This window comes from Dendrobates tinctorius, unplaced genomic scaffold, assembly GCF_039654945.1.
Source record: "Dendrobates tinctorius isolate UK_male_01 unplaced genomic scaffold, ASM3965494v1 ptg000093l, whole genome shotgun sequence".
Taxonomy (NCBI): Eukaryota; Metazoa; Chordata; class Amphibia; order Anura; family Dendrobatidae; genus Dendrobates; species Dendrobates tinctorius.
In genome coordinates this window covers 28,990,876-29,062,964 of record NW_027361761.1, presented here as the reverse complement: position 1 = coordinate 29,062,964, position 72,089 = coordinate 28,990,876, and the positions used below count along the sequence as shown (strand labels likewise).

Here is a 72,089-nt window from a genome sequence, read left to right as displayed (position 1 = left end):
CATATTTTTTTTTCCTTTTGTCATTTTGGCTGTTTGGACACTGCAGAATAGGTTTTGCACCTGCTGTATTATTTTGGTAGTGCTGCCCTTTTTTCTTGATTTACCCCTAAATAAAGCTACCCCGGGATGACATTGCAATGGCCAGAACAATGCGATGTCAATTCAAGGTCATCATGAAGACATCCAGGTTTGCCAACGATGATGGCCTGCTTTGACCACACCGGTAGCAGGGTGTATGAGGCTACTGTCAGTGCAGCACTAACAGGAATTGTATAATGTATTGCAATGCTGGTGCAGCATATCTGCGAACAAAGTGATAAAAGTAAAAATCCCATAGAGGGACCAAATAAAAAAGGAGAAAAAAAAATAAAAAAATATATATTACCAATAAATATTGTCGGGATCCCTCAGATCACTCTTTCACCTGAAGGACCGATGTTCTTGGGTGTGAGGCACCATATGTCTCTAATCGATTGCTCCGTCGAGAAGAATGACACAGACATGGGTTGTATGATACAACTCGGGATGCCTGCTGAGCGCTTCTCCCTTATCAGCTAGGCTTCCATCTTTTATAGCAAAGAATTTAAACATTTACAGACATGCGCAGTATAAAAAATGATTTCACAACTTGTTTTCTACAAAGAAAGTCATGTAGGCTAAAAAGCAGAAGTATTTGACCTTGGTTCACAAGGGAACAGAAAAGATAAGTTTTAAACAAGAAAATGCAACATAGACAGAACTCAATTTAACTCCTTCAGTTCCTATCATTCCCCCCTTTGACATCTTTATTCTTCACAATCTGGAACACTGGATCCTGCAACGACAGCTGATAGTGCCCTATTCACCAGGTACTATCCCAGGCCGACAGGTTGCCCGAGGGAGACAGGTATCTTCTTTTACCCTCTCCATCCCCCAGTTACTAAGGCCACGTCTGTCATCACAAGAGTACGCTCCTTCATGCCAGAAATGAGATGTCAACCTAAAACCTAAAGAAAACAATTATCAATTTTGGCATATGTTCTGTCATTAACTTATCTATTTCATCTGTTTCTGTACTTTTTCTTACATACAGAAAAACACCAAAAAACAAGTCTCAAAAATACATATATTACGAAGATACAAACAACAATACGTAATAGACTTAGTATTATCCCAGCTATCCAGCCTCCAATACCCTTAAACCAATTAGCTGGATTAAGAAAAGAGAATGTGTCTGACCACCAACTATCCTTAGTACGATCATTGTCTTTATCGTACTGATCTCTAAGTTTTTCAACATCCTCTATTTTCAATTTTAACTTTATAATGCTGTTGGGATCTATATAATGACAGCAAGCTGGTCCGATGACTTGACACATACCTCCTTGCGCTGCAGTTAAATAATCTAGTACTATGGTATGCTGATTAGTGACTATGATGAGCTGATTTTGGACAGCAACGGTGGTGTTCAATATATCCAATATATCCCATATTTGGTCATCTAAGTAATCTGTAGCCCTGACTAATTTATCCCACATTTGAGTAATCATAGGATAAATAAAAATAGAGCTGACAATTGTATTGGCTACACTCATCTGCACTATATGTGGTCTCCCAGAGAGGCGAGGTGTATTATCAGCAGCTCTTTTGTATAATGTATGTTTGGGTATTGCCTGCATATCTAATTGTTGGTTTGGAATGATAAAGGTAGCCGGAGTCAAACGTCCCAGAGTACAAGTACCTCTTACCCCTACTGGTAACCATTTATATGCATTGTCTCCACATATCCAGTACATGTCACTAGGTAGGTCCCATAGGGCTGAATGTTGTAATACCAGTCTATGAACCAAATCTATGAACGCAGATACATTCTGAAGCATACACCAATTTGGAAGTTGTCCTAAAGGGCTACAATACCCTACATCGGGATTTCCACAGGTGGGAGTTCCTTTCTCATATCCAGATGACTCGTTGCAAGGTATATTACCTGAAATATTAAAACAAGTTTCATTATTGCCCTGGGGAAATAAATTGGAATACTCCCAGGACGTGTTATGCAACCTTCTTTCTAGCAGTATTGGTTTGAAGGCATCAGTAGAGTGGGAAGTTACATTAAAACTAACTTGTAGGCCATACATTGGAATTTGCCCCAGGTAGGTTAATCGAGTTCTATTCCTGGGTACCCAAGCCCCCCCTTTATATGCCAGATATTGAAGGTGTGCATTACTTCCTGAAAGGTTACCCTGCCACCAAGGGTATCCTACCCATCCCACAATAGGTATTCCAACAGTTGTGTTCCATAACTTCACATTATTTGTGGCATTATTAGCAAGTGTATCAGAACAACTGGTCCAGGCAAATAATTCCTCGGGTGGCACAGGAATAACAAGGAACGGAATACTAGTGGCTGATACTGGTGAATGTGTGCAGATCCAGCAATCTGCTGGAGGCTGAGTGTCATTAACCAATCATTCAGTAATTTTTCATGATGTTGTATAAACTTATTATTCAAGGACATTGGAGAATTTAGACTGTCCCACGCAGCTACCATTATTACAGATAATGCAACAAAACTAAACCAAAACATTATGCACTCTTATGCTTTGTTAACTCCTGTGGCTAGTTTGCAATGTGATGCGTGGATCCAGGTTGGTCGTCCTTCCAGCTTAACAGAAGTAGGCGTTGTCAGGAGTACTTGGTAAGGTCCCTGATATCGGGGTTCAAGGGTCTTTCTGGAGTGTTTCTTGACATATACGTAATCACCAGGTTGCAGACAGTGAGTTCCTTCCACACTATCTGGATCTGGAATGGAAGAGAAAACAAGAGAATACATTTGAGTTAAATGCTTTTGCAACTGGATTACATAACTTGTCAAATTATCCACATTGAGTGTTAAGACCTGTGGGTAGTACAACCCTGTGTTCGGTGGTCTTCCAAACAGTATCTCGAAGGGTGACAGTTTAGCTTTCCCCGTGGGTGTGTACCTTACTGAGAATAATGCTAATGGGAGACACTCTGGCCATGGTCTATGGGTCTGTTCCATGGTTTTCTGTATTTTCAATTTTAGTGTCCCATTCATTCTTTCTACCTTCCCTGAACTCTGTGGGTGGTAGGGTGTATGAAATGCTTGTTCTACACCTATCATTTGCATTACATTTTGCATTACCTCAGCAGTAAAGTGTGTACCTCTGTCTGATTCAATTGTTTCAGGGACACCGAATCGTGGTACTAGTTCCATCACCAGTTTCTTTGCAGTGGCTCGAGCTGTAGCCGTTTTCACCGGGTAGGCCTCTGGCCATCCAGAGAACATGTCAACACACACCAGAACATATTCATATGGTCCACTCCTGGGGAGTTGAATGTAGTCGATCTGTAGTCTCTGGAAGGGATATAACGGCCTAGGACTGTGTTTCCGTGGAGTTTTCACTACCTGTCCAGGATTGTGTGCTAGGCATATGGGACAGGAGGTACAGTGTAGCTGCGCCACCTTCCCAAACCCAGGAGCAATCCAAACCTTTGTGACTAGGCGCGTCATTCCATTGGCGGACATGTGAGTTGGAAGGTGAACTGCTTCTGCCATCCTTGAGTACAAAACCCTAGGCAAGCAGTACTTCTGATCTTTCTTCCATATTCCGTCCGTCTTCTCAGCTCCCATCTTTTCCCAAGTTTCCTTGTCCGTCTGAGCGGAGTCTTCTTGGAACTTTTGTAAGTCTGTAAACAATTCTGATGCATCCTTGTGCACTATGTTTACTTTTTCTGGAGTCCCCAAGGCAGCTTGCTTCGCCGCCTGGTCTGCTTTTTCGTTGCCTTTTGCTTCCATGTTGTCTTTTCTGGTGTGTGCTGGCACCCTCATAACGGCCACCCCCTGTGTCTGGGCCACATTCTCGAGGATTTCTCTGATCAGTGTGGCATGTTTTATGGGTGTTCCTGCTGCTGTCATGAAACCCCTTGTGCGCCACAAAACCCCAAAATCATGTACTATCCCAAAGGCATATCTCGAGTCAGTGTAGATATTTGCTGTTTTTCCTTTGGAAAATTTTAATGCCTCATTCAGAGCTGTCAGCTCAGCCTCTTGTGCGGACATGTGGGGTGGGAGTGCCTTTGCTACAATAGTCTCATGTGGTGACACTACCGCATATCCTGTGTGGAATTTTCCACTTTCATCGGCATATCTGCTGCCATCCACAAAAAATACATAGTCTGGATTTGACAATGGTGTGTCTGTGACATTGGGCAAGCCAACAACTTCTTGCTGCATCAGTTCTATGCAATCATGTTCAACCTCGTGTGGGGACTCAAAAGAAAGCGATAATGTGTTCTCATCTACATCCCCCCTTCAGAATCTGCAATTGGCAACAATGTAGCCAGATTCAGATTCTGAGTTTTGGTAAACGTAACATTAGGAGGCATGAGCAAGGCACATTGCAATCTGAGTTGTCTTGCCATAGAAATATGTTTAGAAGAAACCTGATTCAGAATACCGTATATATCATGTGTGGTACAGACGGTTAGTGGGTTGTCCAGTACAATATCAGAAACCTTGTCAAGTAGCAATGCGATTGCAGAGACTGCTCTAACACAGGATGGTGTTCCCTGTGCTACAGAGTCTAATTTGGCAGAATAGTATGCAAGGGGTCTATTCTTTTGGTCATGTTTCTGTGTCAAAATGCCAGTAGCATGCCCTCTAATTTCAGCGGCCATTAGTTGAAAAGGTATATCATAGTTGGGTATACCTAATGCTGGTGCTGACACTATGGCTTTCTTCAGATACTGAAATGAGTCTCGTGCAATGTCAGTCAGTTGGAAAGGTATTGTGTTGATGCAATCATACAGTGGCTGCATGTGTTCACTAGCATGTATGATCCATTGGCGGCAAGAAGAAACTAAACCCAAAAATGCTCTCAACTGCTTATGGGTTGTCGGTTCCTTCATTTGTTGTACAATTGTGATTCTGTCATTGGTTAAGTGTTGGGTACCATGTGATAGACAATGTCCTAAGAATATGACTTTTGGTTGGCAAAACTGTAATTTTTCTCTGTTGACCTTACATCCATTGTTTGATAAAAACATCAGCAGTGAAAGTGTATGGATTCTACAGTTAGCCTCATCAGGTGCACAAAGCAACAGGTCATCCACATATTGTAAGAGCACAATATCAGGTGGGTGTGGCCAGCCAGCCAACACAGACTGCAAAGCTTGCGTGTACAATGTGGGTGAATGCTGCATGCCCTGTGGCAGTCTGGTCCAGGCATATTGTTTGCCCTTAAATGTAAAGGCGAACAGATGCCAACAGCCTTTGTGGAGGGGCACTGAGAAAAATGCGTTTGATAAATCAATCACTGAAAAACATTTCGATTGACTAGGGATTTTTGCCAATAGCGTGTGTGGGTTAGGTACTACTGGTGTCAAAGGAACAAGGACCTTATTTATCTCTCTCAGATCATGTACCATGCGATATTTCGGGGCATCACCTGGTCCTCCTTTCTTTTTGACAGGAAACAATGGCGTATTAGCTTGTGATTTAATTGACACCAATGCTCCATTGTTTACAAGATCAGTGACTTGTGCCTCAATAGCAGCCTCTTGTTGGGCACTGATGGGGTACTGCCGCAGCTGTGGCAACCTTGTGTCTGCGGGCACCTCCACCACAACTGGGGATACGGGAAGTAAGCCAATATCCGCATTCCCTTTTGCCCATAAGGTATCAGGTAATTTATCTAGGGCTGGGTCCCATGGTTGTGATGTGGTGTCATCAGGATTTTGTGACTCGAGAGCTTGAATTATCATGCAAGCCTCAAGAGTGTCCTCGTCCCCATCTGGGATAGTAAGATGTACTGTACCATCTTCAGCAAATTTGATATCTGCCTGCAGTTTCTTTAGTACATCTACTCCAAATAGGCAAATTGGTGCTCTTTTGACAAACAAAAATTTATTCAGGAACATTTTAGGTCCTATCTTAACTGGTAAAGGTTTGCTAAAAGGAATTAGGCTAGATTGTCCACTGAATCCTGAGACAAAAGTCGAATACTCTGAAAGGAGGTCTGGAGTTATTACTTTGTCATTGACCACCGAAGAGGTTGCTCCGGTATCTAATAGAAAGGGTACCTTTTTTCCGTTTATTTGAATTTTAACTACTGGTTCCCTAGAGTCGAGTTTCATTCTAATTGCATTTAGTCAGTCAGTGGATTCCTCCCTTCTAGGCTGAGCTTCTCTATCCGCTTTCCTCTTACGGCAATCTCTCTGGAAATGACCTGGCTTCTTACAATAGTGACATGTAAAAGTTCTCCTCCTAGCCCCACTTATTGGATTTCCCTGATTATCAAATTGAGTCACCGCTACTCTTGTTTTTGCTGGTGGTGCATTCTTCCTTTCCTGTACATCTAACTCAATTCCCATAGCCTTTTGTCTTAATCCATGGGCATCAGGTACTGACCTCCAATCAGGGGTGCTTATTTTCAGGGGATCTCGTATTTCTTTGAGTAATCCCTCCATGAAGGCTTTTGACAATAGTCTTGATACTCCCTCATTATTTGTATCAAGACCCTCATCTTGGAAAGCCGTTTCCAATATCCGGAAGAAATCGGTTACTGATTGTCCTGGTTTCTGTGGTATGGCTGTCATGTTACCTCTCTGTCTGTTTTGTCTGCATAAAATTGTCAAGGGCAGTTAAAAAGGGCTCTCTCGAAGCCTGAGTTCGAGGATTACCCTCTTGTTCATTATCAACAGGTCTATTTGGTCCAATCGTCTGTGAAAACTCCCCTTGGGTAGTTATAGGTAATTTTAGTCTACATAGGTCTTCCCCATCCAACCAAGTCCCTCTGTGTACAGTCAGTACTTGTCTTATATATCGGGCAAATGCCATAGGAAAGGTAGTTTGATCTGGAGCATTGGACAATAATGCCATACATTCTGGGGCAGACCATGGAGTATAATGATTGGTTTGAATCTGTCTGGTGCGGGTAACACCTTGTTCATCTGTTTCCCTAAAAGGGCGTGTTTGAGTCCTAACAGGGGCTAACCTGCTAGGGTGGTGGTAACGGGGTGCTCCACAGGCTAGGCAAGTATTTCTCCAGTCTGGATTTTGTTGACCACAATTACTACAAATCCATCCTGGATTGCCATTATCAGGTGATGGTGATTGTACATCAGGGTATAGTCCAGTGGACGGTGGTGGGGGTGAACTGGGAGTTGTGGCAGGAGCCATAGGTACTGGTGATGGCACTGACAAAGGGGTTGGATAGGGTGGAGGCTCACGCATTTCCTCCACTGGGTCATCTGTCATTCTGACCTTCTTTGGACGTATCCATTTCCCTGTCTTCTCGTTATATGCCCACTTTTCCCTTTGAGCAACCTGTGAACACTTTAAACATGCTTCAACCTGTTCTCCCCATCCTGCATCTGTAATTTTTCCTGACCTCGTGTCTTTTATTTCTTCCCATTTATCCTCATTCAAAGCCTCTTTTCCTTCTACCTTGAATTTTTTTAATACCTTCTCTAGGTCTCTTGCTGCACGTCTTCCATATCTATCCTCAATTATATCACATAACCAATTACCTTCTTCAGGTGTCTTTCCCTGACTGTTCCCCATCTTTCTATCCTGTTTCTCTTGTTTCTTCCTGTTAGTCCCCTGCCTTAGGTGGTGTATTGGGTAAGCTCAAGACTAAGCTCTACTATACCTCGTTACCTTCTTCCTAAGGTGCTAACAGGCTAAATGGAGTGTCTGTTCCTCGGTGTACTACGTGTTTCGTGTACTTATATGCTAAGTAACATCCGAACAGAAACACTCCCACAACACACAGGATTGTAAACAAAGTATCCATCTATCGGGGTTTTTCAGTCATATCTTGTCACAGGCTCATTTCACGGTCCTGTGCTCATTCAGTCACACTCTTATCTGTCACAAGGTTAATTCGTAAAGGGTGTTGATTTAAGCTTAGGCGGTGACCTCCCCGGAAGGACGCTGTCACATGACCCAGTTAGGCAATATCACCACTCTTTGAACGAATACCTACTGTGCAGCTTATTTGTCTACTTTCCACAGTCCTTCAAATCAAGGCAGTCACTCAACAACCTCCTCTATTCCTAGTGCGGAACCGTCTATTGTGAAAAACTTGTCCGTCCGGGCTGCGCAGTATGAACTGTTCACCCAGCCTTATATTCCGTAATGTCAGACCTCTCAACGTGTCACTCAATGGGACATGTGTATTCAATGCTAACAATACCCACCACTGTTCTCCCTTCTTGAAGTGATGAAACTTTTTTATGTTTGTGTCTGGGGTTGTCCCTGCAAATGTCCAATCACCATACCCGTTATGATTTGCATCAGTTCTTCTCCTAAAAATAGCAGTACACAGGCAGAATCTGCAATAGCCTCTCATTCGGACAGGAATTACATATGTGTGTCACACCCGATTTCCTCAGAGTTCTTATACGGACCTGATTTTACGGCCCCCTCCTCTACTAGATTCCCCTTTATATGGACCTCAGTTATAATGATAGATTATGAAGAGCAGAGAAGAGAAGAATTGATCTCTTACCTGGCCAGGTGTTTTAGGTCTGCTGTTCACAATTTCATCAGTAACTGGAGTGGTCCGCAGATCGGGTAGTCTTGGAGAGGTGCCTATTTCAGATCCCTGTTCCGGGCGCCAGGAAAACTGTCGGGATCCCTCAGATCACTCTTTCACCTGAAGGACCGATGTTCTTGGGTGTGAGGCACCATATGTCTCTAATCGATTGCTCCGTCGAGAAGAATGACACAGACATGGGCTGTATGATACAACTCGGGATGCCTGCTGAGCGCCTCTCCCTTATCAGCTAGGCTTCCATCTTTTATAGCAAAGAATTTAAACATTTACAGACATGCGCAGTATAAAAAATGATTTCACAACTTGTTTTCTACAAAGAAAGTCATGTAGGCTAAAAAGCAGAAGTATTTGACCTTGGTTCACAAGGGAACAGAAAAGATAAGTTTTAAACAAGAAAATGCAACATAGACAGAACTCAATTTAACTCCTTCAGTTCCTATCAATGTATATTTATATAAAAAGGTAAACATTTGGAATAACCCCTTCAGTAAACACAAAGGAATAAGAAAGATATAAAAAACGTGCCAGAAAAACTATGCTTTTTCATCATAATGCCATAAAAGTGGATTGTAAGTAAACAAGGTAATGCAGAAACAATCTTGTCCCGCAAACAGAAGAAGCCACCATACAGCTCCCTCAGTGCAGAAATGAAAAAGCCATAGCTCTCAGAATAAAGCGATGCAAAAATAATTATTTTTTTCTTTAAAATAGCTCTTATTCTGTAAAAGCAGCAAAACGATGCAAAATCATATGTGGTATTGCCATAATCCTACTGAAGAGAAAAATAACTCTGCCTTATCACTTTCACGACACAGTGATCAGCATAAAAAAGACCTTAATTGCTGGTTCTTATTGATTCTGTCTCCCAAAACTTGGAATAAAAAGTGAACAAAAATTGTTGTGCCCAAACATGACAGATAAAAACGTCAACTAATCTTGCAAAAGCAAGCCCTAACAAGACAGTCAGCAGAAATGCAATAAAGAAATAATAGCACTCAAAATATGGTGATGCAAAAACGTAATTTTGAAAAAAAAAATTTGTGTGTGATCGTAGCTGTATTGTAAGGGTTCCAATGGATTGTAATGAATAAGAAAATGCTCACACAGGAATTGAATTTGCTAAATTGATTTACTTAATAAATGATAAGATCAAATAATAAACAGTATAAACAATAAATATACACGTGAATTAAACATGCATTACATTATTCAGTTAGAATTCAGGTCCATCTCTTTCTCATCTCCGTGTCCTCGTCTGGTCCGATCATCTCCCCTCTGCCCTCTTTCTCTCTCTGTATCCCTCTGCTAATCAGTCCCCTTTTTATATCCCCCAAAAGCATCCAAATGTGTCTTAGTTAAAAAGCTTTGATCTATCCTTGAATGCTAATGAGAAAGTCCCCTGAAGGCAAATAGATGAGAATTCACCAGATAACATCCTTGGGAACGTTCACACACCAGGAGGGAGGACGTCAGGATGTCCTCGTCTGACAGGTAAGTAGTGACCCCCGACCCCTGCGATGTCGCTGGTGAGATCTGCCTGTGTGGCAGCTCACTAGCGACCACTTGGCGATCCTGACCGTGTCAAATCTCTGGTCGGGATTGCTGGTGCATCACTAAGTGTGACAGTACCTTTAGTTAAAAAGCTTTGATCTATCCTTGAATGCTAATGAGAAAGTCCCCTGAAACCAAATAGATGAGAATTCACCAGATAAAATCCTTGGGAATGTGTACACACCCAATTGAATTATGGCAGCAAAGGTCCTTTGCTGGTAGATAAATGTAAACCAGTTATTTGCTCTGCTTGGACAATTTGACCATCTGGTTGAACAAGTCAATTACCTTCTAGGAAGGATCAAAGAGATGAGACTATATATATACACAGTAGATTGTAACCGTATCAATAGTTGGTATTAATTAATTGGAGTGTTGAAACCATTAAAAATAACTCATAGTATACATTCCACCCCTTGGTTTCAATCACTTTAATTAATTAACCTTCCACTAAACTATACCATTTATCATTATTTGCATTGCTCCTATATATATTTATTTACTACCAATACAAAACCATTTTGGTAAAAAACAACATCCTGGGCTTAAAACGGAAAAAATCAAAACAAAAACATTGGACCAGCAGGTGCTGAAATATGAAATGTCTGTAGAAATCTTCTTTCTTCGGATCTTCTTGACTGCAATTTTTAAATGTGTCTCTGTTGCAGGGAAGCACGGGGAGTATTATGCCCTTATCACTTAGGGGTGACTTCATTCCTTTCCCTGGTTAGCAAAAGAACAGAATCTGTCCCTGCCCTTCATGATATTAACCCTCGATTCTCCAAAGCAATGGGTGAGGGGAGAGCAATCTGTCCCTGCCCTTCATGATATTAACCCCTCGATTCTCCAAAGCAATGGGTGAGGGGAGTGCAAGTGTCCATGGCTGAGCATAAGAGTACCTTTATCTTCTATTGCTGCTGCTGTTCAGGGCCTTATTCACCCTGGTGACACTTTAGCAGCATCTGGGCTCAGTCTCATCTCTCAATTGTGAAGAGGAGGATGAATGAACTCATGGAGATCAACATCCGACACTGCGGAGACACCATCACGTGTTTCTCAACGCAGTGATTCTAGAGCACTGCCCCCATCCCTTATGGGAAATATGTAAAACATGCAAAACAGAAGCCGCAGAGACACCATCACGTGTTTCTCAACGCAAGCAATGACCAGCCAGGTCTTTGCCCGGGAAGGAACAACCACGGGAAGGGCAGTCACCAATGAAGGAAACCACCTATGCCAAAACATGGTATCCATCCACATACAGCTGTTTCGGGGTATTGCCCCTCATCAGTGTGGTGTAGGAAACTGGCTGGTAGGAGCAATGCCTAGTAAAAAGACTATGAAGAGGAGGATGAATGAACTCATGGAGATGAACATCCGACACTGCGGAGACACCATCACGTGTTTCTCAACGCAGTGATTCTAGAGCACTGCCCCATCCCTTATGGGAAATATGTAAAACATGCAGGCTTCTGCTTACAAAATAATGTTGTTACTAGTCAGAATCAGTACAATTACATGTTAAGGAAAACAGAACCCAAACCAATTTGCTATTAACTTAATACTAGCAAATTATTATTTTTACATCATAAAATACACATTACATCAACACACACTCTGGCTTCACCTAATGCATTCATTCAGTAAGCAGGAGAGATTCTCATTTACATATAGACAAACACACACTTTGGGTAACCACACATTTGCATTGCATGACTCAGGTGTAGGTGAACAAAGCTATATCGAGAACAATAGACTGACATTAACAAACTAGCATTCATTGAAATCATTTAACATATATGTTCAAAACCCAATTTGCACGGGAGCTCCCAAAAAATAAAAAATGTTAAAACTCAAAAATAAGTCCTAAAATATCATCTTATATTAGGTAGAGGGACTCCTTTTTCACTACTGCAGAAATAAACTATTTTACTGTGCACTGTATTTACATATTAATTAAATGGCCAAGGTTTCTTCTTTTACTCCTGCAAACAAAAGGTTAATTACACACCCCACCCCCAATCCAATATGTAGTGGACTGAAAAGAGAAAAAAAAAACATTTCCTTTAAAAACCAAGAATGATAAAGACAGTACAATTAAAATTCAGAAAATGAGCTCATAAAAAAATAAAAATATACCAAATAAAAAGTAAAAATAAAAATACCACGTTTTTCTTTGGCTGTGAACCAATTTTAACAAGGGATATCCATGACAAATACACAAAGCACATACAGTGACAAAGACAACACTTAGTACAAATAAGTCATCTATTATCTTGTCAACCCCCAGTATTTATCAGTCATCTAACTTTACTTCAGTCTTAAATTCATTGTCTGTACTGTCACTCCCTCTTTTCCTTGAATGTTTCTCTCACATGGCTCCCACATACAGAATCATCTTATATCTGCTGTGGTCTTTTGCCTTTTAAAACATCAAGGTCTATTGCAAACCCTCAACTGTGAAATGCACATTTATGCATCACCAAGACCAAACCCAATTCATCATATATCAGCCAGTGCATATGTCACAGTATGCTCACAGGAGTATTTCTCTTCATATATCAGCCAGCGCATACTTCATGGTATGCTCACAGGAATATTTCTCTTAGAAACTCTAGAATGAAAACAAACATTAGACCTCAAGAAATGTCAAAACTGTTCAATCAACAATTTTCAAGGATGTTCCACAACTTTCATCTAAAATCTGCATTTAAAATTAGTCCATGAGGGAATCTTGGCAGGGGGTGTAGTATGCCATGGTAGAATCATAGAATCATAGAATCATAGAATCGTAGAGTTGGAAGGGACCTCCTGGGCCATCTGGTCCAACCCCCTGCTCAAAGCAGGATTCACTAAATCATCCCAGTTAGATGTCTGTCCAGCCTCTGTTTGAAGACTTCCATTGAAGGAGAACTCACCACTTCTCGTGGCAGCCTGTTCCACTCATTGATCACTCTAACTGTCAAAAAGTTTTTTCTAATATCTAATCTGTGTCTCCTCCCATTCAGCTTCATCCCATTGCTTCTAGTCTTTCCTTGTGTAAATGAGAATAAAGATGATCCTTCTACAATGTGACAGCCCTTTAGATATTTGTAGACAGCTATTAAGTCTCCTCTCAGTCTTCTCTTTTGCAAACTAAACATTCCCAAATCCTGCAACCTTTCCTCATAAGACAGGGTTTGCAGACCGGTCACCATTCTGGTCGCTCTTTTCTGAACTTGCTCCAGTTTGTTGATGTCTTTTTTAAAATGAGGTGCCCAAAATTGGACACAATATTCCAGATGAGGTCTGACCAAAGAGGAGTAGAGGGAAATAATTACTTCACGTGATCTAGACTGTATGCTTCTGTTAATACATCCTAGAATTGCATTTGCCTTTTTTGCTGCTGCATCACACTGTTGACTCATATTCAGTCTGTGATCTATTAGTATACCCAAGTCTTTTTCACATGTGCTGTCACTTAACCCTATTCCTCCCATTCTATATATGCTTTTTTCATTTTTATTGCCCAGATGTAGTACTTTGCATTTCTCCCTGTTAAAAACCATTCTGTTAGTTGCTGCCCACTTCTCCAGTTTATTTAAATCTTTTTGAATCCTCTCTCTCTCTTCTCTAGTATTAGCTATCCCTCCTAGCTTTGTGTCATCAGCAAATTTAATCAGTTTACCCTCAATTCCTTCATCTAAATCGTTGATAAAGATGTTGAACAATACAGGGCCCAGGACAGAGCCCTGTGGTACCCCACTTGAGACATTCTTCCAACTGGATGTGCAGCCATTTACGACCACTCTTTGGGTCCGATCACTAAGCCAGTTATGAATCCACCTAACAGTTGCCTTGTCCATTCCATACTTAGTCATTTTTTCAATAATGATTGTATGAGAGACTTTGTCAAATGCTTTGCTGAAGTCAAAATATACTATATCTACAGCATTTCCTTGATCCACCCAATCAGTAATACCATCATAGAAGGAAATTAAATTAGTCTGACATGACTTATTAGTTACAAACCCATGCTGACTCTGTTTAATCACTTCATTCTTATCCAGGTATTGACATACATGTTGTTTAATAATTTGTTCAAAGATCTTTCCTGGTATAGAAGTCAGACTCACCGGCCTATAGTTGCCTGGGTCCACCTTCTTCCCCTTTTTGAAGACAGGAACAACATTTGCTCTGCTCCAGTCTTCTGGCACTTCTCCTGTTCTCCAAGAATTATCAAAGATTATGGAGAGGGGTTCAAAAATTTCTTCTGCTATCTCCTTCAGTACTCTGGGGTGTAATTCATCTGGACCTGGAGACTTGAATACATTTAGGTTAGCTAAGTGTTTCCTCACTATCTTTCTGTTTATAGATATCTTGGATTCTTCTATTCCCTTAATAGGACAGTGAATAACAGTTGATGTTACATTTCCTTTCTGAGAGAAAACAGATGCAAAATAGGAATTTAAAAGTTCAGCCTTCTCAACATCCTGTCTTACCATTTCATCATTTTCATCCTGTAAAAATCCTATAGCATCTTTGACTTTTCTTTTACTTTTGACATATCCCCAAAATCCTTTATTATTGCTTTTGACATCTCTTGCAAGCCTCAATTCATTTTCAGCTTTAGATAATCTGATTTGTGCCTTGCAGGTTCTGCAGACAGCATTATATTCTTCTTTAGATATGCCTCCTTCTTTCCATTTTATAAACATTTTTTGCTTCCTTTTTAGCATGTGCTTAAGTTCTGTGTTCATCCATCCTGGTTTCCTTAAATGCTTCCTATTCTTCCCTCTTTTCGGAATTGTTAACAACTGTGCTTTGAGAATTTCATTTTTCAAGATTTCCCATCCTTCCTGGACATTTTTGTCTTTAAGGATATCCAGCCATTGGATCCCTACAATTCTCTTTCTGAATCCCTTAAAATCTGCCTTTCTGAAATCTAACCTTGACGTCTGAGTCTTCACAGGTCTTCCGCCTCTAGTTATCCAAAATTCTAAAATAGCATGGTCGCTACCTCCTAGGGTCCCAGCCACTTTTACCTCCTCAACCATTTCCTCCCTGTTTATAAGGATTAGATCCAAGGTAGCAGTTCCCCTTGTTTTCTCCCTTACCTTTTGGAAGATAAAGTTGTCAGCAAGAGAGGATAAGAATTTCCTTGACCTGTTAGTTTTGCCTGAGAGAGATTCCCAACAAATGTCTGGATAGTTGAAATCTCCCATGACAACTATGTCATATTTTTTGGAGAACTTGGCCATTTGATGCATAAAGAGTTCATCCATATCTTCAGCTTGCACAGGCGGCCTGTAGTAAATGCCTACAATGGTGTCCTTTCCATTGTTCTGTCCTTGTATTCTTACCCAAACAGTTTCCACAGAACTCCCAGTCTCTGAAGCTTCAATCTCTGTGCAGATATACGCATTTCTAACATACAATGCGACACCCCCTCCTCGTTTATCAAGTCTGTTTCTTGCAAATAAGTTGTATCCTTCTAGTCTTGTATTCCAATCATGTGTATTGTCCCACCAAGTTTCAGTGATTCCAATGACATCATATTTCTTTTCCTGTGTTAGTAGTTCCAATTCTCCTTGTTTGTTGCCCATGCTTTGTGCATTAGTATAGAAACATTTTAGTTTGTGATTGGTTTCTCTTTCTCCAATATTTTTATTAATTAGATTCTTTCGTCTTTGTTCTTCCTTTCCACTTCTAATAGCAGAGTTCTCAGTAGCATTTGTCAGGTGTATGGCTTTTTCTGGTCTTTTGCTTCCCTTCCCATGTTGTTCTAGTTTAAAGCTCTCCTTACAAGTGTAGCAAGGCGACTTCCAAATACCTGCTTTCCAGTCTTTGTAAGGTGCACCCCATCTCTAGCAAGTAGTCCATCGTATAAGTAGTTCACTCCGTGATCCAGAAATCCAAATCGTTGCTGACGGCACCATCGACGTAGCCAGTTGTTCACCTGCAGAATCTTATTCCACCTCCTTGTTCCATGGCCATCCACTGGGAGGATGGAAGAGAAGACCACCTGCGCTCCCAGTTCTTTCACTTTCTTGCCTAAGTCTTCAAAGTCTCTGCAGATGGTTTCCAGGTCGTTTCTTGCGGTGTCATTTGTCCCCACATGTAGTAGCAGGAATGGGTAGTCATCTGTAGGTCTGAAGAGTCCTGATATCCTGTCAGACACATCTTTAATTTTTGCACCTGGAAGACAGCACATTTCTCTTGAAGTTATTTCCGGTCTGCAGATAGCGGCCTCTGTTCCTCTCAACAGGGAATCCCCCATGACCACCACTCTCCGTTTCTTCTTCACAACATTTTTCTTTCTCCATCCAGGAGGACTCTGAAGGCGTACAAGGTTGCTGTTTGTTGGCAAAGTCTTATCCTGATGTATTTCTTCATCGTTTTCCTGCGTGAGAGCCTGGTACTGGTTTCTGAGCAGTATGGGTGCTGACTGCCTCCTGATCCTCCTGCTTCTCTGGGTCACATGTCTCCATTCCTCTGTTTCTTCAGGTGCACTTCGAATTTCTTCTCTTTCTGTAACATGAAGAGATAATTCTGCTCTGTCCAAGAACTCTTCACCTTCCTTAATGATCTTCAACGTAGCTAACCTCTCTTCGAGATTTTGCAACTTTTCCTCCAACAGGGTCACAAGCTTGCATTTGTGGCATGTTAAGTTTGGCTTTTCCACTGGTAAATCTGTGAACATGTAGCAAGAAATGCAGCTCACCAAATGGCTCCTGGCCTCTTCTATCTTGAGATTTCTTAAAAAGATGAAAGATGAGCCAAAATTCTCCGATTTCCTCTTTTCAGCTGCAACGGCCAAAACCCAGTGATCGTTGAGCTCGCGGAGACTCTTCACTTATCCCAGAAGGCACTTGGAATATGCAAATGATCTCCTCAAGACTCTTCCCCTGGTTTCTCCGATTTCCTCTTTTCAGCTGCAACGGCCAAAACCCAGTGATCGTTGAGCTCGCGGAGACTCTTCACTTATCCCAGAAGGCACTTGGAATATGCAAATGATCTCCTCAAGACTCTTCCCCTGGTTTCTCCGATTTCCTCTTTTCAGCTGCAACGGCCAAAACCCAGTGATCGTTGAGCTCGCGGAGACTCTTCACTTATCCCAGAAGGCACTGGGAATATGCAAATGATCTCCTCAAGACTCTTCCCCTGGTTTCTCCGATTTCCTCTTTTCAGCTGCAACGGCCAAAACCCAGTGATCGTTGAGCTCGCGGAGACTCTTCACTTATCCCAGAAGGCACTGGGAATATGCAAATGATCTCCTCAAGACTCTTCCCCTGGTTTCTCCGATTTCCTCTTTTCAGCTGCAACGGCCAAAACCCAGTGATTGTTGAGCTCGCGGAGACTCTTCACTTATCCCAGAAGGCACTTGGAATATGCAAATGATCTCCTCAAGACTCTTCCCCGGTATTGGGAGAGTGCAAGGGGTGGTTACAGTGGGAGCTTTGAATGCCTTCATCAGGTGTCCCATCTCTATCTTTCCAACCCCCTATCTCATTTGTTGCCACCCTCTTGGGTCTGGCGAGTTGCAATTTACCTTTTCTCCTCAGATCTTGCCATCTTCTCAACAGGTCACTTGTAGAGATCCCATCTATCTCCTGGAATAGAACTCCACTAGCTATCAGGTCACAAAACAACTCCTTCCTGCTCTAATTTGGGTATCATCCTCTTTTCTCGTTTCTTGATCTACTCTCTCTACTGTACTATTTTTTTATACTTTTGCTCTCTCTAGAGCAGATAGCTGGGAGATTAAATTGCATGCTGTGTAGACATTAGTGGAATTTCCCATAAGTGCACCGAACATAGTGAACAATGAGGCTTTGTATGACGCTGGGGCACCTTCTATGATCTTATTCTTCATCAAGACTGTCAATATTGCAGCATCTGGTCCCTTCCAATCCTCAACAACAGCAAAATGATCATTCAGATCTGGCAAAGGATTGCGAGTTATGCCACCTACACCTGCGTTTTCTCTCAGTCTCTGAACTCCATCTGCAAGAGACTCCCATCGGGTCTGTGGTATTAATTCCATGGGAGAGTCATACACTTGTGCCACAGAATCCCTCAAATGCATCAAAGAGAAAGTCTCTGTAGTGTCCCTTGCACGTCTCATTTTTAGACGCACCATAGGATCAATACAAATACTACAAAGTCCTACTGCCTCAAGACGGTTCAAGATTATAGTATCGGCTCCCTGATCCCATAATCTGAGAATCCATGCTAACAAAGGTTCTCCTGCTTGCTTCCTGTACCTGGTAGCTAATTCTGTTAATTCTCCTGCTGTATAATTCCTAGTTTCCTCGGTCATTGAAGCTTCTGCTCCTATAAAACCAGGGGAAGAGTCTTGAGGAGATCATTTGCATATTCCCAGTGCCTTCTGGGATAAGTGAAGAGTCACCGCGAGCTCTACGATCACTGGGTTTTGGCCGTTGCAGCTGAAAAGAGGAAATCGGAAAAACCGCGCGCCTATCGGCGCGCGAATTTTGGCTCATCTTTCATCGTTTTTAAGAAATCTCAAGATGGAAGAGGCCAGGAGCCATTTGGTGAGCTGCATTTCTTGCTACATGTTCACAGACTTACCAGTGGAAAAGCCAAATTTCACATGCCACAAATGCAAGCTTGTGTCCCTGTTGGAGGAAAAGTTGCAAAATCTCGAAGAGAGGTTGGCTACGTTGAAGATCATTAAGGAAGGTGAAGAGTTCTTGGACAGAGCAGAATTATCTCTTCATGTTACAGAAAGAGAAGAAATTCGAAGTGCACCTGAAGAAACAGAGGAATGGAGACATGTGACCCAGAGAAGCAGGAGGATCAGGAGGCAGTCAGCACCCATACTGCTCAAAAACCAGTACCAGGCTCTCACGCAGGAAAACGATGAAGAAATAAATCAGGATAAGACTTTGCCAACAAACAGCAACCTTGTACGCCTTCAGAGTCCTCCTGGATGGAGAAAGAAAAATGTTGTGAAGAAGAAACGGAGAGTGGTGGTCATGGGGGATTCCCTGTTGAGAGGAACAGAGGCCGCTATCTGCAGACCGGAAATAACTTCAAGAGAAATGTGCTGTCTTCCAGGTGCAAAAATTAAAGATGTGTCTGACAGGATATCAGGACTCTTCAGACCTACAGATGACTACCCATTCCTGCTACTACATGTGGGGACAAATGACACCGCAAGAAACGACCTGGAAACCATCTGCAGAGACTTTGAAGACTTAGGCAAGAAAGTGAAAGAACTGGGAGCGCAGGTGGTCTTCTCTTCCATCCTCCCAGTGGATGGCCATGGAACAAGGAGGTGGAATAAGATTCTGCAGGTGAACAACTGGCTACGTCGATGGTGCCGTCAGCAACGATTTGGATTTCTGGATCACGGAGTGAACTACTTATACGATGGACTACTTGCTAGAGATGGGGTGCACCTTACGAAGACTGGAAAGCATGTATTTGGAAGTCACCTTGCTACACTTGTAAGGAGAGCTTTAAACTAGAACAACATGGGAAGGGAAGCAAAAGACCAGAAAAAGCCATACACCTGACAAATGCTATTGAGAACTCTGCTAATAGAAGTGGAAAGGAAGAACAAAGACGAAAGAATCTAATTAATAAAAATATTGGAGAAAGAGAAACCAATCACAAACTAAAATGTTTCTATACTAATGCACAAAGCATGGGCAACAAACAAGGAGAATTGGAACTACTAACACAGGAAAAGAAATATGATGTCATTGGAATCACTGAAACTTGGTGGGACGATACACATGATTGGAATACAAGACTAGAAGGATACAACTTATTTGCAAGAAACAGACTTGATAAACGAGGAGGAGGTGTTGCATTGTATGTTAGAAACGCGTATATCTGCACAGAGATTGAAGCTTCAGAGACTGGGAGTTCTGTGGAAACTGTTTGGGTAAGAATACAAGGACAGAACAATGGAAAGGACACCATTTTAGGCATTTACTACAGGCCGCCTGTGCAAGCTGAAGATATGGATGAACTCTTTATGCATCAAATGGCCAAGTTCTCCAAAAAATATGACATAGTTGTCATGGGAGATTTCAACTATCCAGACATTTGTTGGGAATCTCTCTCAGGCAAAACTAACAGGTCAAGGAAATTCTTATCCTCTCTTGCTGACAACTTTATCTTCCAAAAGGTAGGGGAGAAAACAAGGGGAACTGCTACCTTGGATCTAATCCTTATAAACAGGGAGGAAATGGTTGAGGAGGTAAAAGTGGCTGGAACCCTAGGAGGTAGCGACCATGCTATTTTAGAATTTTGGATAACTAGAGGCGGAAGACCTGTGAAGACTCAGACGTCAAGGTTAGATTTCAGAAAGGCAGATTTTAAGGGATTCAGAAAGAGAATTGGAGGGATCCAATGGCTGTATATCCTTAAAGACAAAAATGTCCAGGAAGGATGGGAAATCTTGAAAAATGAAATTCTCAAAGCACAGTTGTTAACAATTCCGAAAAGAGGGAAGAATAGGAAGCATTTAAGGAAACCAGGATGGGTGAACACAGAACTTAAGCACATGCTAAAAAGGAAGGAAAAAATGTTTATAAAATGGAAAGAGGGAGGCATATCTAAAGAAGAATATAATGCTGTCTGCAGAATCTGCAGGGCACAAATCAGATTAGCTAAAGCTGAAAATGAATTGAGGCTGGCAAGAGATGTCAAAAGCAATAATAAAGGATTTTGGGGATATGTCAAAAGTAAAAGAAAAGTCAAAGATGCTATAGGATTTTTACAGGATGAAAATGATGAAATGGTAAGACAGGATGTTGAGAAGGCTGAACTTTTAAATTCCTATTTTGCATCTGTTTTCTCTCAGAAAGGAAATGTAACACCAACTGTTATTCACTGTCCTATTAAGGGAATAGAAGAATCCAGGATATCTATAAACAGAAAGATAGTGAGGAAACACTTAGCTAACCTAAATGAATTCAAGTCTCCAGGTCCAGATGAATTACACCCCAGAGTACTGAAGGAGATAGCAGAAGAAATTTCTGAACCACTCTCCATAATCTTTGAAAATTCTTGGAGAACAGGAGAAGTGCCAGAAGACTGGAGAAGAGCAAATGTTGTTCCTATCTTCAAAAAGGGGAAGAAGGTGGACCCAGGCAACTATAGGCCGGTGAGTCTGACTTCTATACCAGGAAAGATCTTTGAACAAATTATTAAACAACATGTAAGTCAATACCTGGATAAGAATGAAGTGATCAAACAGAGTCAGCATGGGTTTGTAACTAAAGTCATGTCAGACTAACTTAATTTCCTTCTATGACGGTATCACTGATTGGGTGGATCAAGGAAATGCTGTAGATATAGTATATCTTGACTTCAGCAAAGCATTTGACAAAGTCTCTCATACAATCCTTATTGAAAAAATGACTAAGTATGGAATGGACAAGGCAACTGTTAGGTGGATTCATAGCTGGCTTAGTGATCGGACCCAAAGAGTGGTCGTAAATGGCTGCACATCCAGTTGGAAGAATGTCTCAAGTGGGGTACCACAGGGCTCTGTCCTGGGCCCTGTATTGTTCAACATCTTTATCAACGATTTAGATGAAGGAATTGAGGGTAAACTGATTAAATTTGCTGATGACACAAAGCTAGGAGGGATAGCTAATACTATAGAAGAGAGAGCGAGGATTCAAAAAGATTTAAATAAACTGGAGAAGTGGGCAGTAACTAACAGAATGGTTTTTAACAGGGAGAAATGCAAAGTACTACATCTGGGCAATAAAAATGAAAAAAGCATATATAGAATGGGAGGAATAGGGCTAAGTGACAGCACATGTGAAAAAGACTTGGGTATACTAATAGATCACAGACTGAATATGAGTCAACAGTGTGATGCAGCAGCAAAAAAGGCAAATGCAGTTCTAGGATGTATTAACAGAAGCATACAGTCTAGATCACGTGAAGTCATTATTTCCCTCTACTCCTCTTTGGTCAGACCTCATCTGGAATATTGTGTCCAGTTTTGGGCACCACATTTTAAAAAAGACATCAACAAACTGGAGCAAGTTCAGAAAAGAGCGACCAGAATGGTGACCGGTCTGCAAACCCTGTCTTATGAGGAAAGGTTGCAGGATTTGGGAATGTTTAGTTTGCAAAAGAGAAGACTGAGAGGAGACTTAATTGCTGTCTACAAATATCTAAAGGGCTGTCACATTGTAGAAGGATCAACTTTATTCTCATTTGCACAAGGAAAGACTAGAAGCAATGGGATGAAACTGAATGGGAGGAGACACAGATTAGATATTAGAAAAAACTTTTTGACAGTTAGAGTGATCAATGAGTGGAACAGGCTGCCACGAGAAGTGGTGAGTTCTCCTTCAATGGAAGTCTTCAAACAGAGGCTGGACAGACATCTGACTGGGATGATTTAGCGAATCCTGCTTTGAGCAGGGGGTTGGACCAGATGGCCCAGGAGGTCCCTTCCAACTCTACGATTCTATGATTCTATAGCTGCGTTTCCTGCATCCATCCTGTCTCCACTATGCTGTGTGACTTCTCTCCTAGTTTTAGTAGTCACAATTGGTCTGGCTTGCTTTTCTTCCTCATCTGTCTCACTGTTACAACCATCACATTCTAGCAAATCTGACCATTTCTCATGTGCAATCATGGTTCTAATCTGTGCAGTACGAATATCTGACACTGGCTGCTGTCTCCTCTTGCGCCTATTCTTATTCACATTTTTCATTACATAAGCTTCAAAATTCCTTTGCATATTGTCATGCTGTTTCATTTGGTCTCTCAAGGCTGATTGCATGCTAATCCTTTGCTCTAAAACTGTATACAGCTCTAAATGCAAATTATCTATCTGTTCCTGCAAGCTTTGAGACACTTGCACACAGATCCATCCAACGGCTGCTGCAGCTTTCTGCTCTTTTGCACCATACCTCGAGAGATCAAATTTGGCAGCCACAGCCTGGGGATTTGGCAAGCGCTGTCCCTCCATATATTGGTTACATTCCTGTGCCATTGGGGTCCACTTTCCTGATAACACCCATTCCGGCAAAGATCTGACACTACTCTCAACTACTTTCCTACTCTTAACAAACTTATTCAATTTTGCAAACATTTTATTTCAAAACAATCCCACTTCTGACTCCAATTTGTATTGTAAGGGTTCCAATGGATTGTAATGAATAAGAAAATGCTCACACAAGAATTGAATTTACTAAATTGATTTACTTAAGTGATAAGAGCAAATAATAAACAGTATAAACAATAAATATACATGTGAAACAAACATACATTACATTATTCAGGTAGAATTCAGGTTCATCTCTTTCTCATTTCCGTGTCCTCGTCTCGTCCGATCATCTCCCCTCTGCCTCTCTCTGTATCCCTCTGCTAATCAGTCCCCTTTTTATATCCCCCAAAAGCATCCAAATGTGTCTTAAGGGCCTGTCACACTAAGCGATATCGCTATAACGTCACTGGTTTTTGTGACGTTATAGTGCTATCGCTATGTCTGATACATACCTCCGACCGCTCCCCCGCTGGTTATCGCTGATCGCGCGAGAACATCCTGGACCGTTTCTCGTTGTCAGCTTCCTGCTGGACTTCCTGCTGTGACGTCGAGCGATGAGTGGACGCGGGCGGGAGGACGTCAGGTTCACCTAGTCTGACAGGTAAGTAGCGACCCCCGACCCCTGCAATGTCGCTGGTGAGATCTGCCTGTGTGTAAATCGCTGGTGCATCACTAAGTGTGACAGTACCTTTAGTTAAAAAGCTTTGATCTATCCTTGAATGCTAATGAGAAAGTCCCCTGACACCAAATAGATGAAAATTCACCAGATAACATCCTTGGGAACGTGTACACACCCAATCTAATTATGGCAACAAAGGTCCTTTGTTGGTAGATAAGTGTAAACCAGTTATTTTCTCTGCTTGGACAATTTGACCATCTGGTTGAACAAGTCAATTACCTTCTAGGAAGGATCAAAGAGATGAGACTATGTATATATGTACAGTAGATTGTAACCATATCAATAGTTGGTATTAATTGATTGGAGTGTTGAAGCCATTAAAAATAACTCATAGTATACAGTAGCCAAACAAGAAAAAAAACAATATAAATCTAGTATTGCTCTAATTGCACCGATCTTTAGAATAAAAAGTCTTTTAAATACTTTTACCTCACAAGGAACGGCATAAAAAATAAACCAATTCACCTGCTGCTGTTTTTTTTCATTGTGCCTCCCAAAGATTGCAGTAAGACTCAACCATATAAGTCTATGGGTGCATGTGAAACTTCACCCGAGTTCAGTGTGATTCCCGCCAATGGTGGCATCAAAGGATATGGAGAGATTACATTTCCTCTGCAGTTGTGCTGCAATCCTGTCATGCAAGAGGATCAGAAACAGCACTGACACTCAGCTCACACTCACAGCAGAGCAAGAGCCAAGTGTCATTAGCATATTGTGTCCAATGCAAGATTCATTAGCAGGACCCAGCCTTAGATGGAAACCCCAATGTAAGTGCTCAGCGTAGATCGCAGGATAAATGTGATCCAAATTTTTATCTAAAATGTTCCTAATAAAAGCTTCAACTTAATCCACAAAAAAGAAAGTGTCCACTCAGGTTCACCATCTGTTAATGGAAATATAGTGGGCTTCCGGGTTACTGGTAGCACAAAGGATCTAGAATAGTGCTATGGCTACTTGTCCTTCTAAAGCCTCAACTACATTTAGCATCAACATGTTTGTTATTTCTGCTGTTCTGGCACCTCAGGGGTTCTCCCAGTGGGTCTCATGGCATCTGCAAATCATAACAGCAAAGTCTGCACTACAGTATGGCGCTTCTTCCCACCTGCGCTTTTCACTGTGCATGAAAAGTACTTCCTGATTACATGTAGGGTATTGAACACTCATGACAATACACTGTGAGGTCCATTTTTCCTTTGTCATATCAGCCCCTATAAACATGTAATTTTTGGGGCAAAGACAAGATTTTAGTAGTAGAAATTACATTTTTGCTTATTCCCCACCAAATCGTATTAAATTCTGAGGACATGCAGTGTCAACATAACACGGACAGAGGCATTTAAATGTCCAAATAATTATTAAACCTGCAAACATGCATTTATATAAAAAAAATTTCAGACTACCAATAATCAGTTAATTTTATAATTTTAACAATATGTTAATTGTGATTCTACAAATGCAGTCCATAAAATAGATTGCAGTGCTTGCAAACTCTCATATGTGGGGTGTACTTCCAGAAAACTTGAAGAACGCATTCGAGAACACCTGTATGATATTACTAATTCCAATAATTTGGATCTCAATGTGTCAGTCGCATCAAAACATTTTATTACACATTATGCCTGTAATACAGCATATTTTCAGATTCAAGGATGTGAACATATTAGCATGCCTCTATGTGGAGGAGATACCAGGCGGCATCTCCTCACATGTTAAGCTTTCTGGATCCATCATTTAAATACCAGATTCCCTGGTGGATTAAACAAATGTAACGATTTAATGTTACACTATTGTTAATGTATTTATTTTTTATCGTTAATTTTTAAGTAATATGCGATGTTTGATGTTTTCAGCATGTAAAGGACCTTTTCGATATGTCATGTGATCTTAGGATGTATCGTTATGGGTGATTTCCCCTCTATATAGAGGGCTGTGTACTGATATTGTCATTGCTTGGAAAAAAATTCTGTCCGTGTTTTGGCAATGTTCTCAGTCACCATATGTTGAATTTTAATATGACCAAATAAAGAAAATTGTTTTTAAAGAGCTGGAACCAAACTTTTTTTGCCTATGGTTTTTCACGTTTGTCTGCATGGAGCTCCGAGCACCAGTGGTGGTTACTGGTGAGCTGGCTTATACCCTTTTATGCTCATTCTCTCCCAATGTGACTCAACATCCTTAAACCAATCCAGCAAGCTCTTAAATCCAATATGTCACTTATTCCCTTCTGAGTTTTACCCTGTGCTTCAAAGGTAGTTTTCAATTACATACGTGATATTGTGGTACTCAGGAGAAATAATGAAGCAAATTGTACCATTCATTTTCTTATTCTTTTTGAAAACTCAAATCTGGGGCCGAAGCAACATTTTAGTATAAAAATTGTTATGTTATAAAAGTTAAAACAATCAATACACCCCCAGATGAATTCCTAAAGAGGTTTAGCTTCCAAGGTGAGGTCACTTGTGGGAATTTCTGCTATTTTGGCATGTCAGGTGCTCTTCAATCTTTATGTAGGAAGTAGTAGAATTTTCATATTTTTTTCTTCCATGTTGCTTTAATGCCTGGAAAGCACTTGAAGGGTTGATAAACTTACTGAGTGTGGTTTTGAGCACGTTGTGGGTCCTATATGATAAAAAAATAGCCTAAAGTGACACTCCTCAGTCACTTCAAATGAGAACTGGTCCTTAAAGAAAATAGTTTAGTTAATTTTGTTGGATAAAAGTTAATCAGCAATTCATAATTTTTCCCTTCTAATTTCTGAACCCCCCCCAAAAAATAAATGTTTTAAAAATGATGCTGATGTGAAGTAGAGATGTGGCAAATGGCATTTAGTAAAAATTGTATGTCAGAAGTTTTTCACCTTTGAACTAGAAAGTCTTAAGTTTGAAAATGGATACAGGACAGATGAATATCTTTGTACCGTGTTAGCCAGTAGATAGAAAAATATTGAGAATTGAGAGTCCTCAGAATCAGCCATTGAGGACTCTCAATTCTGAATATGTTTGAAAATTGAACATTTTTCAAAATTTTCTCCAAACTCCATTTTTCACAAGTGAAAGCAAAAAATATCTACCTGAATTTACTACTAACAAACTACCGTGTCTCACAAAATAAAAATCTTAGAATCACTGGGACACACTGAAGCATTCCAGAGTTTTCACCACATAACAGGACTCTGGTCAGAATGGTAAAATTTGGCCTGGCCAAAACGGGGAAGACAGGCTCAGGGGTGAGGGAAAAAAAGAACAACCTTTAATAACTATTAGGAAAAAAATGTTTTAGCTGCATATTGTGGGAAAAAATTAATATTTTATTTCTCATATTTATCTTGTACATGACTTCTGCATCTATTCATCATATCTATAAATCTGATAGAAAAAAGAGAGACTTCTCCAATGATTATAAATGTAGTAATCCTTTATTTGTACATTAATTTAAAGGGATATACATATTAAAACCATTTAAAATATAGAAATATGTTTGGTGCACAAACAAGTCCAAGGGAAAATATAAAAGCATTAATATCAGTGGTAACTATTTTACAGAGAAATATCATCCATATACACCTGAAAGTCTCTCAATCAAGACACAACAATAGTTGTAAATACAGCTCTGGCAAAAATTAAAAGACCACCACATCTGATTCCTGTCATGGGCAGCTCATTCTCCAGACTTGAATTCCATTGAAAACCTCTGGAATGTAATCAAGAGGATGATGGATAGTCACAAGCCATCAAACAAAGAAGAACTGCTTACATTTTTGTGCCAGAAGCAGTGTGAAAGGCTGAAGGCACGCATGCCAAGATGCATGAGAGCTGTTCTCAAAATCATGGTTATTCCAAAAAAATATTGATTTCTGAACTCTTCCCGAGTTGAAACATTAGCATTGTCGTTTCTAAATGATAATGAACTTGTTTTCTTTGCATTATTAAAGGTCTGAACGTACTTTTTTAAATTTTTACCATTTTTCTGTCAGAAAAAAAATATTGCTTGTAAATTCATAGACATGTTGTCTGAAGTTTAAAGACTAAAAGAACAATTTACATTTTACTCAAAAATATAACTATAAAGAGAAAAATCAGACAAACTGAACATTTAGAAGTGGTCTCTAATTTTTGCCAGAGCTGTATGTAAAATGAAAAAGTATATACAAAAAAAACACAAAATGAAATTACTTTATGAAATTTGTTTCGTATGGCTTCCTCAGAAGGGGTTTCTCAAACCCCATTTTTCTCTGTGCCATTTCTCATTATTACACAACTTCACTTATGGACATCTATGGCTGATTTCTTTGCATTTGTGGATTGGATGGTTTGTTACCGACATCTAGTGAGAATTTCAAGTCAATAGCACCTTTAAAAATGCATTTACTTACAAAATTGAAGACTAGTTTAATATTTATTTCACCTGCTGTTTCTATTTATCCATCCATTTGCAAAAAAGATTAAAAAATGCATCACTACAAAAAATTGATAGTTTATTACTTGCAAAACCTGTAAGACATAATCTCTCATTTCCACCACACAGACAAATGTCGTTATGCATTTCAACCCATGAACACTCATATTTGTTCTAAACTCTGATCCAGTGTGCCGGATTTTCTCGGGAGATTATCAGTTCTAATGCTTTAAGAAAAAAATAGACAGTTCTGTTATTTCCTTATAATAATAATGTCAGTTGATACAAGACTATTCTGTAAGATTTGCTGGGTCAGTTTATGGCTATAAACAATGGATGAAAGAATCATGCATGACAAATGTATATTTATATGAAGAGATAGGACCAGTTTCTCTTTTGGTGAAAGCAGCAGGAGGTCAGGAGGTTGAGATGTGACTGTAGGGGGTAGAATAAATTCAGAACTGAGTAAATTAGCATTTTACTAGAAACAAACAATGCTAATTCTATGATTCTATGATTCTAAGGTGGGTACCTCCCTCATACCATAATGGAACAATCAGCTCTTTCAACAGGGTAATAAAGAACAATTAGGTCTACATGAATGTCCGACTTCTAGGCTTCTAGGAGACACCTTAATCTGTAATTCAATGGAGGCTATTGACACACAGTTAGTCAATGAGGAGGATGGACAAAAATTTCAGGTAGATACTTCCCTATAAAAGTTAGACATTCATGTGTCTTGTTGAATCATTCCTGAGAACTTCTTTGTGGAGATAGGACCTCTCAGAACTAACCAGAAGAAAGCAAAGTCATTCAACTTTTTTTGGATCAGAACCCAGTTTATCATCAACATCACCAAGATCCCAACCCAGGTAAGACTACTCTTCTATAGTAGATCCATTGGTGTTAATTATTGTGTTCGGGATCTTCTTGTTATATGACCAGTAAACAGTTACTTCCCTTTCTAGGAACATTAAATGTGACAAATTATAGTTTTCATATGTTTTAATAACTAAAAATATCTCTAGATACTAACACTTTTGGATTACTGTAGAACTGTTTTGAATTATCCTTATATTGACTTTGAATACAATGTCTTCATAGAAAGATTGATGACAACCAATATGCTCACCAATATACCTTTTTTCAAGGGTTGTCAACCATCCTTTCCTGAAAGGCAATGTCTTTCTTAATAGGTTTCTAAATTGTTATGTAGCCTAATTAAGATAGATGTTCACAGAAACCAGGAATATGTTCATTACATGATGTTTTATTAATCATAATCCTTATATTTTCCTACAGAGTCACAGGGAGTTTGTTCTTTAGCAAAAAGAATCATCAACTTCCAAGCAGCAATGGCCGCCTTCCATGTCTTGGAGATTCAGAATATTTCTGAATGCTACAACATCATCAAGGAGCTGGGCCAGGGGTCATATGGAAAAGTTGTACTGGCACAGGAGAGATCAACAGGTATGTGAACAAGGCAAAAAGAAAGATGGTCATTTACGTAAATTGTTTAAATAAAAGTGGCAAATTCTGAATAAAAAAAGTGATAATGATTTTAACTGGCCATAGAGAGATTTCTCTGTAGGTCATTGGAAAATCCAGATTATTCTAGTAGCATCAGCTATAAACTCCCCATACATATAGGACTAAAACCATACAAATCTCCCATATTTGTTGTTGAATGATCAGTATTGCATGTGTATGGGGGACAACTAACTATTAATGCCAGACACCATGTTGGATTATAGAAATACTGTATGAAAATGAAGAGGTTGGGAAAAATAGATTTTGACCAAATAAGCATGAGATGACATGAGATTGCGGATTAAGAATTGAAATCCCCAAAGATATCCTATGCCAGTGATTGAGATTATGTATTTGAATATAAAGTTTCAATGTAAGATCTGGGAGATTATTATAAACTCTTTTTGTTTGTTTTCTAGAAAAAGCCATGGCTGCAAAATTAGTGAGGAAGGACAGAACTCTACTGAAAACCTTTCGGACAGAACTCTACTGAAAACCTTTCTGACAGAGTTTTCTTTTTCAATCACCTTATCTGAGCACCCTCACATTATTACTACTTATCCAGTCTTTATTCGCACAATTGACCACTATGTATTGAGTCAAGAGTTGGCAGCAGCAGGCACCTTGCATGATATCATACAAAGTGAGGTAAGTAAGGCCGACTCCATATGATTTCCTCCAATCTACCAATGCTTTGTTTATAAAACACCATAGGCTAATGGTATACATCAACAGTTGGGGAGAATCTAGATATCCCTGTAACTGGTAGCCAGTTAGCTTTCTAATGTGTATAGGGTGTTTTGGGAATACGTCAAACCTTTCCAGAGGTGGAAGAGAGGTCCATAACAATGCACTGTGTGATGCCACATTGCAATCACAGCAACAGTTTTATCCACTATTGAATCCACTGTCCCAAAAATCGCAACATCCTAAATGTTTGGTATATTTGATTTGGATAAGGCACTGCACAAATAAATCTAAGTATAATTTTTCTGCAGGTTGGAATTCCTGAGGCTACTGTGAAGAGGTGTGCAAGACAGATCTCTTCAGCTCTAGACTACATGCATACTAGAGGGTTGGTGCCCAGAGACCTGAAGCCGGACAATGTGTTGCTAATGGACGAAGATTGTTATCAAGTAAAGCTGAGTGACTTTGGTTTGACCCAACCTACAGGATACTATGTGTCATCCATGTCACATACTATCCCGTACATGTCTCCAGAGTTGTGCAACTTGAAAGAGGGAGAATATTTACTCCTGAGCCCTACTATTGATTGCTGGGCTTTTGGGGTTCTGCTCTTTGTTGCTTTAACTGGATATTTTCCCTGGTTCGAAGCAATGGAAAATGACTCCATGTACCAAGTCTACAGCCACTGGAGACAATGTCCAGAATGCATTCCACCACCTGCTTGTTGGAAGTTATTGTCCAGAGAAGCCATATGTATGTTTGACAATCTCTTCTCTCAATGTCCCTGTTCTCGACAGTCAGTTCTCTCCATATTCTATTACTTTAATTTTCTATGGAAACCAAATGTCTGAGTATGGCGCATACCTGGCAGTTGAAGAAGAGGTGGTTAGTTCTCCAAGATATTTGGAAAAACCTCCCTGCTGAATTCCATCAAAAACTGTGTGCAAGTTCAAGTAATTAAAAGAACTGATGACGGCAAAGGGTGGTCACCAAATATTCATGTCATTTAGATTTGTTTTCTTCAATCATTTTGTAATTTATTAATTGATTAAAATAAAAGATTAAGACTTCTATTTTTGTCAGCTTGTTACTTTGCACATGCCTTAAACGTTTCCACAATACTGTATATCTAACCCTTTTAATATAACTTATGAGAAAGGAACACCACTGGTATATAGCTTATTACTTGCAATATTGATGAAATATTTAGCATCCTTTAACAGAGATAAGTTGTGGCTGAGCAATTGTGATTAAAATATCTGTGTCTATATCTGTAACAATTTTTCATCCCTGCGTTGAAAACATTAGGTTAAATATATGGTCTCTGATAACAAAAGGAGATTAGTAAAAAAAAAAAAGAAAATGTGGAAAAAATAAAACATTCCATGTTGAGTAGAACTGTATCAATTATGATCTGACATCTCCCCCTTATCCTGTACAGTACTTTTTATTCTTCGAAATGGCCCTTAGAAAATTATTCAATATCATGCATGGATTATTTATAGTTAGAATTCATTCTTTATTCTCATCCACCTTTCCCTTCATACTTGTGAGGGCTGGTGGTAATGGATAAGTTTGGTTAACTTATAGGCCTGCACCTGAATCACCCGGCACTTTAAGATGGGTAATGTCTCAGTCAGAATAGCACAATTTACTTTTTTGCATCAAAGTGGAATAATATTTGACTGGAGGATGGATAGGATCTTGCATACAGTTAGATAAACTTGATGAAAATGAAGGGAGTTTAAATTTTCTGCTTCCTGACCCGGGACATAATTCATTTATCATCAGGACAAATGCTAGGTGGCAGCTGGAGAAAAAAAAAAAAAAAATCACATCTACTAAGTTGTGATATTCTGACTTAACTGCAATTAGTACATTAATCTGTTGATAAAAATGGCCGATCATGGATTTATTAAAGCAATTTACAGCAGAAGGCTAGCAAGGAACCTTCCTTCTGACTATCAAACAAATGGGATAAAATTGATCCCCTAGGGCATATAAATGGTTTAAAATATGTAAGTTGCTCCATAAATTGATTATCTGCCTGCCACAGCACAGCTTTGATTATTACATAATATAACCCCAATTTCAAAACAATTAAGATGTACTTGTCAAAACTGTTGTGCCCGGGTCTTGTCCACCATTGTGCATTCCTTTGTCACCACTCTTTAGAAATCTGAAATCTGAGGAGAGAACTTCTGCAGTTTTGGGAGAGGATTGTTGTCCCGTTCTTGAGTGATGTGTAATGTGCTGCTGCAGTGCAGTTTAGCGCAACCTCCACCAGGTGGTGCAGGTGAGGGAAAAAAGGTTGCACACACACAGCATAATAACACAGAGGAGCAGTACAGGTGTCACATTTAATGAGAGAGTGGTCAGACAAGCCAAAGTTGGCAACAAACAAGAATATGAAGTACCAGAGGTAACAGCAAAGCATGTCATCAGGAACAAGCATGAAGTCAGAGCCTACTGGGAACGTGTTATCCAAAACATGAGACGCAAGATGTAGTCGGGGTACAAGCAAGAGTCGAAGCCAGTCGGGGAGCGTGATATCAGACAGAAAACAAGAGGCAAAGTCCAGAGATCAGGTCGAGTCATACACAAGTACAGGTAGTCAGAGGCAGAAGGATCACTAATGTATACAGGTCAGTGGCTCTAGCCTGGAAGTTTGCACTATAGCTGACACTGACCCACAGGCTGCAGAGGATTGAAATAGCCCAGCCAGCTCCAAAACTAGGCAGAAGGGATTTAACCCCCACATGACCAGTCCAGAGAAAAGATAGCAAAAAACAAACTCTGGACTAGATCGTGACATGATGTAGGTTTTTTACTTCTCCACTGTCTCGGATCTTCTTTGCCGGATTTTGTCTTGCATAAGTTTGCGAATAAAGCAAGTCTAAAGTTTCCAAATTATTGCATTCTTGTATACTTTACACATTGTCCTAACTCTTTTGGAATTGGTTGTTGCAGATCATTTACATTTCTTATTCCAGAGACAGGACAAGTTTTACCTTTTTTTCCCCAACATGTTTTATTGAATTAAAGAGCATTACAATAAGATATACGTACAAATCTTGAAGTAGCAAGCTATTTGGCAGGTGTAAAAATCACAATATCGGAATAAAGAGCATTACCAGAAAGTAAGTCACGCAGTCGTGCAAAAATACTCTGTTGTAAAAAATATAACAGTATACAGCAAGTTCTAGTAAAAAATTACAACAAAAACAGGGTATTTAGTGGATACATTTTTTGCAAAAAACTTATACTAAGCCACTCCACCAAAATGACGGTATACCCATCTCGGAGCAGTGATATCTAATGTATTTAAAACCTGATCATGTGAACAGTACCTATATGAGCAGGATTCATAAAGACTCTTCCTAATGTGGGCACGCTGTGTAAGATGGCCCTTTATGTGCATGTTACACAAGAGAGGTGCGGGAATCTCCTAAACCTTGCATGAACAAGGAACTAATGGATTAAAAACACATGTGACATGCACAAAAGTGAACAGGTCAGTTGGACCGTGTTCACACCACCCAAAGACTGAAACACAAAGAAAAAACACAGTATGACAAACGTGTTCACTTTTGTGCATGTCACATGTGTTTTTAATCCATTAGTTCCTTGCTCACCCAAAGGTTTGGGAGATTCCCGCCCCTCTCTTGTGTAACAAGGAGCTAATGGATTAAAGTGAACACGTTTGTCATACTGTGTTTTTTCTTTGTGTTTCAGTCTTTGGGTGGTGTGAACACAGTCCAACTTACCTGTTCACTTTTGCGCATGTCACATGTATTTTTAATCCATTAGTTCCTTGCTCATGCAAGGCTTGGGAGATTCCCGCCACTCTTGTGTGACATGCACATAAAGAGCCGTCCTACACAGCGTTCCCACATTAGGAAGCGTCTTTATGAATCCTGCTCATATAGGTATTGTTCACATGATCAGCTTTTAAATACATTAGATGTTTGCCTGGTTTGAGGAACACTATTATGTCTGCTTCGTTAAAACTATTAGTGAGCTGCCCCAACCAAACCAATTGATTAAAGACTTCACTATGATGGGTCCCTATACTTCCTCCCAATATTTTGTAAAATTCATTACTATACCCATCAGGGCCAGGAGATTGAGAGCTTCAAGGAGCCGATAGTTTGGATGACCTCTGAAGGGGATATAAGGGCGTTGAGAATTTCCCTATGTTCCTCTGTTAGTAAAGGTGCCACCTTTGTTTGTATAAAGTTTAGAATATCTTCCCCCTCTCTCTTCTCTGCTCTATACAGGGAGCCAAAAAAATTATCTAAATTCCTCTAAAAAAAATTCAGAATTGAGAGTCCTCAGTGGTTGATACCATCTTTTCAGTAACCCATTAAAAGGTATCAACCACTGAGGACTCTCAATTCTGGATATTTTTCTATCTACTGGCTAACATGGTCCAAAGATATACATCTTTCCTGTATCTAAATTCCTCTACAATCTCCCCATTCTCTGTCAACACTCTGCCCTCTTTGGTCCAAATTTTGTGAATCATTGTGACCTTTCTGTATGGTCTGGTAAGAGACACAATTAATTTGCCAGGTTTATTGCCCCATTTAAAAATTTTTTTGCTTTTGGAGATCAATAGCGTAAGTTGCCCATTCATGAGCTAGTGCATCCGACAATTCTTTTGCCTTGATATATTGTTTTTTTGTGATGGGTGAAAAGTTTAAAATTTTTATATGCTGAAGTTTAAGCCCTTTGTGCTGCCAGGGTCCGTTCCTGCAGCTTTTTTTTTATTGAATTGTAAACGCAATTATTTGTCCTCTCAACACTGCTTTAGAGGTATCCCAGAAAAGAATTGGTGTTTCATAGTGTATTTGGTTATCAGATTTGTACGTATCCCATGAGAATTGTATACATTTTTTGAAATCATCTGAGTGATATAGGTATGAAGGAAACCTCCATTTCCTATGAAAATAAATTTGGTTAGTAAGTTTTAGGCTGAAAGATATTGGTGCATGGTCTGAGATATGTGCGTCCAGAATTTTGGTATGTGAGATTCTTGGCATGACAGAGGCTCAGCAACCAGTAATCAATTTTAGCATGGGAATTGCGAACATGTGAATAGTGGGAGTAATCTCTCTCTCCACAGGGTGTTGCACTCTCCAAACATCCAGCAGAGTCAGATGATCTATAAAATATTGTATTAGTCTCCCTTGCGTAGGTATATGAGGAGACAGAGCCAGATCTATCCATCTCAATGTCATGCACCTCATTAAAATCACTACCCACAATCATATAGGAGGTGTCCCAACCCCCGATTTATTTTAGCACACTAGTTCAAAATAGCGGATCTGACGAATTTGCGCATAAATATTAATTACACTGTAGGTCGTCCCCTCTATGACCAGCTTAACACAGACAAACCTCCCTGAAGGATCTTCTAGCACATCCACTATGTCATGGCTGACATTTATGTTTAGCATTATAGCAACACCCCTCTGTTTTTTAGTAAAAGAAGCTTCTGCACATGACAAATTTTTTACTGGAAAACACCAAATGATTGCCCTTTACCCAGAGTGTCTCCTGCAAAAGTACAATATGAAAATTTTCTCGATGCAGATAATTTAAGATTTTTTTCCTTTTGACCAGGGAATTTAGGCCATTGACATTACAGGAACACCAAAAAAAGAGATGTCACAGCGGACATTTTTTGCCTATTGATATCTACCATTAACCCACTCCAGTGCGGGAAATATGATTAGATGTAACCGTTACCTAACAGTAGAATCCCTGGATAGTTGATTACCTGAAATCGAATGCAGAGACCCCCTCCCCAAAAAACCTCCCCCTCCCACAAAATTTGTAACTGTGTGACAAATTCAATAATTCCCTTAAGTCCGCATCCCAACGTTAGATGCAGAAGTAAAAATACAGCAAAAAACAACATAAACAGATGTCAGTTAACATCACCATATGTGATTCATGGTAATGTCACTGAGTAAGCCACTCTGGATCTCGGTCACAGTAGCTGGGAGGTTTCCCACACAACCTCCAAGGCCTTCACTGGGTCTTCAAGAACCCAGCTTTTCCTAGATAGGTTAAAGCACAGTATCACAGGATATGGTAGGCCGAACCTGATGCTTTTGTCAGCCAGCAGCTTACTCACCAGGTTGAAGGCCCTGCGTCTGGTCATCACCATAGCCAAGTAGTCCTGAAACATCATAACTTTGTGCCCTTCGTAGGATAGGTGGGCACTCTTCCTGTAAGCAGTGAATAGGCTAATTTGGTCTTGAAAGTCAAGGACCTTGAATATCACCACTGTGGGTCTATCATTGTCTTTTCCCCTCTGCTGGCCTACTCTATGTGCTCTCTCCACCCCCATTGAATCCGATATTAGGTGAATCTCCAAGGCGTTCGGCAGCCATTCAGATATTAGTTTTAGCAATTCAGAGGCATGCATGGACTCCGGTATGCCTATCAGTTTCAAGTTATTGCTTCAAGATCGTCCACTTTGGATTGAAGCTCTGTGACGACTTTCTCTTTTCCCTCTAGACGTTCTGCCATTTCCCTGGTAACGTCCTCCAGATCAGAGATCTGTTGTTTGGCCTCATCCAAGTGAGTGCCCTGACTATTAACTTGTGATATTAAAGAGTCTATTGATGTTTGAAGACTGGCAAATCTGGAATCCATTTCGGGCATAAGACTTTCCATGATGGTGTCCCGCTATTTAATGAGACGTCTCGCTACTGGTATCAGAGGTAGATTTAGGCGAGGATGAGCCTTGTTGGTTTTGAGAGGAGGCAAGGCCTCCTTTAGTTTGTTTGCCCACAAATTTATCCATACCCAGCGACAATGGAAAATAAGATAGAAGGCGGTAATGTCTCAGTTAAGGAATGTTACATTATAATCTGCTATGTAGCACGTAACTCCTGCATGGAGCGTGTAGAATATTAATCTCTTGCTGTTGACCTTTATTTGTAGAGGTTTAAAAACCTTGAAAGTCAGAGAGGACCAATATAAACCTCTGAGTTGTAAATAAATTACTTCAACAGGTTAAACCACTGCTAAGGGGTTAATAAGATCAATATCAGCTGTCCTTTAAGTCCTATAAGGGTGTGTGCACATGCTGCGGATTCTGCTGTGGAATTTTCCATGCAGATTTGTCTAAATCCGCAGGTAAAACCGCAGATCAAAAGACTTGCAGTTTATCTGCAGATTTTCTGCGGTTTAGCCTGTGGGTTTCCTCTGCGGTTTGACACCTGCCATGGAGCAGGTGCCAAACCGCAGCGGAATCCGCACAAAGAATTGACATGCTGCATATTTAAAACCGCAGCAAATCCACACAGAAAATTCCGCACTGTGTGCACTGCAGTTTTCATTTTCCATTGATTATAATGGTACTATACAACGCAGCAGAAACTGCTGTGGATCCACAGGACCAAATCCACTGCCGATCCGCAGCAGAATCTGCAGCATGTGCACACACCCTAATATGTCTGGTCTCTAAGATACTCCCCTTGTGACTTCCCAGGCTGATTTATTTGAGCTCTGTAGAGGAGCCTCAGGGGTTAATTTCATACCAGATAAACCTTGAGTGCTTTATTGCTTGTCACCTCTGAGGAGATGATCAGCAACTTACAACAGTGCAGCTCACAGACAGAGTGTAATGCAGAGACGCTGCAGAGAATTGAGAGTGGCAGGGAGATGGTGTCTGATGTAATTAACCCTCCCCCGTTGCCACTGCACTCACCGCCTCCGGCCCTAGATGCGTTAAGGCCCCGTCACACATAGCGATCTCGCTAGCGAGATTGCTGCAGAGTCACAAGTTTTGTGACATAACAGTGATCTCACCAGCGAGATCGCTGTGTGTGACAGCGAACAGCGACCAGCTCCCCTGCCGGTATCGCTGATCGCTCTGGAAAACCTCTGGACTTTTCTTTGGTCGCTGGTCAGCATGCATCACTGCATGTGACAGGTGGGAGACCAGCGATCTGCTTGTAACTAACGTACACATCAGGTATCCAAGGGACGGGCGTCCATTAGATACCCGATGTGTACGTTACCAGCGCGCTGATGCAGGAAGAGCTGGTAACTAACGTTCACATCTGGTATCTAAGGGACACACGTCCCTTGGAAACCCGATGTGTATGTTAGTTGCCAGCTCCCTGCATCAGCGCGCTGGTAACTAACGAACACAGCGATGCCGCATGCTCGGCGTCGCTGTGCTGATCGCTGGTGAAGCTGTCTGTGTGATAGCTCACCAGCGATCACATAGCGACTCACCAGCGATCCTGACACGATGATATCATTGCTGGGATTGCTGGTGAGTCGCTATGTGTGACTCCAGCTTTAACGTTCAGATCTTCAGAGCCTCAGTTTTTTTTCCCCCGGCAGGTGGTCACTTGTTATCTCGGGACCACTTCCCTGTCTTCTAATCTAAGAGCAAGGGGAGCATGTGCCCGAGTGTCCCTCTGTCTTGACAGCTTGCACGTGGCAGGTACCACACTGCATGACGTCTCCTGCGCTTGGAGCCTGCCGTGGAGCCTGGAAAAGCAGACCCGACAGACAAGCCCCCTGTCCAGGTGCTCCCCCCACTCACAAACAAGGAGATGGTCACATAGGAGAGTAGGCCAGCGGGGAGCTCTGCTAAAAAGCGGCCATTCCTTGGCTCTGCCTCTTGGAAATCTCCACAAGTTTTACTCTTATAAAGACACAAGTTTTCTCCAGTGTGGTGAGGAGATAGATAACATACATGCGCTATGGAGCTGCTCTCGGGTCCAGGGTTATTTGGAACAAAATTTTTGGGATTATAGAAAATACTGTATATACTGTATACTGTAATATAATAGTGGGACAGAAATGAAGTTGGATTCTATGCAAGAAATTTATGCCAAAAACAGATTAACACAATGTTTGATGTGAGCTTATGTCTTGGTCTGGAAGAGGTTCCCCCAAAATGAGGTAAACTAACATCATGGCAATCATCCAGTCACAGTAGCTATGCCAGCACAATCACCATCTGAAGCTTTGGTTAGATGAAAGCCAAGCACCGACTGCTGTCATAACCAGGACTATTTATCCCCCTAGGCTATATATCCCCCTAAATAAAGCTACCCCGTGATGACATTGCAAGGACCAGAACAATGCCACGTCAACTCAAGGTCATCATAAAGACATCCAGGTTTGCCAGCGATGATGGCCTGCTTTGACCAAACCAGTAGCATTGTGTATGAGGCTTCTGTCAGTGCATCACTGACAGGTACTGTATAATGTATTGCAATGCTGGTGCAGCATATCTGCAAACAAAGTGATAAAAGTAAAAATCCCATAGAAGAACTAAGTATAAAAAAGGAGAAAAAATATAAAAAAAATATTTTTTTCCATCATAATACCATAAAAGTGGAATGTAAGCAAACATGGTATTGCAGAAACAATATTGTCCCGCAAACATAACAAGCCACCATACAGCTTCCTCAGTGGAAGAATGAAAAAGCCATAGCTCTCAGAATAAAGTGATGCAAAAATAATTATTTTGTCTTTAAAATAGCTGTTATTCTGTAAAAGCAGCAGAAGGTTGCACAATCATATGTGGTATCGCCATAATCATACTGACCAGAAAAATAACTCTGCCTTATCACTTTCACGACACAGTGAGCAGTATAGAAAATACCTTAGAATCAATAAGAACCAGCAATTGTCTCCCAAAAATTGGAATAGAAAATTATCAAAAAATATTGTGCCCAAACATGACACCAATAAAAACATCAACTAATCCTGCAAAAACAAGCCCTAACATGACAGTCAGCAGAGATGCAGAAAAGAAAAATTATAACGCTCAAAATATGGTGATGCAAAACTCGTTTGACAAAAGAAATTGTGTATGATCGACAAAAAAAAAAATTATATAAATCTGGTATTGCTGTAATTGCACCGATCTTTAGAATAAAGTCATTTAAATCACTTATCTCACAAGGCACGGCATAAAAAATAAAACCAATTCTTCACCTGCAATTGATTTTTTTCTTTCTGCCTCCCAAAGATCACAGTCAGACTCAACCATATAAGTTAATGGGTGCGTGTGAAACTTCACCCGAGCTCAGTGTGATTCCCGCCAATGCTGGCAGCAGATGGAAAGATTACATTCCTCTGCAGTTGTGCTGCGATCCTGTCATGCAAGAGGATCAGAAACACAGCACTGGCCCTCAGATCACACTCACAGCAGAGCAGGAGCCAAGTGTGATTAGCATATTGTGTCCCATGCAAGATTCACTAGCAGGACCCGGCCTTAGATGGAATCCCCAATGTAAGTGCTCAGCGAAGATTGCAGGATAAATGGGATCCAAAATTTAATGTAAAATGTTCCTAATAAATGCTTCAACTCCATCCACAAAAAAGAAAGTCTCCACTCAGGTACACCAAATCATAACAGCAAAATCTACACTAAAGTATGGCGCTCCTTCCCGCCTGCGCTTTTCACTGTGACTGAAAAGTATTTCTTGATTACATGTAGGGTGTTGAACACTCAGGAAAAATGGACTTCACAGTGTGTTGTCATTTCTCCTATTAGCCCCTATAAACATTAAATATTTGGGGCAAAGACAACATTTTAGCAGTAGAAGTTACATTTTTGATTATTCCCCACCAAATCGTATAAAATTTGAAAGACATGCAGTGTCAACATACTCACTGTACCCCTGGATAATTTCATTTGGTGGTGCATTTGTAAAATCGGGCCATTTATGGGGATTTCTGAAGTACTAGCTCCTTGACGTACTCAGTAGAAAATTTAATAATTTTTTCTTCACTGCCCAATGGTATGAAATTCCGTGACACAACCATGGAATCAACATGCTCACTACAGCCCTAGATGAATTCATTTGGTGGTGTAGTTTGTAAATTGGAAGCACTTATGAGGAGTTCTACTTTTCTTGCACCTTTGTGTCTCTCCCAATGTCAAAAAAAGTGCTTAGTTCCAGCTCCATAATAACATTCTCCTTTTATTTGGTCATATTAAAATTGAAAATATGGTGACTTGCTCTCATGAAGACATTGTCAAAGCACAGAGGTTTTTTTTTAAATGTCCAAATAATTGTTAAACCTGCAAATACACATCAGACTACCAATAATCAGTTAATTTTATAATTAAACAATATATTAATTGTAATTCTACAAATGTAGTCTCCAAAATAGATTGCAGTGCTTGCAAAACTCTCATGCGGGGTGTACTTCCAGAAAACTTAAAGAACTCATTCAAGAACACTTGTATGATATTACTAATACCAATAATTTGGATCGCAATGTGTCAGCCGCATCAAAACATTTTATTACACATTATGCCTGTAATACAGCATATTTTCAGGTTCAAGGAATTGAACATATTAGCATGCCTCTACGTGGAGGAGATACCAGGCAGCATCTCCTCACAGGTGAAGCTTTCTGGATCTATCATATAACTACCAGATTCCCTGGTGGATTAAACAAATGTAACGATTTAATGTTATACTATTGTTAACGTAATTATTTTTTATTTTTAAGTAATATGCTATGTTTTATGTTTTCAGCATGTAAAGGACATTTCCGATATATGTCATGTGATCTTAAGATGTATCGCTATTGGTGATTCCCCCTCTATACCTCTATATAGAAGGCTGTGTACTAATATTGGCATGGCTTGGAAAAAACCTCTGTTCGTGCTTTGGTAATGCCCTCAGGAGAGCATGTCACCATATGTTTAATTTTAATATTAATAAAGAAAATTGTTTTTGAAGAGCTGGAACCAAACTTTTTTGGCTTATCGTTTTTCACGTTTGTCTGCATGGAGTTCGGAGCACCAGTGGCGGTTACTGGTGAGCTGGCTTATACCCTTTTATACTCTCTCTCCCAATGTGACATGACATCCTTAAACCAATCCAGCAAGCTCTTAAATCGAATATGTCACTTATTCCCTTCAGAGTTTTACTCTGTGCTTCAAAAGTAGTTTTCAATCACATACGTGATATTGTGGTACTCAGGAGAAATAGCGAAACAAATTGTACCATTCATTTCCTCTTATTCTTTTTGAAAATTCAAATCTTGGGGCTGAAGCAACATTTTAGTATTAAAAATTGTAATGTTATAAAATTCTGTGCATTGCGTGAAAGTTAAAACAATCTATACACCCCAAGATGAATATATAAAGAGCTTTAGTATCCAAGATGTGGTCATTTGTGGGAATTTCTACTGTTATGGCATGTCAGGTTCAACCTATATGTAGGAAGTAGTAGAATTTTCATATTTTTTCTTCCACGTTGCTTTAATTCCTGGAAAGTACTTGAAGGGTTGATAAACTTACTGAGAGTGGTTTTGAGCATGTTGCAAGTCCTATATGACAAAAAATAGCCTAAAGTGACACTCCTCAGTCACTTCAAATGAGAACTGGTCCTGAAAGAAAATAGTTTTGTAAATTTTGTTGGAAAAATTATAAAGTGCTGATCAACTTTTATCCCTTCTAATTTCTGACCCCCCCAAAAATCAATGTTTTAAAAACGATGCTGATGTGAAGTTGTCATGTGGCAAATGGCATTTATTAACCATTTTATGTCATAAGACTTTCTAGTTCAAAGGTGAATAAATTAAGTTTGAAAATTTAACATTTTTCAAAATTTTCTCCAAAACTCCAATTTTCACAAGTAAATGCAAAAAAATATCAACTTGAATTTACTACTAAAACTACAGTGTCTCACAAAATAAAAATCTTAGAATCACTGGGACACACTGAAGAGTTGCAGAGTTTTTACCACAAAGTGACACTGGTCAGAAATATAAAATTTGGCCTGGCCACAACAGAGGAGGAAACAGGCTCAGGGGTGAAGGAAAAAAGAACAACCTTTAATAACCATTAGGAAAAAAAAGTTTAAGATACATATTGTGGGGAAATATGATTTATATTTTATTTCTCATATTTATCTTGTACATGACTTCTGCATCTTTTCATCATATCTATAAGTCTGATAGAAATAAAGAGACTTCTCCAATGATTATAAATGCAGTAATCCTTTATTCGTACATTAATTTATAGGGATATACATATTAAAGCCATTTAAAATAAAAAATAGAAAAAATAGAGAAATGTGTATGGTGCAAAATCAGGTCCAGGAGAAAATAAAAAAGCATTAGTGTCAGTGGTAACTATTTTACAGAGAAATGTCATCCATACAAACCCGAAAGACTCTGAATCAAGATACAACGATAGTTGTAATTGCAGCTCTGGCAAAAAATAAGAAACCACATCATCAAAACCCTGTCATGGGCAGCTCATTCTTCAGACCTGAACCCCATTTAAAACTTCTGGAATGTAATTAAGAGGAAGATGGATAGTCACAAGCCATCAAAGAACTACTGCTTACATTTTTTCACCATTAGCAGTGTGAAAGATTGGAGGAAAGCATGCCAAGTCACATGAAAGCTATTCTTAAAAATCACGATTATTCCTCAAAATATTGATTTCTGAACTCTTCCAGAGTTTAAACATTAGTATTGTTGTTTCTAAATGATTATGAACTTGTTTCCTTTGCATTATTTTAAGGTCCGAACGCACTGTTTTTTAATTTTGACCATTTTTCTTTGTCAGAAAAAAATACAAAATTTATTGCTTAGAAATTCGGAGACATGTTGTGAGAAGTTTGTAGACTAAAAGAACAATTGACATTTTACTCAAAAATATACCTATAAAGAGAAAAATCAGACAAACTGAACAGTTCAAAGTGGTCTCTAATTTTTGCCAGAGCTGTATATAAGATGAAAAAGTGTATACAAAAAAAACACAAAATGAAATTATATCATAACATTGCCTTCGCATGGCTTCCTCAGAAGGGGTTTCTCAAACTCCATTTTACCCTGTGTCGTTTCTCATTATTAAACAACTTCACTTATGGACATCTATGGCTGATTTCTTTGCATGTGTGGATTGGATGGTTTGTTACCGACATCTAGTGAGAATTTCATGTCAATAGCACGTTTAAAAATGCATTTACTCACAAAATTGAAGACTAGTTTAATATTTATTTCACCCGCTGTTTGTTTATCCAACCATTTGCAAAAAAAGATTAAAGCAATAATACGAAAAAAATTGATAGCTTATTACTTGCAAAACCTGTAAGACATAATGAGCATTGTCTGTGTGGTGGAAATGAGAGATTATGCATTTCAAACAATGAACGCTCATATTTGTTCTAAACACTAGTCCAGTGTGCCGGATTTTCTCGGGAGACGATCAGTTCTAATGCTTTAAGAAAAAAAATAAATAGACAGTTCTGTTATTTCCTTGTAATAATAATAATGTCAGTTGGTTCAAGACTATTCTGTAAGATTTGTTGGGTCAGTTTATGGCTATAAACAATGGATGAAAGAATCGTACATAACAAATGTATATTTATATGAAGAGATGGAACCAGTTTCTCTTTTGGTGAAAGCAGGAGGTTGAGATGTGACTGTAGGGGGCAGAGTACATTCAGAACTGATTAAATTAGCATTTTACTAGGAACAAACAATACTAAGGTTGGCACCTCCCTGATACTATAAAGGCACAACCAGCTCTTTTAACAGAGTAAATAAAGAACAATTAGGTCTACTTGAATGTCCAACTTCTAGGAGACACCTTAATCTGTAATTCAATGGAGGCTATTGACACCCAGTTAGCCAATGAGGAGGATGGACATAAATTTCAGGTAGATACTTCCCTATAAATGTTATAAGTTCATGTCTTGTTGAATTATTTCTGAGAACTTCTGTCAGGAGACACCGCACTGAACTTGCTCACTGAGCCAGTGCGCGTGTCCTGAGTAAAGCGAACTGTGCTCAAAGCTACCTGTGGAGCGGGCAGCAACCGAATAGATGCGTACTTCAGAGCTGCAGGACCTGAAGCACGTGACTGCTAGAGGCGTGGCCTAAACTCCACAGAGCTAGGAGCTGCAAGACAATTCCTAGCAGAGTAACTGCGAGACAAAGTTACCAAGGGGCATAGACAGTGAGAATAGTCAGGACGTAGCCAATGAGTCATACACAGATAGCTGCAAGGTACAAGAGGGGCGAGCAGAGAGTAGTCAAGTCACAGACGATGAGTCATACACAGATAATAACGCAGTACAAAATCAACAGGCAAACTCACAACGGGAAACAGAATCGGGTCAGAACCATATAAACAAGCTATAGCAACACACAAGCACACGGGGGTCAGCACACTAGACCAAAGGCAAAAGTATAACTGGCAGGGATTGAAGCTACCCAGGGGTTTATGAAGCTCTCCCAGAACCAGAAAGAGGCCACAATCATTAACCCCAAGTGTGCAGGTCAAAACCTGCACAGAGCTCCAGACATTAACCCCCGGTGTGCAGCTCAAAAAACCTGCACTGGGATCATGACAACTTCTTTGTAGAGATGGGACCTCTCAGACCCAACCAGAAGAAAGCAAAGTCATTCAACTTTCTTTGGATCAGAACCAGGTTTATCATCAACATCACGAAAATCCAAACCCAGGTAAGACTACTCTTCAATGGTATATCCATTGGTGTTTCTTATTGTGTTCAGGGGTCTTCTTGCTATAAGACCAGTAAACAATTACTTACCTTTCCAGTAATATTTATTGTAACATAAGTAGTAAGGGGGCTGTATTACTCGTCAAAAAGAAATCTGACAGGTGCAGCGCCCCTATAAAAGTGTATCAAACACGACCCTTTTATACAATTTGATATCAAATTGTTATAAAAGGGTTGTGTTTGATACACTTTTATATCAACTTGATATAAATATTTTGTCCTATGAAACATCTTTCATATCAAATATATATATGTCCAATTATTTTCTCTTATAGGCCTTTTAAGAAAGTAGAAATAAAAGTAGAATAAAAGGGTCATGATCGAATCACTTTTATATCAATCGCTAGTGTTTGATATAAAAGGCTGTGTTTGATACGCTTTTATATGGCCAATAAAGGGACCCTTTTATAGCCTTTTTATACTTTAATTAGTATCGATTCATTGGGCATATTATTTATATGGCCAATATTTTAATAAAGGAAACATTTTATTCGAATTGTAAATAAAAATGAGACACCATTTTTATGAAAAATATAATTGTGTTTATTGAACAACAATCAAATACATTTTTGTAAAGCATTAGATTTGACATTTACACTCTCATTTTAGAAGTACACTCAATTACATTTTATTTATCACACTGCCCTGCAGTTAATCAAATCAATATATATATATATAATACAGGACAGTATAAAGTGTAACAAAAAGCATTACATTCATATATAACAATTAGTATATTTATTATAAATATATACATCATATTTCTTACATAATAATTTAATGCATTACAATTGAACAGAACCAATGTTACATAATGAGCCACATGGATTGTAGTACCGGAAGAGTACTTTTTTTAGGCATCAGTGGACCTTGTGTGATACCTAATGGTGAGAAGTGTAATGGACAGATCGCCCGACTGGGGGTGGATAGGGTTCGAGGATTATACACGCCATCAGTTTCATTCATGGGCATTTTTAATTTATCTAAATGGACTCTAGTTGCGGAATTGCCCACAACTGTGGATGGCATATTTAACTCGGCCATAGCGTGCATAAATGTATTCCAGCCCCTTGGTCAATTCCTGCCAGTTAGGGCATGGCTCTGAGTTGTGTTACGCACCAAATCCAGCACATTAGAGCCGGGTATTACAGTACCTTTGAAAATAAACTTGCTTTTATCATTCCACGATGTAATATTTGTGTTTTGCAACATCTTGTTTAGTAGAAGTTCTGCATTCTTTTTACAGTATATCGTGGATTTACATGACTTACAATTTCATTGACAGCGGGACTTTTATCAACAGATGAAATTGACAATTGTTGGTGATGAGATTCTGGAGTGTTAATGATCTTTAAAGTTGATAGTTCTTTAGCATCTTGTTTAGCATGAACCAAGTATCTCTGCAGTACATCACTATATTTTTTAAATTTTCACGTCATCCGGCATGTCACGACAGTGTAAAATCTCACTAATTTCACCATCAAGACGTTGGATAACGCTTTGGCGAATGGCTGTAGTAGGGGGCCGAAGTTTTATTAGCTCCTGCTTGGGAACAAGATACATTTTCTCGGTATGTTCCATTATTTGCCAGTAAGCAGGCTTGTTATTATTGGGATTGCAAAGCCTAAAAGAGTACCTATAAAGCCACCAGTCTGCTTTAGTAGCTGCTTCTTTTTCTTTATGCTGTGAGATTTATTACTTATGGTTTTTATAACTTTTCACCACTTTTTTAGTATTTTTTTGTTGCTCTTTCAGAGGGATTCGATCTTTTAAGATGTTTTATGCAATCTCCCCTATAGCTGTAATTAAATCATGACTCGCATTGCACAAAATAGATTTTCTGATAGAAGGCGGGGCCTTCATCAGTGCTTTTAAGAGCTTCCAGTTACGCCATATTCTCTCCGACATCTTTATAACACTATGGTCGCAGTGTAGAATGTCTGATTTTGTTTAAAATTCACATTTTTAGAAGTATTTTTCTTTTGAACATACACAGCCAGTAACGCTGGAGGAAACAGACCCGTCCTCAAGCGAAGATCCTCAGGGGTGTCGGCTCTTAACTCTAGCAACAAATACCCATAAGGCACCCACGTGGCATCCTCAAAAGCTTCTAAGAAATAGCGTGTTTTTCCTGGATACATTTGTCGCGCTAGCGTTATAATTTGCAATTTATCCCGAGGGTTATTAAAAAGGAACATGTACTTTATGTTTAAATTTATCATGCGGCTTTTTTTTCCTTGACAAAATATGTTTTGTACCAGGTATAAAATGCTGAGATTTCTGTGGTGGACATACTTGGTAAATGCTTTTTCTATTTCGCAGTTATCACTAGCACTCTCCATGAGATCGTCAACAATAGTCAAATTTACCTTTTGAGGAGGGAATAATTCATCATCTACGAATGTTTGCGGCAGACCCTCCACAAATCTGATGAAGGGAGAAGAAAGATTTCATCATAGTTTCTGCCAGCAGGAATAAAGCACAAACAATATCATAGAATCATAGAATCGTAGAGTTGGAAGGGACCTCCTGGGCCATCTGGTCCAACCCCCTGCTCAAAACAGGATTCGCTAAATCATCCCAGTCAGATGTCTGTCCAGCCTCTGTTTGAAGACTTCCATTGAATGAGAACTCACCACTTCTCGTGGCAGCTTGTTCCACTCCAGTTTGTTGATGTCTTTTTTAAAATGTGGTGCCCAAAACTGGACACAATATTCCAGATGAGGTCTGACCAAAGAGGAGTAGAGGGAAATAATGACTTCACGTGATCTAGACTGTATGCTTCTGTTAATACATCCTAGAATTGCATTTGCCTTTTTTGCTGCTGCATCACACTGTTGACTCATATTCAGTCTGTGACCTATTAGTATACCCAAGTCTTTTTCACATGTGCTGTTGCTTAGCCCTATTCCTCCCATTCTGTATATGCTTTTTTCATTTTTATTGCCCAGATGTAGTACTTTGGTTTTTAACAGGGAAAAATGCATTCTGTTAGTTGCTGCCCACTTCTCCAGTTTATTTATATCTTTTTGAATCCTCTCTCTCTCTTCTCTAGTATTAGCTATCCCTCCTAGCTTTGTGTCATCAGCAAATTTAATCAGTTTACCCGCAATTCCTTTATCTAAATCATTGATAAAGATGTTGAACAATACAGGGCCCAGGACAGAGCCCTGTGGTACCCCACTTGAGACATTCTTCCAACTGGATGTGCAGCCATTTACGACCACTCTTTGGGTCCGATCACTAAGCCAGTTATGAATCCACCTAACAGTTGCCTTGTCCATTCCATACTTAGTCATTTTTTCAATAAGGATTGTATGAGAGACTTTGTCAAATGCTTTGCTGAAGTCAAGATATACTATATCTACAGCATTTCCTTGATCCACCCAATCAGTGATTCCGTCATAGAAGGAAATTAAGTTAGTCTGACATGACTTATTAGTTACAAACCCATGCTGACTCTGTTTAATCACTTCATTCTTATCCAGGTACTGACATACATGTTGTTTAATAATTTGTTCAAAGATCTTTCCTGGTATTGAAGTCAGACTCACTGGCCTATAGTTGCCTGGGTCCACCTTCTTCCCCTTTTTGAAGATAGGAACAACATTTGCTCTTCTCCAGTCTTCTGGGACTTCCCCTGTTCTCCAAGAATTTTCAAAGATTATGGAGAGGGGTTCAAAAATTTCTTCTGCTATCTACTTCAGTACTCTGGGGTGTAATTCATCTGGACCTGGAGACTTGAATTAATTTAGGTTAGCTAAGTGTTTCCTCACTATCTTTCTGTTTATAGATATCCTGGATTTTTCTATACCCTTAATAGGACAGTGAAGAACAGTTGATGTTATGTTTCCTTTCTGAGAGAAAACAGATGCAAAATAGGAATTTAAAAGTTCGGCCTTCTCAACATCCTGTCTTACCATTTCATCATTTTCATCCTGTAAGAATCCTATAGCATCTTTGACTTTTCTTTTACTTTTGACATATCCCCAAAATCCTTTATTATTGCTTTTGACATCTCTTGCAAGCCTCAATTCATTTTCAGCTTTAGTAATCTGATTTGTGCCCTGCAGGTTCATTAGAAAAATGAGTGTCAATATTATGTAGCAATTGTTTTACAAAGTAACTTTTTCCAGAATTAGACGGTCCTGCTAGAATACACGAGAATGGATGTTGCAGACGTGGGTCCATCACAAGTCGCAATTAATATCCAAATGGTACGGTGGTAAAATCGTCTAACAGTCTGCGATTTGTGTAACCACACTTTTGTGTTTTTCTTAATGGCCTCTTCTCAATGGACCAGAACTTTTTATTTTTCACAATGTCGGGCTGCTCGATGACAGTACGTTTCTGCGTTTCAAAATCAGAATTATGCGGGTAGTCCAAAACAAGATATTTTAGACTGCTGAAATTAATAAATTGAGCATTACCAACATTAATGTTATCCCCTTCACTTTTAAGACAGTTTTACCGTTGTTGAGTTTGTATCCGTAGGTCTTTGGGCCAGCAGATACAAACTCAGTGATGCAAGTGTCATCAGGTATCTCACTGGTCAATTCCTCGGGTAATCACCTAATGAAGAACTCCACTCACCTTCTCTCTGCACAAAGATAACAGAATCAGTAACGTGATAAAGGCACCTTTCCTGCAGCCTGTCCAGCAGAGAGTAAAGCTCTAGTCTAGCATACGCTGTTGTAAAACAGGCTATAAAAATGTTTGTGTTCTTGTTGATGGTGTGGTGCCCTTCTGTATATTTCCAATCAATTTTTGCAGTTTCATCATCAATAAAATGCAACATCGAAACATCATAATATGGTAAAAAAAATGTTGAAACAGTTCATCAGGATTGCTAATAATGCTGGTACATGGTAAATTAGATTTATGGGCAAACTTTCCCCATAAAGAATTTAAGAAAAGTTTGGAGATCTGTCTCTTAGCAGGGTTTTCTCCTATATTTTCAGAGCATAATTGCACCCCTTATTTGTCAAGAAAGGAATCAATGTACTGTTTCCTACTGTCATCAGAGAACCAGCTGGGATAACCTGAGGCCTCCTGCTTATCCCTAAGTTGTAATTTAATGTACCGAGAAAACAGGCGATCACTGGTTTTAGGAAAATCCCAAATTTCATAGATGTGGGCTATCCTATAGCCTCTCTCTATGGCCATCTCAAGCTCTATAGTGCACCATGTACCTGTCAGAGCCCGCTCTTCATCACTATGTGTACATTACTCTATCTGCGAATTTACAGAGCATGTGTAGCATAGAGGAAACAATTTTTTGTTGAGTTTTACCAGAAAAACAGGAAAAAATAAATCCCTCGGAGGGTAGACCTTGACTTTGGCAATACCAAAGTAATTTTAATGAACCCAAAACCCTCATAGATAATGTATGGATGACCAACGGGGTATGTTTTAGTTTTTTTACGAAGTGATACAGACTGGTGACATCATAGTAACGCAGTGTCTCCTGTTATGAATGGGAAACCGAGGAGGAAAAACAAGACAAGCTAAGTCTCAGAAAACCAGTGAAGTTGGTTACTATGCAGATTGCAGATCCCTGATCTTAACCACACAAATAGCAGCAGTCGTGGAGCGTTCCTACGTTGGTCCTAGACGCCTCGTCACAACCGGAGAACTACATAAGCCTAAAGCAGGAAAAGAGTAAAACTAACTGCCCCAGCGCAGACCCCAAAGGAAAGACAGCCCCCCACATGTATTGACGGTGAAACAAGATGAAAATACAAACAAAGGCAGGAAAATAGGCTGAGCAAACGATGGGGCCCGGCTAACTAAAAAGGACAGAAAAGGAAAGACACTGTGTGCAATCTGCCAAAAACAACCTACAAAAATATTGTCCAACACTTCTGATAGCAAAATTAACCCTGAAGTCACTAGACTTCTAAACCTATATCAGCACTCTGAAATATTCTGAGACAGAGCAAAAAAGAGGCCAATCTAATAAGGGACAAAAATCAGATTGGCAAATACTGATTAATAGGAGTGTAATTTCAGCATAGCCCCAGCAGGGGCAGGCTGATTACTCAACAAACTGAATTGACCAGCAAGCGCAAGTGTGAACATTAGCAAAAAACAAACTTAACTTGAGATGATTGGAAGAGAGCTGAAGTCCAGGACCTGAGAAGCAGACTGAATCACCAGCACCCGGATAGGGCGTCGGCTGTCTTATATCCAGTCTGATACTCCAGAGATCCAATCGTTATCTTCCTCATCAGGTGGCAGATCGCTACCACTTAAACCAACCGCACTACCTTCTGTCACCGCCAGAGGGAGAACAGAAGGGGAACTCTCAACTGGTGGAGCAGAAAGTGAGTTCATGACAGTACCCCCCCTTGAGGAGGGGTCACCGGACTCTCATCCATGCCACCAGGCTGATCAGGATGTGCCCGGTGAAAATCATGAACCAATTTATTGGCATGAATATCAGAGGCAGATGCCCAAGAATTATCTTCCTGGCCATAACCCTTCCATTTGACCAAATACTGGAGTCTCTGTCTAAAAAAACTAGAATCCAATATTTTCTCTACCTCATTTTCCACATTGCCTTTAACCAATACAGGATCAGGAGGTGCCGCCACAGGAACTACTGGCTCAACAAACCTCTTCAACAGTGACTTGTGAAATACGTTATGGATTTTGAACGTAACTGGAAGAGCCAATCGAAAAGAAACAGGATTAAGAATCTCCAAAATCTTATAAGGTCCAATATATCTTGGCTTAAATTTTGGAGATGCAACCTTCATAGGAATATTCTTTGATGACAGCCAAACCATATCACCAACTTTAAACCGGGGACCAATGGTCCTACGCCGGTTGGAAAAACGCTGGGCCTTTTCCTGAGAGAGTGACAACTTATCCACCACTTGGTCCCATATCTGCTGCATTCTCACAACCACAGTGTCCACACCTGGGCAGGACGAAGATTTCACTTGCCCTGAAGAGAATCGAGGATGAAACCAAAAATTACAGAAAAAGGGTGACATCAGAGTGGCAGAACTAGCTCTATTGTTCAGCGCAAATTCGGCCAAGGGCAAAAATGAGACCCAATCATCTTGATCAGCTTATCGTTTTTCACGTTTGTCTGCATGGAGTTCGGAGCACCAGTGGCGGTTACTGGTGAGCTGGCTTATACCCTTTTATACTCTCTCTCCCAATGTGACATGACATCCTTAAACCAATCCAGCAAGCTCTTAAATCGAATATGTCACTTATTCCCTTCAGAGTTTTACTCTGTGCTTCAAAAGTAGTTTTCAATCACATACGTGATATCGTGGTACTCAGGAGAAATAGCGAAACAAATTGTACCCTTAATTTCCTCTTATTCTTTTTGAAAATTCAAATCTTGGGGCTGAAGCAACATTTTAGTATTAAAAATTGTAGTGTTATAAAATTCTGTGCATTGCGTGAAAGTTAAAACAATCTATACACCCCAAGATGAATATATAAAGAGCTTTAGTATCCAAGATGTGGTCATTTGTGGGAATTTCTACTGTTATGGCATGTCAGGTGCTCTTCAACCTATATGTAGGAAGTAGTAGAATTTTCATATTTTTTCTTCCACGTTGCTTTAATTCCTGGAAAGTACTTGAAGGGTTGATAAACTTACTGAGAGTGGTTTTGAGCATGTTGCAAGTCCTATATGACAAAAAATAGCCTAAAGTGACACTCCTCAGTCACTTCAAATGAGAACTGGTCCTGAAAGAAAGTAGTTTTGTAAATTTTGTTGGAAAAATTATAAAGTGCTGATCAACTTTTATCCCTTCTAATTTCTGACCCCCCCAAAAATCAATGTTTTAAAAACGATGCTGATGTGAAGTTGTCATGTGGCAAATGGCATTTATTAACCATTTTATGTCATAAGACTTTCTAGGTCAAAGGTGAATAAATTAAGTTTGAAAATGTAACATTTTTCAAAATTTTCTCCAAAACTCCAATTTTCACAAGTAAATGCAAAAAAATATCAACTTGAATTTACTACTAAAACTACAGTGTCTCACAAAATAAAAATCTTAGAATCACTGGGACACACTGAAGAGTTGCAGAGTTTTTACCACAAAGTGACACTGGTCAGAAATATAAAATTTGGCCTGGCCACAACAGAGGAGGAAACAGGCTCAGGGGTGAAGGAAAAAAGAACAACCTTTAATAACCATTAGGAAAAAAAAGTTTAAGATACATATTGGGGGGAAATATGATTTATATTTTATTTCTCATATTTATCTTGTACATGACTTCTGCATCTTTTCATCATATCTATAAGTCTGATAGAAATAAAGAGACTTCTCCAATGATTATAAATGCAGTAATCCTTTATTCGTACATTAATTTATAGGGATATACATATTAAAGCCATTTAAAATAAAAAATAGAAAAAATAGAGAAATGTGTATGGTGCAAAATCAGGTCCAGGAGAAAATAAAAAAGCATTAGTGTCAGTGGTAACTATTTTACAGAGAAATGTCATCCATACAAACCCGAAAGACTCTGAATCAAGATACAACGATAGTTGTAATTGCAGCTCTGGCAAAAAATAAGAAACCACATCATCAAAACCCTGTCATGGGCAGCTCATTCTTCAGACCTGAACCCCATTTAAAACTTCTGGAATGTAATTAAGAGGAAGATGGATAGTCACAAGCCATCAAAGAACTACTGCTTACATTTTTTCACCATTAGCAGTGTGAAAGATTGGAGGAAAGCATGCCAAGTCACATGAAAGCTATTCTTAAAAATCACGATTATTCCTCAAAATATTGATTTCTGAACTCTTCCAGAGTTTAAACATTAGTATTGTTGTTTCTAAATGATTATGAACTTGTTTCCTTTGCATTATTTTAAGGTCCGAACGCACTGTTTTTTAATTTTGACCATTTTTCTTTGTCAGAAAAAAATACAAAATTTATTGCTTAGAAATTCGGAGACATGTTGTGAGAAGTTTGTAGACTAAAAGAACAATTGACATTTTACTCAAAAATATACCTATAAAGAGAAAAATCAGACAAACTGAACAGTTCAAAGTGGTCTCTAATTTTTGCCAGAGCTGTATATAAGATGAAAAAGTGTATACAAAAAAAACACAAAATGAAATTATATCATAACATTGCCTTCGCATGGCTTCCTCAGAAGGGGTTTCTCAAACTCCATTTTACCCTGTGTCGTTTCTCATTATTAAACAACTTCACTTATGGACATCTATGGCTGATTTCTTTGCATGTGTGGATTGGATGGTTTGTTACCGACATCTAGTGAGAATTTCATGTCAATAGCACGTTTACAAATGCATTTACTCACAAAATTGAAGACTAGTTTAATATTTATTTCACCCGCTGTTTGTTTATCCAACCATTTGCAAAAAAAGATTAAAGCAATAATACGAAAAAAATTGATAGCTTATTACTTGCAAAACCTGTAAGACATAATGAGCATTGTCTGTGTGGTGGAAATGAGAGATTATGCATTTCAAACAATGAACGCTCATATTTGTTCTAAACACTAGTCCAGTGTGCCGGATTTTCTCGGGAGACGATCAGTTCTAATGCTTTAAGAAAAAAAATAAATAGACAGTTCTGTTATTTCCTTGTAATAATAATAATGTCAGTTGGTTCAAGACTATTCTGTAAGATTTGTTGGGTCAGTTTATGGCTATAAACAATGGATGAAAGAATCGTACATGACAAATGTATGTTTATATGAAGAGATGGAACCAGTTTCTCTTTTGGTGAAAGCAGGAGGTTGAGATCTGACTGTAGGGGGCAGAGTACATTCAGAACTGATTAAATTAGCATTTTACTAGGAACAAACAATACTAAGGTTGGCACCTCCCTGATACTATAAAGGCACAACCAGCTCTTTTAACAGAGTAAATAAAGAACAATTAGGTCTACTTGAATGTCCAACTTCTAGGAGACACCTTAATCTGTAATTCAATGGAGGCTATTGACACCCAGTTAGCCAATGAGGAGGATGGACATAAATTTCAGGTAGATACTTCCCTATAAATGTTATAAGTTCATGTCTTGTTGAATTATTTCTGAGAACTTCTGTCAGAAGACACCGCACTGAACTTGCTCACTGAGCCAGTGCGCGTGTCCTGAGTAAAGCGAACTGTGCTCAAAGCTACCTGTGGAGCGGGCAGCAACCGAATAGATGCGTACTTCAGAGCTGCAGGACCTGAAGCACGTGACTGCTAGAGGCGTGGCCTAAACTCCACAGAGCTAGGAGCTGCAAGACAACTCCTAGCAGAGTAACTGCGAGACAAAGTTACCAAGGGGCATAGACAGTGAGAATAGTCAGGACGTAGCCAATGAGTCATACACAGATAGCTGCAAGGTACAAGAGGGGCGAGCAGAGAGTAGTCAAGTCACAGACGATGAGTCATACACAGATAATAACGCAGTACAAAATCAACAGGCAAACTCACAACGGGAAACAGAATCGGGTCAGAACCATATAAACAAGCTATAGCAACACACAAGCACACGGGGGTCAGCACACTAGACCAAAGGCAAAAGTATAACTGGCAGGGATTGAAGCTACCCAGGGGTTTATGAAGCTCTCCCAGAACCAGAAAGAGGCCACAATCATTAACCCCAAGTGTGCAGGTCAAAACCTGCACAGAGCTCCAGACATTAACCCCCGGTGTGCAGCTCAAAAAACCTGCACTGGGATCATGACAACTTCTTTGTAGAGATGGGACCTCTCAGACCCAACCAGAAGAGAGCAAAGTCATTCAACTTTCTTTGGATCAGAACCAGGTTTATCATCAACATCACGAAAATCCAAACCCAGGTAAGACTACTCTTCAATGGTATATCCATTGGTGTTTCTTATTGTGTTCAGGGGTCTTCTTGCTATAAGACCAGTAAACAATTACTTACCTTTCCAGTAATATTTATTGTAACATAAGTAGTAAGGGGGCTGTATTAGGCTAGTTTCACATTAGCGTTTTTTTGCGCAGCGCATCGGGCGCATAAAAAACGCAAAGAAAAACGCAAAACAAACGCGCGTTTTTTTAACGTCATGCGCACGCTGATGTGTAAAAAAAACGCAGCGTTGTTTGCGTTTTACATGCGTTGGCGTTTTTTATGCGCATGCGTTTTTAAGTGTGACGTTTTTTCCATTGTCTAGAGAACATTCTAGACTTGTTTAACTCAAAAACGCATGCGCAAAAAAACGCAAGCGTGCGCAAGACCATGCGCACGCATGCGTTCCCATAGGCTCCAATGTGGTGTTTTTGCGCATTCCGTGCGCAAGCGTGCGCATGCGTTTTTTTGACGAGACAGGGCGGAACCAAAAATGCAACATGTTGCGTCTGGCGCGCCTGGCGCAAAAGACAAAAAAACGCATGCGCACGAAAACGCAAGTATGCGCAAGACCATGCGCACGTCATGTTAAGTATAGGTGCGCAGTGCGCATGCGCACGGGTGCGCACGATGCGCTGCGCACAAAAGCGCTAATGTGAAACCAGCGTTACTCGTCAAAAAGAAATCTGACAGGTGCAGCGCCCCTATAAAAGTGTATCAAACACGACCCTTTTATACAATTTGATATCAAATTGTTATAAAAGGGTTGTGTTTGATACACTTTTATATCAACTTGATATAAATATTTTGTCCTATGATACATCTTTCATATCAAATATATATATGTCCAATTATTTTCTCTTATAGGCCTTTTAAGAAAGTAGAAATAAAAGTAGAATAAAAGGGTCGTGATCGAATCACTTTTATATCAATCGCTAGTGTTTGATATAAAAGGCTGTGTTTGATACGCTTTTATATGGCCAATAAAGGGACCCTTTTATAGCCTTTTTATACTTTAATTAGTATCGATTCATTGGGCATATTATTTATATGGCCAATATTTTAATAAAGGAAACATTTTATTCGAATTGTAAATAAAAATGAGACACCATTTTTATGAAAAATATAATTGTGTTTATTGAACAACAATCAAATACATTTTTGTAAAGCATTAGATTTGACATTTACACTCTCATTTTAGAAGTACACTCAATTACATTTTATTTATCACACTGCCCTGCAGTTAATCAAATTAATATATATATATAATACAGGACAGTATAAAGTGTTACAAAAAGCATTACATTCATATATAACAATTAGTATATTTATTATAAATATATACATCATATTTCTTACATAATAATTTAATGCATTACAATTGAACAGAACCAATGTTACATAATGAGCCACATGGATTGTAGTACCGGAAGAGTACTTTTTTTAGGCATCAGTGGACCTTGTGTGATACCTAATGGTGAGAAGTGTAATGGACAGATCGCCCGACTGGGGGTGGATAGGGTTCGAGGATTATACACGCCATCAGTTTCATTCATGGGCATTTTTAATTTATCTAAATGGACTCTAGTTGCGGAATTGCCCACAACTGTGGATGGCATATTTAACTCGGCCATAGCGTGCATAAATGTATTCCAGCCCCTTGGTCAATTCCTGCCAGTTAGGGCATGGCTCTGAGTTGTGTTACGCACCAAATCCAGCACATTAGAGCCGGGTATTACAGTACCTTTGAAAATAAACTTGCTTTTATCATTCCACGATGTAATATTTGTGTTTTGCAACATCTTGTTTAGTAGAAGTTCTGCATTCTTTTTACAGTATATCGTGGATTTACATGACTTACAATTTCATTGACAGCGGGACTTTTATCAACAGATGAAATTGACAATTGTTGGTGATGAGATTCTGGAGTGTTAATGATCTTTAAAGTTGATAGTTCTTTAGCATCTTGTTTAGCATGAACCAAGTATCTCTGCAGTACATCACTATATTTTTTAAATTTTCACGTCATCCGGCATGTCACGACAGTGTAAAATCTCACTAATTTCACCATCAAGACGTTGGATAACGCTTTGGCGAATGGCTGTAGTAGGGGGCCGAAGTTTTATTAGCTCCTGCTTGGGAACAAGATACATTTTCTCGGTATGTTCCATTATTTGCCAGTAAGCAGGCTTGTTATTATTGGGATTGCAAAGCCTAAAAGAGTACCTATAAAGCCACCAGTCTGCTTTAGTAGCTGCTTCTTTTTCTTTATGCTGTGAGATTTATCACTTATGGTTTTAATAACTTTTCACCACTTTTTTAGTATTTTTTTTGTTGCTCTTTCAGAGGGATTCGACCTTTTAAGATGTTTTATGCAATCTCCCCTATAGCTGTAATTAAATCATGACTCGCATTGCACAAAATAGATTTTCTGATAGAAGGCGGGGCCTTCATCAGTGCTTTTAAGAGCTTCCAGTTACGCCATATTCTCTCCGACATCTTTATAACACTATGGTCGCAGTGTAGAATGTCTGATTTTGTTTAAAATTCACATTTTTAGAAGTATTTTTCTTTTGAACATACACAGCCAGTAACGCTGGAGGAAACAGACCCGTCCTCAAGCGAAGATCCTCAGGGGTGTCGGCTCTTAAGTCTAGCAACAAATACCCATAAGGCACCCACGTGGCATCCTCAAAAGCTTCTAAGAAATAGCGTGTTTTTCCTGGATACATTTGTCGCGCTAGCGTTATAATTTGCAATTTATCCCGAGGGTTATTAAAAAGGAACATGTACTTTATGTTTAAATTTATCATGCGGCTTTTTTTTCCTTGACAAAATATGTTTTGTACCAGGTATAAAATGCTGAGATTTCTGTGGTGGACATACTTGGTAAATGCTTTTTCTATTTCGCAGTTATCACTAGCACTCTCCATGAGATCGTCAACAATAGTCAAATTTACCTTTTGAGGAGGGAATAATTCATCATCTACGAATGTTTGCGGCAGACCCTCCACAAATCTGATGAAGGGAGAAGAAAGATTTCATCATAGTTTCTGCCAGCAGGAATAAAGCACAAACAATATCATAGAATCATAGAATCGTAGAGTTGGAAGGGACCTCCTGGGCCAGCTGGTCCAACCCCCTGCTCAAAACAGGATTCGCTAAATCATCCCAGTCAGATGTCTGTCCAGCCTCTGTTTGAAGACTTCCATTGAATGAGAACTCACCACTTCTCGTGGCAGCTTGTTCCACTCCAGTTTGTTGATGTCTTTTTTAAAATGTGGTGCCCAAAACTGGACACAATATTCCAGATGAGGTCTGACCAAAGAGGAGTAGAGGGAAATAATGACTTCACGTGATCTAGACTGTATGCTTCTGTTAATACATCCTAGAATTGCATTTGCCTTTTTTGCTGCTGCATCACACTGTTGACTCATATTCAGTCTGTGACCTATTAGTATACCCAAGTCTTTTTCACATGTGCTGTTGCTTAGCCCTATTCCTCCCATTCTGTATATGCTTTTTTCATTTTTATTGCCCAGATGTAGTACTTTGGTTTTTAACAGGGAAAAATGCATTCTGTTAGTTGCTGCCCACTTCTCCAGTTTATTTATATCTTTTTGAATCCTCTCTCTCTCTTCTCTAGTATTAGCTATCCCTCCTAGCTTTGTGTCATCAGCAAATTTAATCAGTTTACCCGCAATTCCTTCATCTAAATCATTGATAAAGATGTTGAACAATACAGGGCCCAGGACAGAGCCCTGTGGTACCCCACTTGAGACATTCTTCCAACTGGATGTGCAGCCATTTACGACCACTCTTTGGGTCCGATCACTAAGCCAGTTATGAATCCACCTAACAGTTGCCTTGTCCATTCCATACTTAGTCATTTTTTCAATAAGGATTGTATGAGAGACTTTGTCAAATGCTTTGCTGAAGTCAAGATATACTATATCTACAGCATTTCCTTGATCCACCCAATCAGTGATTCCGTCATAGAAGGAAATTAAGTTAGTCTGACATGACTTATTAGTTACAAACCCATGCTGACTCTGTTTAATCACTTCATTCTTATCCAGGTACTGACATACATGTTGTTTAATAATTTGTTCAAAGATCTTTCCTGGTATAGAAGTCAGACTCACTGGCCTATAGTTGCCTGGGTCCACCTTCTTCCCCTTTTTGAAGATAGGAACAACATTTGCTCTTCTCCAGTCTTCTGGGACTTCCCCTGTTCTCCAAGAATTTTCAAAGATTATGGAGAGGGGTTCAAAAATTTCTTCTGCTATCTCCTTCAGTACTCTGGGGTGTAATTCATCTGGACCTGGAGACTTGAATTTATTTAGGTTAGCTAAGTGTTTCCTCACTATCTTTCTGTTTATAGATATCCTGGATTTTTCTATACCCTTAATAGGACAGTGAAGAACAGTTGATGTTATGTTTCCTTTCTGAGAGAAAACAGATGCAAAATAGGAATTTAAAAGTTCGGCCTTCTCAACATCCTGTCTTACCATTTCATTATTTTCATCCTGTAAGAATCCTATAGCATCTTTGACTTTTCTTTTACTTTTGACATATCCCCAAAATCCTTTATTATTGCTTTTGACATCTCTTGCAAGCCTCAATTCATTTTCAGCTTTAGATAATCTGATTTGTGCCCTGCAGGTTCATTAGAAAAATGAGTGTCAATATTATGTAGCAATTGTTTTACAAAGTAACTTTTTCCAGAATTAGACGGTCCTGCTAGAATACACGAGAATGGATGTTGCAGACGTGGGTCCATCACGAGTCGCAATTAATATCCAAATGGTACGGTGGTAAAATCGTCTAACAGTCTGCGATTTGTGTAACCACACTTTTGTGTTTTCTTAATGGCCTCTTTTCAATGGACCAGAACTTTTTATTTTTCACAATGTCGGGCTGCTCGATGACAGTACGTTTCTGCATTTCAAAATCAGAATTATGCGGGTAGTCCAAAACAAGATATTTTAGACTGCTGAAATTAATAAATTGAGCATTACCAACATTAATGTTATCCCCTTCACTTTTAAGACAGTTTTACCGGTGTTGAGTTTGTATCCGTAGGTCTTTGGGCCAGCAGATACAAACTCAGTGATGCAAGTGTCATCAGGTATCTCACTGGTCAATTCCTCGGGTAATCACCTAATGAAGAACTCCACTCACCTTCTCTCTGCACAAAGATAACAGAATCAGTAACGTGATAAAGGCACCTTTCCTGCAGCCTGTCCAGCAGAGAGTAAAACTCTAGTCTAGCATACGCTGTTGTAAAACAGGCTATAAAAATGTTTGTGTTCTTGTTGATGGTGTGGTGCCCTTCTGTATATTTCCAATCAATTTTTGCAGTTTCATCATCAATAAAATGCAACATCGAAACATCATAATATGGTAAAAAAAATGTTGAAACAGTTCATCAGGATTGCTAATAATGCTGGTACATGGTAAATTAGATTTCTGGGCAAACTTTCCCCATAAAGAATTTAAGAAAAGTTTGGAGATCTGTCTCTTAGCAGGGTTTTCTCCTATATTTTCAGAGCGTAATTGCACCCCTTATTTGTCAAGAAAGGAATCAATGTACTGTTTCCTACTGTCATCAGAGAACCAGCTGGGATAACCTGAGGCCTCCTGCTTATCCCTAAGTTGTAATTTAATGTACCGAGAAAACAGGCGATCACTGGTTTTAGGAAAATCCCAAATTTCATAGATGTGGGCTATCCTATAGCCTCTCTCTATGGCCATCTCAAGCTCTATAGTGCACCATGTACCTGTTAGAGCCCGCGCTTCATCACTATGTGTACATTACTCTATCTGCGAATTTACAGAGCATGTGTAGCATAGAGGAAACAATTTTTTGTTGAGTTTTACCAGAAGAACAGGAAAAAATAAATCCCTCGGAGAGTAGACCTTGACTTTGGCAATACCAAAGTAATTTTAATGAACCCAAAACCCTCATAGATAATGTATGGATGACCAACGGGGTATGTTTTAGTTTTTTTACGAAGTGATACAGACTGGTGACATCATAGTAACGCAGTGTCTCCTGTTATGAATGGGAAACCGAGGAGGAAAAACAAGACAAGCTAAGTCTCAGAAAACCAGTGAAGTTGGTTACTATGCAGATTGCAGATCCCTGATCTTAACCACACAACTAGCAGCAGTCGTGGAGCGTTCCTACGTTGGTCCTAGACGCCTCGTCACAACCGGAGAACTACATAAGCCTAAAGCAGGAAAAGAGTAAAACTAACTGCCCCAGCGCAGACCCCAAAGGAAAGACAGCCCCCCACATGTATTGACGGTGAAACAAGATGAAAATACAAACAAAGGCAGGAAAATAGGCTGAGCAAACGATGGGGCCCGGCTAACTAAAAAGGACAGAAAAGGAAAGACACTGTGTGCAATCTGCCAAAAACAACCTACAAAAATATTGTCCAACACTTCTGATAGCAAAATTAACCCTGAAGTCACTAGACTTCTAAACCTATATCAGCACTCTGAAATATTCTGAGACAGAGCAAAAAAGAGGCCAATCTAATAAGGGACAAAAATCAGATTGGCAAATACTGATTAATAGGAGTGTAATTTCAGCATAGCCCCAGCAGGGGCAGGCTGATTACTCAACAAACTGAATTGACCAGCAAGCGCAAGTGTGAACATTAGCAAAAAACAAACTTAACTTGAGATGATTGGAAGAGAGCTGAAGTCCAGGACCTGAGAAGCAGACTGAATCACCAGCACCCGGATAGGGCGTCGACTGTCTTATATCCAGTCTGATACTCCAGAGATCCAATCGTTATCTTCCTCATCAGGTGGCAGATCGCTACCACTTAAACCAACCGCACTACCTTCTGTCACCGCCAGAGGGAGAACAGAAGGGGAACTCTCAACTGGTGGAGCAGAAAGTGAGTTCATGACAGTACCCCCCCTTGAGGAGGGGTCACCGGACTCTCATCCATGCCACCAGGCTGATCAGGATGTGCCCGGTGAAAATCATGAACCAATTTATTGGCATGAATATCAGAGGCAGATGCCCAAGAATTATCTTCCTGGCCATAACCCTTCCATTTGACCAAATACTGGAGTCTCTGTCTAAAATAACTAGAATCCAATATTTTCTCTACCTCATTTTCCACATTGCCTTTAACCAATACAGGATCAGGAGGTGCCGCCACAGGAACTACTGGCTCAACAAACCTCTTCAACAGTGACTTGTGAAATACGTTATGGATTTTGAACGTAACTGGAAGAGCCAATCGAAAAGAAACAGGATTAAGAATCTCCAAAATCTTATAAGGTCCAATATATCTTGGCTTAAATTTTGGAGATGCAACCTTCATAGGAATATTCTTTGATGACAGCCAAACCATATCACCAACTTTAAACCGGGGACCAATGGTCCTACGCCGGTTGGAAAAACGCTGGGCCTTTTCCTGAGAGAGTGACAACTTATCCACCACTTGGTCCCATATCTGCTGCATTCTCACAACCACAGTGTCCACACCTGGGCAGGACGAAGATTTCACTTGCCCTGAAGAGAATCGAGGATGAAACCAAAAATTACAGAAAAAGGGTGACATCAGAGTGGCAGAACTAGCTCTATTGTTCAGCGCAAATTCGACCAAGGGCAAAAATGAGACCCAATCATCTTGATCAGCAGATATAAAACATCTTAAATAAGACTCCAGGGTCTGGTTTGTTCTCTCAGTCTGCCCATTGGTCTGGGGATGAAACGCGGAGAAGGATAACTGAATTCCCAGATTGGAACAAAAGGCTTTCCAGAATCTGGAAACAAACTGGACTCCTCTGTCGGACACAATGTTCTCAGGAATCCCGTGTAACCGAACCACCTGTTGTAAAAACAAGGGCACCAACTCAGCGGAAGATGGCAACTTTGGCAGTGGTACAAGATGGACCATCTTCGAAAATCTATCACAAATCACCCAGATAACAGTCATTCTGTGAGAGACAGGAAGATCAGAAATAAAATCCATTGAGATATGGGTCCATTGCCTCTTGGGGACTGGCAGGGGCATCAGCAACCCACTAGATCGAGAACAGGGTTTAGACCGAGAACAAGTCCAACAGGACTGTACAAAATTCCTGACATCACGAGATAAGGCAGGCCACCAAAACAACCGACTCACCAAATCTCTTGTACCAAAAATACCTGGATGACCAGCCAATGCGGAGCAATGGACTTCAGACATCACTCTCTTTCTCCACTGGTCAGAATCATAGAATCGTAGTGTTGGAAGGGACCTCCTGTGCCATCTGGTCCAACCCCCTGCTCAAAGCAGGATTCGCTAAATCATCCCAGTCAGATGTCTGTCCAGCCTCTGTTTGAAGACTTCCATTGAAGGAGAACTCACCACTTCTCGTGGCAGCCTGTTCCACTCATTGATCACTCTGTCAAAAAGTTTTTTCTAATATCTAATCTGTGTCTCCTCCCATTCAGTTTCATCCCATTGCTTCTAGTCTTTCCTTGTGCAAATGAGAATAAAGTTGATCCTTCTACAATGTGACAGCCCTTTAGATATTTGTAGACAGCTATTAAGTCTCCTCTCAGTCTTCTTTTTAGCAAACTAAACATTCCCAAATCCTGCAACCTTTCCTCATAAGACAGGGTTTGCAGACCGGTCACCATTCTGGTCGCTCTTTTCTGAACTTGCTCCAGTTTGTTGATGTCTTTTTTAAAATGTGGTGCCCAAAACTGGACACAATATTCCAGATGAGGTCTGACCAAAGAGGAGTAGAGGGAAATAATGACTTCATGTGATCTAGACTGTATGCTTCTGTTAACCCTACGATGCATGACATTCGGAATCTACACTCTTACATATCCCGGGCCTTTTAGGCCCGTTTGCAACTTATATGGAAGGAATTGACCAAAAAAAAATAAGTAAGCATTTTTTAGCTTATTTCAAAATTGTAAAGTCAGATATGACAAATGCACACAATTATAAGTGTTATAAAGAGAAATAACATGTAAATTGAAGTAAACAAAACCTGCAACTAGTTTTCGTTTCTAACTTTTCCTTTACTTTTCAATTTTATTACTCTCCATCACAATTTTCGCATGTTATCTTCTCTAAAGAATGTTCTTTACAAACATTTTCTCCACAAATGGTGCAGTACCGCTCAGTTTTCCTGTCTTTTTCTGATGGACAAATAAAGCAACGCTTTCGTTTTCTTTCTTCTCGATGTTGAATTCTTGGAAAACATACACCACAACGTTTCATAGCTTCAATCGTTTGCTTTGGCATGAATTGTGTGTCCCTTCGCTGCATCATGTGTGGCATTATAAGTTCATGGCAAAGGTCCTTCAAGAATAGGCGCCTCTGGTCACTCCTCTTAGCATGAAAATCGGGATGAATTTTACAATAAAGAATGTAGGCATTCAGGGCTGATACATCAAGCATATTTGCAAACAAGATTACAGGCCAACATTGTGTTTGCCTTTTGCATGTGTATTCCCCAATCATTTCATCCATCTTTTCCACACCTCCTTTAGTTTTATTATAGTACATGATGATTTCAGGTTTTTTTTTCCGGGTATTGATGTCAACAATGGCATCATGATGCATTGTACTGAGTAATGTAACGGATTTGTCCTTCTTAGCTTTGTAAGAGACCATTGTTGATTTGTCGCTGAAGCCAAATACACTGTCATAAAGTTCTCTCTGTGGACTGTGCTTCATCACCGGAGGAATATCTAGTCCATTTGGCCTCATAGTACCAAGCACTGTAAGTATTTTTGCAAGCAAAAAATTGCCAAGTTCTACACTTGTGAAGTAATTGTCCATTGTTATGCTTCTACCAGAATTGTAAATGGGTAGTGCAAGTTTTTTTTACAATGTCGGCACCAAGGTCTCTGTGCACTGGTGCGCCAAGTTCTTTTCCACAGTAAATAAGTCCATTTATCCCATAATAAGTGGCAGAGTCACACATCCAGAATATTTTCAGTCCATACTTGACTGGTTTGCTAGGCATATATTGAATGAACTTACAACGTCCTCTGAAGGCTACAAGTTGCTCATCCACAGTTACATTTTCACCAGGATTGTAGAGCTTGGTACAATTCCCGATAAAAATATTCCAAATGTAACTAATAGGCGCTAGTTGATCCGTAGTTGGCTGTGTGAAAGGACCTTTAGTCTGAAAACATAAATGTCATGCAGAAGGCATGACAATATCATAAACTAAAAGGCCTGTGTCATGGAAATATTTGTTCTTCCAAAAAAGCATTTTTATAAAAAAAAAAACGATGATCACATGAAACTAGGAAATTACCAACAACTAAAAACCTGAGAAATGCCTAGAGTTTCAAAATTCTAAAGTATAGCAAGTAATCTTGCAGAAAATAGCAAAAAAAGACAAATAAACTGATGAGTATATGATAAACCTAATACGGGCTTAAAAGGCCCGGGATATGTAAAGCTGTAGTTTTCCAAAAAAAAAAAATTATATAAAGAAACCCCATCACATAAAAATATATAAACAACTGGAAATTACACACAACTACAGACCTGAGGAGTACCTAGAGTTTCAAAATTCTAAGTTTAAAAACCTTTCAGAATTTTTGCAAAACAAAAGTTCCCGGGCCTAAAAGGCCCGGGATATGCATCGTAGGGTTAATACATCCTAGAATTGCATTTGCCTTTTTTGCTGCTGCATCACACTGTTGACTCATATTCAGTCTGTGATCTATTAGTATACCCAAGTCTTTTTCACATGTGCTGTCACTTAGCCCTATTCCTCCCATTCTGTATATGCTTTTTTCATTTTTATTGCCCAGATGTAATACTTTGCATTTTTCCCTGTTAAAAACCATTCTGTTAGTTGCTGCCCACTTCTCCAGTTTATTTATATCTTTTTGAATCCTCTCTCTCTCTTCTCTAGTATTAGCTATCCCTCCTAGCTTTGTGTTATCAGCAAATTTAATCAGTTTACCCGCAATTCCTTCATCTAAATCATTGATAAAGATGTTGAACAATACAGGGCCCAGGACAGAGCCCTGTGGTACCCCACTTGAGACATTCTTCCAACTGGATGTGCAGCCATTTACGACCACTCTTTGGGTCCGATCACTAAGCCAGTTATGAATCCACCTAACAGTTGCCTTGTCCATTCCATACTTAGTCATTTTTTCAGTAAGGATTGTATGAGAGACTTTGTCAAATGCTTTACTTAAGTCCAGATATACTATATCTACAGCATTTCCTTGATCCACCCAATCAGTGATTCCGTCATAGAAGGAAATTAAGTTAGTCTGACATGACTTATTAGTTACAAACCCATGCTGACTCTGTTTAATCACTTCATTCTTATCCAGGTACTGACATACATGTTGTTTAATAATTTGTTCAAAGATCTTTCCTGGTATAGAAGTCAGACTCACCGGCCTATAGTTGCCTGGGTCCACCTTCTTCCCCTTTTTGAAGATAGGAACAACATTTGCTCTTCTCCAGTCTTCTGGGACTTCTCCTGTTCTCCAAGAATTTTCAAAGATTATGGAGAGGGGTTCAAAAATTTCTTCTGCTATCTCCTTCAGTACTCTGGGGTGTAATTCATCTGGACCTGGAGACTTGAATTCATTTAGATTAGCTAAGTGTTTCCTCACTATCTTTCTGTTTATAGATATCCTGGATTCTTCTATACCCTTAATAGGACAGTGAAGAACAGTTGATGTTACGTTTCCTTTCTGAAAGAAAACAGATGCAAAATAGGAATTTAAAAGTTCGGCCTTCTCAACATCCTGTCTTACCATTTCATCATTTTCATCCTGTAAAAATCCTATAGCATCTTTGACTTTCTTTTACTTTTGACATATCCCCAAAATCCCTTATTATTGCTTTTGACATCTCTTGCAAGCCTCAATTCATTTTCAGCTTTAGCTAATCTGATTTGTGCCCTGCAGGTTCTGCAGACAGCATTATATTCTTCTTTAGATATGCCTCCCTCTTTCCATTTTATAAACATTTTTTTTCTTCCTTTTTAGCATGTGCTTAAGTTCTGTGTTCATCCATCCTGGTTTCCTTAAATGCTTCCTTTTCTTCCCTCTTTTCAGAATTGTTAACAATTGTGCTTTGAGAATTTCATTTTTCAAGATTTCCCATCCTTCCTGGACATTTTTGTCTTTAAGGATATCCAGCCATTGGATCCCTCCAATTCTCTTTCTGAATCCCTTAAAATCTGCCTTTCTGAAATCTAACCTTGACGTCTGAGTCTTCACAGGTCTTCCTCTAGTTATCCAAAATTCTAAAGTAGCATGGTCGCTACCTCCTAGGGTCCCAGCCACTTTTACCTCCTCAACCATTTCCTCCCTGTTTATAAGGATTAGATCCAAGGTAGCAGTTCCCCTTGTTTTCTCCCCTACCTTTTGGAAGATAAAGTTGTCAGCAAGAGAGGATAAGAATTTCCTTGACCTGTTAGTCTTGTCTGAGAGAGATTCCCAACAAATGTCTGGATAGTTGAAATCTCCCATGACAACTATGTCATATTTTTTGGAGAACTTGTCCATTTGATGCATAAAGAGTTCATCCATATCTTCAGCTTGCACAGGCAGCCTGTAGTAAATGCCTACAATGGTGTCCTTTCCATTGTTCTGTCCTTGTATTCTTACCCAAACAGCTTCCACAGAACTCTCAGTCTCTGAAGCTTCAATCTCTGTGCAGATATACGCGTTTCTAACATACAATGCGACACCTCCTCGTTTATCAAGTCTGTTTCTTGCAAATAAGTTGTATCCTTCTAGTCTTGTATTCCAATCATGTGTATCATCCCACCAAGTTTCAGTGATTCCAATGACATCATATTTCTTTTCCTGTGTTAGTAGTTCCAATTCTCCTTTTTTGTTGCCCATGTTTTGTGCATTAGTATAGAAACATTTTAGTTTGTGATTGGTTTCTCTTTCTCCAATTTTTTTATTAATTAGATTCTTTTGTCTTTGTTCTTCCTTTCCACTTCTAATAGCAGAGTTCTCAATAGCATTTGTCAGGTGTTTGGCTTTTTCTGGTCTTTTGCTTCCCTTCCCAGGAACATACAATCTTCCCATAGGGCAATGCTCAGGTTTATCCTCCTGAAATTCCTCCAGGGCGCATCTCAAATTGGGCAAAATGACAGAAAGAACTACCCCCTCACCTAGGATAGTAGTAGGCTCAGTCACATTAAGAGAATCAGCAAAGAAACTCCTAGAAAGGGCATCTACCTTAACATTCTTAATGCCCGGAAGAAAAGAGACCACAAAATTAAAACGCATGAAAAACAAGGCCCATCTAGCCTGTCTAGGATTCAAGCGTTTGGCCAACTTCAGATAAATCAGATTCTTGAGATCAGTGAGGACCACAAATTGATGTCTAGCTCCCTCCAACCAATGTCTCCAATCCTCAAATGCCCATTTCATGGCCAACAATTCCCGATTCCCCATGTCATAGTTGCGTTCAAATGGGGAAAACTTTTGAGAAAAGAAGGCACAGGGATTCATCTTAGAAGTCACAGGGTCTTTTTGGGACAACACAGCTCCTGCACCAATCTCAGAAGCGTCCACCTCCACTTGAAATGGAAGTGAGACATCAGGTTGCCGTAAAACTGGAGCTGAAGTAAATCTCCGCTTAAGCTCCTGAAATGCTGAGACAGCCTCAGGAGACCAATTCAGTGCATCAGCTCCCTTCTTGGTCAGATCAGTCAGTGGTTTGACATACTAGAAAAATTACCTATACATTTATGATAGAAGTTAGAAAAACCCAAAAACTTCTGGAGAGCCTTCAAAGAAGTAGGCTGAACCCAATCATAAATGGCCTGTACCTTGGCCGGGTCCATTTCAATAGTTGATGGAGACAAGATAAAGCCCAAAAATGAAATCCTCTGTACACCAAAGAGGCACTTTGATCCCTTAACAAACAGGGAATTCTCCCTCAAAATCCGGAACACAGTCCGGACATGTTCCACATGGGAATTCCAATCACTAGAAAAGATCAAAATATCATCCATATAGATGATCAAAAACTTATCCACAAAGTCTCAGAAAATATCATTTATGAAGGATTGGAAGACAGAAGGGGCATTAGAGAGCCCAAAAGGCATCATCAGGTGCTCAAAATGTCTCTCCGGAGTATTAAACGCCGTCTTCCATTCATCCCCATGCTTGATGCGAATAAGATTATATGCCCCCTGAGGTCAAGCTTAGTAAACCAGCAGGCACTCAACTCTGGAAAATAAATCAGACATCAGAGGTAACGGGTACTGATATTTAACTGTCATCTTGTTAAGGGAACAATAATCAATACACGGTCTTAATGAACCATCTTTCTTGGCCACAAAAAAAACCCCAGCGCCCAACGGTGACGAGGATGGTCTAATATGACCCTTCTCCAATGACTCCTTAATACAGGATCGCATAGCATCATGTTTGGGTACAGATAAGTTGAAAAGCCGACCCTTGGGAAATTTACACCCAGGCATCAACTCAATGCACAGTCATAACTCCTATGAGGAGGCAAAGACGCAGACGTACTTTCACTAAAAACATCAGAGAAATCAGCCAGATAATCAGGAATATCATGAGACTTAGGAGAGGTGGAGAAAACAGAAGCGTCCCTAAGAACACACTGACAACCCCAACTCACGACAGACACAGATTTCCAATCCAAAACTGGGTTATGAGTTTGCAACCAGGGGAATCCCAGAACAATAATATCATGCAAATTATGCAGCACCAAAAATTTACAATTTTCTTGGTGGTCTGGGGAAACTTGCATTATCACCTGGGTCCAAAACTGAGGTTTATTCTCCGCCAAAGGAGTGGCATCAATACCCCTCAAAGGAATGGACGTCTGCAGAGGCATCATGGACAAACCACAACATTTAGCAAAGTCCAAATCCATCAGATTCAGAGCTGCTCCTGAATCCACAAAAGCCTTAGTGGAAAATGTGGACAAGGAGCAGATCAGAGTAATTGCCAAAAGGAACTTAGGTTGTATACTGCCCACAGCAAATGTGTGCGCAAAACGTTTCTCTCATTTAGGGCAGACAGAAATAGTATGAGAGGCATCTCCACAGAAAAAACACAGCTTATTGCGCCTTCTAAACTCCCGACGTTGCGCCCTAGACAAAACCCCATCACATTGCATAGGTTCAGACATTTGTTCAAAAGGTGGCATCGCCTCCCGTGTAGTTTTACGTTCACGTAAACGCCGATCAACTTGAAGGGCTAATGACATAGAGCCATCCAGACCAGAGGGAACAGGAAATCCCACCATAACA

At 39.7% G+C, this 72,089-nt stretch overlaps 1 protein-coding gene across 1 annotated transcript; it reads left to right on the top strand.

The window, feature by feature from the left end:
• Positions 1-24,404: 24,404 nt before the first annotated feature.
• LOC141098669 (serine/threonine-protein kinase SBK1-like) lies at positions 24,405-31,293 on the top strand. The gene is made up of 5 exons (XM_073586631.1): positions 24,405-24,597; positions 26,224-26,277; positions 29,528-29,695; positions 30,207-30,403; positions 30,754-31,293. The coding sequence occupies exons 1-5, from the start codon at positions 24,405-24,407 to the stop codon at positions 31,291-31,293; spliced, it is 1,152 nt and encodes a 383-aa protein (XP_073442732.1).
• The last annotated feature ends 40,796 nt before the right edge of the window (positions 31,294-72,089 follow it).

Bases quoted from the DNA above. Each gene is read 5' to 3' on its own strand.
- LOC141098669 (XM_073586631.1), top strand. From the start codon at position 24,405: ATGGTGGCATCAAAGGATATGGAGAGATTACATTTCCTCTGCAGTTGT. The intron at 26,278-29,527 runs GTGAGGTCACTT...ATTTTCCTACAG, and splicing joins AAAGAGGTTTAGCTTCCAAG to AGTCACAGGGAGTTTGTTCT. The intron at 29,696-30,206 runs GTATGTGAACAA...TTAGTGAGGAAG, and splicing joins GGCACAGGAGAGATCAACAG to GACAGAACTCTACTGAAAAC.